Raw genomic sequence first — 70,970 nt, 5'->3', positions numbered from 1 at the left:
AACATGTACGGATGTATTTGAGAAGTTTCCATTTTGAGAAAAAAAAACAAAAAAAGGTGAGATCTGAATTTTACTGTTTGTTTACGTAGCCTCTGGGGCAGCTGGGGGTCTGCTGGGCAGCTAGCCAATCAGAAAAGAGTTGGCTCATCAGGGGAGGAGGGGGGCCTTAAAGAGACAGGAGCTAAAATGGCTTGTTTTTGACAGAGGCTGAACTGAGGTGATGCATAAAGGCCCAGTATAAGATAAAAAAAGGAGTTATTTGAACTGTACATCATGCAAAGATATTCCAGTATAACCCCAGAATATAAATATAGACCTAGAAATGTTCATGATAGAGCCTCTTTAAGCAATGGCTTTTTGAAAGGAAGGAAGGAAATCAGTTTAAAGACTTATGGCATGTTAATGATAAATGTGCTAAACAATGCCAAACCACCAGTATGGTCCATTAAGACGCTTTTCAAAAAATTTTCTACTGATTCATCTGTTGTGATGGTTGTTGGAAGTGTTTTCCATGAGCTTATAAAACACAGAACAACCTCAGTGTGAGTCACCGTGGATCAGAGGCAGACTAATGCCTGAAAAAATCTGAATAACATAATTGTCTACTCTTTTTGGTGCATTTTGGTGAATGTTTGATATTTTCCAGTTTGCTGAGGAGGAAATGAACCAGCTTCAGATGACATGATGAGTCAAATTCAGCTGTCCTCTCTCAGAGGGAAGTACGGTCATTTCTAAAACTGTCTGCATCTGGTTGGCAGAGGAAATTAGTACAGGAAGTTCTTCACTCAGTCACCCTGTCCAACATCATTTCAGTTCACCCCTGTTCCCCGTTTTTTATTCAGACGTATGTGTAAATGTCTGTCACTGCATCCTGCTGCTATGCTGTCAACATTCCTGTCTGAAGTCTTTGTCCTGAGACTTGACATGCTCACGTGTAAGATGATTAGAAACCCAGTTATGTGTATACATGGCCTACAAATTAGTTCTCTCCAGGAAAAAACCTGGATAGACTAATCAGGTTTCTCTAATCCTCTACCCAGATAACAAAACAGGTTTCTCCTATATGTGTTGTTTATAGAACACCAAGTCGAAAAAGCAGCAAACACTGAAAGTTTCAACTCTGGAAACTTTCCGTACAACAGAGAGAGAGAGAGAGAGAGTACTGGTTGTGTTTTCTGTATTTGCAGCAGGTTTCTGTATTTGTTTGTGTTTTTTAAATGTTGTGCATGCATTGTCAAATCGATAAAGATGTTTTCTTCATTTGTGTTTTGTGCTTTCTGCATGTTTTCTCAAAGTAGCTATAATTTATGTATGTTTTTTATGAAAACAATGCATCAAATGACAAGCTAGCCAGTTTCAGCTCATTGTTTGATATTTACTGGTTTTGTAAAAACCCTGTGGACTGTACATTCATCAGGTGAAACTCCCAATGAATGATAATGTGGCTCCGTAACTGCTAAACAACCGTTTGCTTACAAGTTTGACAACTCAAAAGGTGATAACGTGTGTTCACAATTTGTTTCTGGTGCCTTCAAATGGACAAAAAAATCATTAATGCAGGTTTAAGTTGCAGTGTTTTTCAGTGTAAAACAGAAGCTTTTTGAAAGTTAAACTCAGCTGCAGGCAGCTAATGAGAAGATACACACAAACACACACAGACTGAAACACTGGACTCGATTGATTTCAAAGGAGCTTTTGTGCCTTTAAGCTGAATTTTGTAAAAACAAACCTAATAACAGTAGTAAAAAGATGAATGTTTGGTTCGATGGTGGTTCAGTGTGTCAGATTGTTCTTTGTTTGGTAGGGAGTGTGTCACTGTGTAGTGAAATAGATTTAAATAGGTTGCGTGACAATAAACATTATTAGCACACATGTGAGTCAATGACTTGCAACACAAGGCAACAATAAGTGTCTCATTAAGACAGGAACACACATAATGAATCCGGTGTCACAACTGATTGGACTCGAGTCTGTTCCAGTCTGGTTTTGTCGGTGATCACAGTGAGGAGATAAAATCTTACAGCGTGTTGAGTTGAAGGATTCTGATCTAAACACTTCCCATTATTCACACTGATATTATTTTAGACGTGTGAAATTTACAACTGGGATTGTGGCTGTTGACATGAACGAGACACGAGTTTGTGTTCTCGCTGTTGATTTATAATCTGTCTATCATTCAGTATGTTGTCCTCAGTTATTCAGTATGTGCTCCTATCTGTCTGTCTGTGCATGTCGGTGGCAACAGTCGTTATGTTTGGTCTTGTATTTGTACAATAATCTCTAAGTTCGTTATAAATATGCTATAAGTGGGTTATAGTGCAAAAAACCCCCACAAAAACTGAAGAATCTGCTTTTGAAAATGTAGCTGTAACAATACCAGTACATGAAACTGCCTTTTTCATCTGCTATTGTTTTATATAGTACATTTGGGGAATTTCCTAGAAAGCTTAACTGTAAGCTTCAAGTGCACCAGAATGATATGTTACTGGTTTCAGACAAGAAAACCTCCCAGTAGGCACTGACTTACTGATTTTCAGATCCAAAAATGGGGTAAATTAGGCTGCAGTGTTTTTTTTTTTTTTCAATGTCTAGCTTACAAATAACTGTTGTTGAACAGCATTTAAATGCCTATATTTAAATCAGTAGTTTGGACCTGCTTCACACTGAAATATAATCATTTAAATGTTGTAGAAACAACGGTTATGTGTATCCTGGATAAACAGAAAAAAAAAACATAACTTTTTAACTAAATGTAGCCTGATGTCTAGACATCTTTGGGACCTGCAAATCACCAAATCAGTGCTTATTCCTGGGAAATTCACCGCCTACTGAAGCAGGCACTGAGGAGAGACACACCCAGGGTTTAGATAGAAGAGAGGATGAGGAGAAACAGATTACTGGAGGGAAGGAGTCAGATTAGCTGAACATTTTTTTTTTAAAGAACCCAGCGCTGCTCGCTCTCCTTCTTTCGGTTCTGATTCACAAACCAACACATCTGGTCAGCAGAACCACTGACTACGCCTTTTCCTTTCTCTACCAGCAAGCCAGTGTGTGTGTGTGTGTGTGTGTGTGTGTGTGTGTGTGTGTATAAATCCCAAAGCTAACATCCGTAGCTGGTAGATCCCAGCTGATAGAGCAGGGGCTCACACTGATGGCATCATAATTCAGAGACAGGAAGTAGGTGGATGAGTGTGTGAATACAGCGCCAACACATACGCACATACACACACACACACACAGCCAAATGCAGACACACACACACACGGCTGACATAGAGGGAAAGTATGTTCATTCTGGGCCTTAAAACCTCAGAGGGGTCATTGTTCGTCATTGGTCTTTTTTTTTTGTTGAACGGGTATATCAAAGCGATACATTAAAAATCAATTATACATCCATTTTTAAGTATAATAAAATGTTCCTTTAGGCACCATAAATCAATATTTTTATATTTAATTTGATCCAGATGAGCGGTGTAACATGACAGTTTCTTGATTTTACTCAATTTTTTGCAAGATCTGTGGTCCAGCTGTTGTTTATAGTATCTGATATTGTTCTGATTTGCAAAGACTGTCATTGAATTTGTTGTTTTAACAATTAAACACACACAATTCAAAGTCTTCAACCAGTGTGTTCATCTTAGCTTTGCACGACAGTGAGGGAGGAACATATAAATGTCTACTTTAAGAGATAATTAAAGGGCAATTCTGGTTAATTATAAATCTAATTTACTTAGTTTTGGCCGTCATTCCTAACTCTCCAAGACACTTCTTTTTAGTTTTAATTAACTTACTGAGTATGTTATTACTGTCAGAAATGATTAATGGCTAAACTAAACTAAAGTAAAGAAAATAAGACTCGAGCTGTGAGTAACCAGAATTGTCCCTTCAGCCAGGTAGCTGCACTTTAAACTGAGTATGACCCTCTGGTTAACGAGCAGTAAGGCCAGTAAGTTTCTGTTTGTGTAAACTAAATACATTCACCGCAACAGAAACGCTTCCAGGAATTTTGTCTGTTTTGTCACTGATACAGAAAATAACATGAAAATTTAAGATCACAGACGAATCCTCCCTTTGAGCTGCTCGATGAAGATGGATGATGGAGAAAAGCACTGGGGAATGAGACAAAACGGGAGGGTCGGTGTCAGCAAAAGTGGTAACATTTTTCTTATCTGATTTGTTTATATACTGAGGCCAGTAAGTACGTCAGTCTGCTGGATGCTGGAAACTCGAGGGATGCTTCCATGATGGGAAATGACTCCAATCTTGCAAAATGCTACCAAAAAATGAATACAGTGTTTTGACCTTGTCAGACCCCTCCATGAAAATCTGCGGTTTTCGATTTATGCTTGCTCTGTTCTACTTACTGAACGCAATCAGTCCAGAGAGCCTAGTTAGCACTGATTCACTGAGAAATACTGTGGACTCCCTCCAAAGAATGATGATGATGATGATGATGATGATGAGCAGTTAAAGGATAAGTTAGGTGCCCATATGAACACAGGAAGAGGTTTACCTCGCTGTCATCATTCCTCCTGTTCATACCGGCTATTAAAATTTACCCTTCAGATGTGGTTTCAATGTAAGTGATGGAGGCCAAAAATCATAGAATCCACGCAGTCATTTTGTGCAAAAATGCATTTCAGTGCATTTGAGTCATAGCAAGTGGATATCTGCCACATTTACAGTCTTTTTAGCATCAGATTCCCTCTTTGTTTTTCCCTGTTGAGCTGCAGTGGAAGTATAGTAACAAAAAGAAGGACTTTGGCACTAAAAAGACTGTAACGTTGTAAGATATCTACTTGATTTGACTCATTTGGACGCTTCATATTAGCTTCAGATAAACTTTTAAACACATTTTTGCACAGAAGGAGGACTGTGGTTTTATTGTGTCTCTCTGTCTGAGTTTGTTAGTGCATGTTTGAGGTCTAGATGTTCTCAAGAAATTCAGCAGAAAACAATTTTATTTTTAATTATAGTAAATTTTTATGTGTGTGTGAGTTTTTGAGTGGTCAACTGTTTGTGAAGACTTTCACACAACCAGAGGAGGGTGTGTGTGTCTGCTGCAGGGTGGGACCGTGAGTGAAGTGGTGTGTGTGTGTGTGTGTGTGTGGGTGTTTTGATTAAAAGAGAGATTTCTGTCATGATAATATGTTCTCGGTTTTATTGCTGCTCTATGATGTTCTATGCTTTTTGTGTCCAGTTGTACCGTGTGACAGCCCGCATCTACACGCTGAACTGAGCGAAAGTTAGAACATGTGTTCTGTATCTCGGATATGTGATCTAGATCTGTGGTTCCCAACCTTTTTGGCTTGGGGCCCCCCTTAAAGCAACATATATTTTGAGAAATACACATCTGTGCTTTCTTGCAGAAAGTCAGATGAGAAGATCAATACAACTTTCATGTTTGTGTGTTAAACATGCAGCTACAGTTCAGCAGCAGGTTTGCAGAGGGAAACAGCTAGTCTGTTTCTGGCCAAAGCTTAAAAAAAAATCTGCCTTCCTGCACCTCTGCGGTCACAAATTACCATGTTATAGCTTGTTATTTTAATCCTTACAAAGAACTGATGCATAATTAATGACATATTGCAGTTCACAGGCATTACGTGACTATTTCTTGGCTGTCAGAAGTCACTTCCTGAAGTCTAGCAAACTCACGATGACATCAGCTTTACAAGATGTTACTGTGCCCGGCCAACGAGATGATAACATGCTAATTAGTGAGCTTTAGAAGTGCAGGTGGGCAAAAAGTCAGAAAAGTAAAGTCATTTTGTGTTACATAATTATGTTTCATTTTGTTCCTTATACCTTTAATCAACTTGTGACCTTTCAGATTTGGAGTTCTCATTCTGTCCGCACTGTGATCACATATAGAAACGGTAATTTCATTCGCAGGTGGAGATGATGCACTAGTAAACAAACACAGGATGCTTTTCCAGTAATGCCGTCCACGACCCAGAAGTCGAGCGAGTCCAGTCAAAACACATCAAATCAAGGTTTTTACATCCAGGCGGGAGACAATAGGGATGAACTAGTCAGGGTTTAGTCAGCAGATTAATGTTATTTCGCTCCGTTTTCCGTTCTGGTTTCTTAAACTGCAATGTAATAAGTGGAAAAAATTCAATTTCCCAAGGAGAGGAAAGCTCCCTGTTAGCTCAGATTGCATAATCAGCTAAACATCTAACATCTGGATTTTTTATGGCACAAAGTACTGGATGGTGGACAGAAACTAGTGAGGAAGAAAACATCGGTTTTAAGGTTAGACAGCCCGCTGTTATGGTGTGTGTACGGCTGTTAAATTAATTACATGAACGTTTGTCAGGCAGATCTTTAATTATTGCTTCGGTCATCGGTTTGTTATGTGCTCAGAGCCTCAGTGTGTGACTGGTGACAGCTGATAGAGACGTTTTATACACTTATAGCTTCTCAGAGAAAAAACAATCAAATAGACAAGTTCCTCTTGAGTCTGTGTGGCTGGTAAATAATACTATTGAGCCTGAAAAGGACATCAGACTTTCACACACTAAACAAGCCATAGTTTATTTAAACACATACAGTTTTTTTGTTGTTGCTCTTTTACATCCATTCTGTTCTATCAGGAGGCTAATTAATGGATTTAAATTGTCTATTTGTATCTTATTCTGTGACGGCCAGACGCTGCTATAGATCTTTAATCGAGTCTCATCTCTTGCGCATCCTCGCTGGGAGGAAAGCACCCACAATGCATCTCAGGTCAAGGAAAGCAGCATGGGCTCTGCTTATTTGGACTTTGCAGACGAGGAGCTCATCTGTAGCGTTTGACGGGCAGGAAGAGGTGGAGTTAGGTGTCTTTTCAGCTCGTTAAGTTCCCCTAGGAATGTAGCCAAACTGTACAGATATCATTTACACCTGGCAGAGATTTGATAACAACACAAGCCAGAACACCTCCAGATACAGTCGGGCTGATCTGATAAAACTTCCAGTTGCGTTGCGTTCTGCATACATTTCCACCTGCATTGACAAGTTTTTTTCCCCCGATGCAGATAAGACATCCAGATACAGATCAATGCTGCTCTGACACTTTAAAAGCCTCCACTTTAGTTAACAAAGCTCTCTCTCTCTCTGTGTGCTGTAGTTTTGCTATCAACCATCCACACAACACTTCAATAATCACCACATCCCATCTCTTCTTCTTTGCATCTTAGTTTGCATCTTTCTTCCTTCAGTGTTTCCCAGTTTATACCACTTCAGGGCCAAAAATGCATTACTGAATAAGATGTCCTACACTGCATGATAACAAATAGTTATATCTTTGCAGAGATGTGTGTGTATAACCAGCAGCTTCAGTAGCAAAGACGGCAGTTCGACATCCCAAACATTGATGTCACTGGGCCGGACCACTGAAGACAAAGAGATGAGAAGTGAGACGTTTCACCTCTTGACATCATGCTTTAAACTGAATGCAAAGCAAACCTCTTCCTCAACCTGAAACCTCAAGTTAAAGTCTCGACTCCGACCGTAACCTCAAAGTCTAAATCCTGCACCCTCTAAATAAACCCGGAATCCTAAACCTCAAATTAAATCTTAACCCTAACTCTCGACCAAACACATTTTAAACCAAAAACCATAGAAAAAAACATAGAAACGTATACCTCAAGCCTAACCCTAACTCCAGACTACAAAACCCATTAACCATACACGCCAGTCCAAAGAATAGATTCGGTTTATGGTTCAGGGTCCAACACAATGCAAATTATATTTTTTTTTTAAAAAAGCACATGCTGAATCCTAAAATTTCAATGTAATTCTTAAAATAATCCCTGAACTAAAGCTTGGTTTTACATCCTCACTGCCACCAGCTGTAAGTGCTCTTAAGCAAGGCACTGTGGTTTAGTCTGATCTCTGAAGAAATGTACGTTTAGAGACTGTATGTATTTGTAATTGGTAAAGATGTGTGGACAGAAAACATTTGATTTGCATGTGCACACAGGTAGGAGGTCTTTTTGTTCAGTTATATTTATAGAGGTGTTATCAAACACTAGGAACCCTACAAATGAATGCAAAGTGCCAAATTAAAGCTGAACTCTCAACCATTAAATTGTCACATTTAGCGTGTGATTCACACTGTTGACTGCACTCAGTCATCTAGAGGATTGTGAAAGCTTTTTTTTAGAGGACGGCTTCACAGTTTTTCAAGTCTGCCTTAAAACAACAGTCAGGAGCCCAAATGAACATTGAAATATGTTTTTTCTTGTTGTAACCATCCCTCCTGTTCATACTGACCATTAGAAGATCACTTCATAATGCAATTATAATGTAAGTGATGGGGGACAACATCCACAGTCCTCCTTCTGTGCAAAAATGTCTTTTTTTTTGTCTTTTTAGTATCAAAGTTCCTCTTTTTGTTACTATACTTCCACCACAGCTCAACAGAGAGACACAAAGAGGGAATTTAATGCTAAAAAGACTGTAAATGTGTCAGATATCCACTTGATATGATTAACTCAGACTGCTGAAGCCTCATATAAGCTTCAGATACACTTTTGAATGCATTCTTGCACAAAATGACTGTGTGGACACACTGTGGATTTTGGCCCTCATCACTTACATTGAAAGCACATTTGAAGGGGATCTTTTAATAGCCGGTATGAACAGGAGGAATGATTACAGCGAGGATAACCTCAGTGTTTATATGGGCACCTGACTGTTGTTTTAAAACACACTTGAACCATTGTGAACCTATCCTTTAATAGCAGAAAACATTTTTGGAAATATTTTAACTGGATGCTTCACAATAACCCGTAAGTAATCCCTCAAGAACAATTCCTGGATCTGAACCAAAGCGCTTCAGTTTTTCCTCCGTCTGCGTCTGAATGTTCCACCAGATTTCATTGAAATGTCTTCATAGGTTTTTGGGGGGGGATATCTTACAAATATCAACATCAGTCGTACGAAACTCCCACGACCCCGTCTGCACATGGAGTCAAGACTAGACAGTTGAGAAACCATCAGGAACTTTTTTTTAAAAAAACTTAAACCTTGACATGGTATAAGAGCTTTCAGAGCGTGAGAGGACTTTGATGTGATCGTGGACGTAATAACGTACACAGGACACTATGCCTCAGACAGATGATTATATTTCCAGTATCGAACTGTTCTCTGTGGACTGTAATGCTGGACTGCTCAGTCTTGCGTGGCTCTGACACACACACATACACGCACACACACAGGAAGTTACTCAAGCCGGCTGTAATTTCATTCAGATGCTCTGTTCTCTCATATGTGTGTGAGTGTGTGTGTGTGTGTGTGTGTGGACAATAGTAAGTGCTAAATTTGAAGTACTTGGTCGCCATCCAGTGGCTGACAGATTACTGAAGAGAAATTTATATGAGAGAGAAACTTCCTTTTCACCAGGAATTACTTAACAATTATATCATTCATGATAAAAAAGGAGTTACTACAGTTTTCTGTTAGTTTAAGGTCTCACCGGGGGGAGAGAGGGGGGTCACCTGACTTCAGGGGTTCATCATTTTGCTAAAGGGCACTTCAGCAGGGATGAACATTTTTTCTTTGTTGTTAACGGGTTTGTTGTGCTGTGAGAATAAACTATTTTGTGGATGAAACACCAGAAACATTTCTAGTTTCCATTTAGAGAAAAACTGATTAATAAAGAACATGATGCAACAACTGAGATGACGAACAGAACTGTAGGTGAAAAAAAAAGACTGAAACTGGACTGATGCTTTGTCCCAAAGTTTGTTTCAGCAAACAGGCTTGTCATGGCTCATCGTGTGTCATGTGGTGCGTCATTAAACGTATTGAAAAACCGACCGCATTCAATAAATCTCACAAACACTCCAACGCTGTTTATAAATAATTACAAAATGAAAATAATGTGAAATTCTTAGAAATGAACCACAGTGATGTTAGTAATACCTCTGACTGTGTGCTCAAGACGTCACAAAGAGACTTTTCACAGCAAACATTCTGACTTGTCAAAGTGGAAAAACACAGCTGATAGCGGTGTTGCATTTAGGTGAGCCAGTTCCAGCGCTCTGGTATTGTGCTCACTCGCTGACATGGCTTACTGGGACAATTAATGGAAGTGAGCCATCGTTAGTGTTATTATTTACACCCGTGTTTTTCCTGCTTTGACAAATCTGTCATGAAAGTGTCTACAGAGATGAGGGAAAAGGAGAGAAACTGGAAGTACATGGCAACTTTCATCAATCCAGTTTTTTTGTTACTGCTTCAACCTGCTCTGAATGCTCAGTTTTGCAAAGTTACCTCTACTTCCCCATCGAACTGATGTCAGATGGTCTGCTCCGTAGTCTTTATTGCGTCGGTTGTTCCGCGGGTCAGTTGTGTCGTCCACTCGCATATTTCTGATCTGATTTCATCTCGAACATGTGCAGATGTATTTAAGAAAATTCGAGTAAACGAGAAAAAGAAGTGAAATCCTACTACTGCTGTTTGTTTACGGAGCCCATGGAAGCTTCTCGAAGCCAAACAATCAGAGCAGAGTGGGTCTTAAAGAGACAGGAGCTAAAACGGCCTGTTTCAGACAGAGGCTGAACTGAGGGGCTGCATAAACGACCAGTATAACATAAATATGCAGTTTTCTGAACTATAAATCATGCAAATATATTCCAGTCGAGCCCTAGAATACAATATATAGACCTGGAAATCTGCATATGTCCCCTTTAAAGGGGAACTCTGGTGATTTTCACGTTACAGTCATTTTACTGCTGCTTTTATTTTGACAACTACTCTTTTATTTTGCAAAAGTAAGACGATATCATATCTTGTCAACAGACAGCAGATTTATGCCCACTGATTCTGATTGCTAATTTCTAGAAGTTCTTCCATATTCTTGGACAAGGATATAAAAATATTAAAACCATTTTCTTTTAATGTATACTACACACACACACACACACACACACACACACACACACAGACACACACACACACACACACACGAGAGGAGGCACACAGTGGAGGCTGGTGTATTCAACATTTATTTTCTGTCATTTTAAAAACTGTTTGAGGACAATCAAAATATAAATACATTTCTCTCTCACACTCATTCACACATACACACTGGCATCAGAACACATTCGCGCACACACACACACACATACACACACATACACACACATACATACACACAACCCCTGCCCCTGATTTAGATGTTAAAAGGTGCAACGACCAACCATCAACAACTGAATCATCAGGAACTTTCATGATCAAACTGCATCATCCAGACTTCAGAAGCTATTTAAAAAAAAAAAAAAAAAAAAAACACAGAGAGAGAAGAAATATCGGACAATTTTGATACTTATGATCATCAAAGTGTCTCTTTACAGCCGTAATACTCGATACTCGATATTTGCTGCAACCTGCCGCAGTCACATGAGCTTCAATCTTCAGTCAGATTCACACTGAAACATTCACATTCTGGATGAACTTTTGTTTGTTTTTTGATCATCATGATGTTAACCATATCTGTTACCACATACTGTATCTAACTGTAAACTAGGTGAATGTGGAGAAGTGTCAAACAGAAGGTGAGTGTTATTAAAAACATTAAAAATAAGAGGTTTGGCCCAGTGCTGCAAGGTCTGACTGTCTGAAGCGTCTTGAGATTGTATACTTGAAGTGATATATTTGATTAAATATGTGTCATGTTACTGGGACAGGAAGTGATACATTTCATGATTCTAGTTTTTTTTTCTGGGTCAAACAGAAACAGAAGAAGCAGTGATTTCTGCCACAGTTAAAAAAAAAAAACAAACATACAGAAACTCAAAAAACAGAACAGAAACACCAACCAGTGTTTCAATCATTTTCTAAGACACATCTTTTGTTATTTGGACATTTGTGATTGTGGTTGTTAGCAAAGTCAGCTGAGACCTCACAGGACTGCTGTAATCATCAGCTGAATTATTCAACAACAATTTTGTCAATTAACTGTCATTTATCAAGCAACAATGTCAAAATTTTCTAGTTCCAGTTTCTAAAAATGTGACAATTTGCTGCTTTTCTCTGTTTTAAATCACCGTAGATGGAATATTTTTGGGTTTTGGACTCTTGGTAAGACAAAAGAAAAAATCTCAAGCTGTCACCTCGGACTCTGGGACCTCATGAGAGGCTTTTTTTCCCCCCAATATTATCTGATATTTTATAGACCAGATTATTAACTCAGTAAAAAATAATGGATTCATGCATACTGAAAATAACTTGCAGCCCTATTTGTTTCCCTGCAGACTAATAAAAAGCAAAGCACCTGTGGCATTTGGCATAAACAGGATGACATTGTGGGACTCTGAGCAAGAGTGAAGCAATCAGCATCTGGAGGTTGTGAAAGGTTAAACTAACTGTGTCAGAGTTGAGGTCCAGCGACTCATCGGGCAGCAAGCCTTTTGGATTTTGAAGTTCTTCCTTGAATGCACCACAAAATTGAGTTTTGCTTTGCGACGTTACCACATAACAACCTACTGTTGGCAAAAAAAATAAAGATAACTGACTGCTGGATCACGATCTGAGGAAAGTTTGATGGATTTTCTTAACATAAGGGAATAAAAGTGGTCATCAGTGACGTTAACTTTGCCCGATTTGTAGTTCAAGGGTCAAAACATGCGAAACCATCGGTGTGGTCCTTTCAGAAAGGTTCCTTTTTAACCGACGGTCTCACCCCTACTGGATGTGTTTCTGTCAGTTTAACACCCAGACAGTCGAAATCGGCTAAAAATAACCGAGCAGAGGATCAAACTGACAGAAACATCTGGATCTCATATGGTGACTCGACATGTGAGTCAGGAATAAAGTCAGAATCGACCCAACGTTTACACACTGTCTTATTGTGGTCTGGGAGCTTCCTGCCACCTCCCTGCCAGCTCTGTCATTTACTGACTGAAGTTTTTCGGTTGGGAATAAGACACAAGGCTTCACCAGGAGGAGGAGGAGGAGGATCGTTGTGTGAAGCTACTGGCTGTATTAATATCCTTTCCAACTCTCACAGACCAAATTTAAAAACAAAAAGTAAATGTGTTGTTTTACAGCAGTCTAACAGGGCAGATTGTGTTACAATATTCCACAAAAAGTTAATAAAAAAAAGAAAGAAAAGCAGTACAGAAGCAGCCCTTTTCCCTACATTTACAAAAAACGGACTTGAGTGAGTTTGAACACCGGCACAGTGCAGTACGACACTCTTATCTGGTGGGGTTCCTATAATGTTTAGTTTTCTTCCCTTGTCTGAGGCAGTGGTGGATGTGTCTGTACAGTATTTACACTCCTGAATACAAAAACAAAACAAAAACAAGAGGTAAAATCATATGAAGAGTTCATTTCCAAACGGCTGCATGATCATGATGAGGGAGTCAGGTGGGAGTCAGGCGTCGTTTCACAAACAGACCTGAATTAGTTGAAATTTCATGGTGGCGATGATTCATTTTGGAAAGAAACTCTTCATTTTTATTGACTGAATGATTTAAATCTAGAGGTGAGGAAGGATGCAGAGCAGAGAGGAGAGGCAGCGAGCAGTCTGAAAATCGTGTCACTGAAATTCACAGGAAGCTGCAGTGATTTTTCCTGGCTGTGGTTCCTTCTTACATTCTCAGTCCCACCCACGGAGCTCAAGTTAAATTCGGGGGGGACAAAAGAAACCGAACCGCATGCCACAAGATTTTGGCTGCGGCTCGTCAAGTTTTCCCTCATCTGCCATTTAAACGCTGAAGAAAACTGTCTGTTCTCTGAAGGAATTTGGCTTCATTCACACTGCAGGGCCTCCTCCGCGCCATGATTCTCAACTTTTTGTCATTTATTTAATCCTAAAATCCTTTTTAAAGCCACTATGTGTAAGATTTGAGAGCGTGGTAGTGTCGACATAGACGCTGTGGTAGACAAACATTAACCTCGTTCCATATCTCTGAATCAGCGCGTGAGTTTAACGCTTCAAACATGTCCGGTGTCGTGTCCGCTGACGGCTGTTTTCCCCACTTGGCATAAGAACCGAGCCAATCAGAGTTTTTGCAGGTCGGATCGAGGACGGGAACGTTATCTTCCTGTGCCAGAGCCGGAAAAATTGGCATGAAAACAGGTTTTCATAAGAAATATCTCCCGGCTGCATGAGAACGACACACCTATTGTTATTACTGGTACTCATTAAATTACAGAAATAACAAGTCTTAAATTGATTTATTCATTCATTGTGAAGAATTTTAAGTTAACTGCTCTAGAAACCTGTTGCCACAGCGTTCATGTCAACAGGAGTTTATGAGGAGGTTCATGACAAGATTCATGAAAATAAAGCAGCGGTGCTGCATCGCCATCATGTGTTTAATGAGTCTGACTATTGTTTGAACCGTCATTTAGTGACTACACTGATAACAAGATGAGATGTGTAAGGATCTGTCTGATTCAACTCAGCAAGTGACTGATTAATCGATCACAACGTTCATTCATGATTCTGATTCATTTCAGAGCGACGTCGGGGAAAAAAGAAAACTTTCTGAAATAGATCGACCAATCAGTGACAACCAAGTGCTGATGTGTAAGAAAAAAACTCACCAGGCTGAGTTTAGTTAATCACCAGTTAGACACTTTTTACCCAGTTGAGTCTGCATTGAGTTCAGATTAGTTTGTATTGACAGACTATCATCAATCATCAGTATCAGTATCATCAATGCCTGTGATCAGACAAACACGCACCCCGACCCCTGACCCGAGGACACGGAGATGAACGGACTGAAAGGAACGTAGACTGCACCGCCTCCATCAGTTATCTCATCTTCCTACAGAATCTATCGATCAGATAAAAATCCTACACATAGTGGCTTTAAATGAAGAGACACGATTATCAGCTTTCAAAAGAAAATCAGCTTGTCTCAAGTATTTTTTTATACAGAAAGTCTTTAAGGGAACAGGTCACCCAAAATGTTTTTGTTTCTTTTTTTTTATAAACTACTCACAACTTGAGGCCTGAAGTACCAGATGTATTTTTATCACATTCATTGAGAGCAAAGCTTTAAATAGTAGAAGTGAAGGTTTCTCATATGTTTATCAATGACCCAGTTTCACAACAGCAACACGAAATATCTCAAGCTAATTGATTAGCATTCCTGCTCATCTTTAAACGAGGCTCTTTTGCTTATTGATTTGAATTTAATTAAATATCACTGATGTTTAAATAAATCCCCGACTCGTCTAAAAAACTGACATAATGTGGAGAGAACTTATCTTCTGTATTTTTCTTACTGTCCACAAATCCCATTAAAATCCCGTCTCTCTCTAAAATTTTAATCAAAAGGTGCTCTAGTGAGTATTTCTGGTAGCAGGGAGGTGTGTGTGTGTGATTGAGCCAAAATAAACTACAGTGTGTGTGTTCCTGGTAATGAAGGAACATGTCACCCAGTGCAGCTGTGTGGCTCATTGATGAGTTTTTAATAGTTTTTTTTTAGAAAACAATGGAGCTCTATGGCACAGAGGAATAAGATAAGATCAGGCTTTGGATACACACATAATAATTCTTAGTAGATCAGTACATTATTGGTTTTGGTCTTTTTTTGGGATTTGTTGACATTAAGAACAATACATTCGTGATGCTGAGATCACAAAATCACTTTCTTGTGATCGGGAGAAAACATTTGGGTTTTCTGTGATTCAGCGTAAAGAAATGCAGGTGCGAGCTTGTTTTCATCCATCAGTCCAGGTTAAATAGGTGAGTGACTGATAAGGAAACAAAACATTTTTTTTGGGCGAAATATTCCTTTAAAAAGTCTCCAGGCTCTCTCTTCCTCACCCCTCTAGACAAAGGGCTCGACCGCGGATCCTCTAGCGAAGAGCGAGCCGAGTGTGGACCAGCGCTGAAGCAGGACGTAAACAGGATGGAGGGAAGGGAGTTCCCTTTTTCCATGAAGAAGAAATCTGGAGGCTGGGTCTGCATCGATGAGGCGTCCTTCTTCTCTGCTTGAGTTCGATCATAAAAAAAAGTTTGATTCTCCTGTTGGCGTTGAATTTAACAATGGAGAGGAAAATTCAAAAAAACGGCCCAGAAGTTCCTCTCCAGTGCTTTTCCAGAAGAAAAAGAGAGACAGAGGACTTAAAAAACTTGGCTGATTTAAAACCTCTCTTCCTCTCTCTCTGTATTTCTCTCGCTCGTTCTGACACCAGACAAAAAAAGACGGAGGGGACGAAAACTCGCTCGCTTCTGTTTCCGAACTTCACCCTCTACCTGTCTGTCCCTCGTCTTTCCGTCATCCGTGTCTTGGTCTGTGTTGCACCGTGGAGGCCAGCAGGGGGGGCGCTGTTAAGAGGCCTTGCCCAGCTCTATCTTCTTCTGGATGGCACGAGCCGAGTGGTAGATGAGCGAGTCGATCAAACCCGCCACTGCAGGCGTCGAGCAGACGGGGGAGGAAAAAAAAAAAACAGAGAGTCAGACTGAATTTTCATTTAATGCTGCATTAATCGACACGTGTACGTGCTCGGCGGAGGGACTGACCTGTAAATACACCGCCGATGATGGCGCAAACACCTGTTAGGAAGTGTGTGAACGATCTGAACAGAGAGAAAGAGAGAGAGAGAGAGAGAGGGATGATGATTTTCACTAGAATTTTAGCGTGATTATATGACCGTCCTGTTATTGTTCAGCAAAATCCTGTTTGCCGACCCTTTATATTTTTAATTGGTTCCCTAGGAATCGTAAATTTTAAGTTTTCTATTGTAATGAATAACAATGGAGCAGAGGTCGTTTGCCACTTTGTGACGCATACTGATGTTATAAAAATACTGTCACTAATGTTGTGTTAGATATTTCAACCATAATGCCCGGCTCCGACCCACCTGTACGTCCAGCAGAGTTGAGGAGATTAAATACAGAAGTGGTGAACAATTGTGTAAAAAAAAAAAAAGGCTGCTAAACGCTCACTACCACAGATTACTGTGACATTATGTGATAGATTTGTGGTTGATGGGTTCAAATATTCAAAACTAAAGATTAACTGAAGCCAAAAGATGATTTAAATAAGAGGACAATAAAGTTTGAAGTGTGCTGTAACAGAGTCTCCTACCTGTGTTTCTCTGTGAATTTAACCATCATAGGTGACAGCTCATATAAAACAAAGACGCCCGGCAGCCCCTGGTCTCCTATTAGCCCGTTGGCAACTTTTTCATGCCTGGTGACTGAGAACTGGTTGGATTTTACCACCTGCCAAAACAAAATGACAACATTAATCTTCTTGTTTAGGCTCATTCATTCACAGGCTAACGCTGGATTTAACTGATGCAGCTTTAAAGTAAAAAGTTCAAGATAGTTGAAAATCATGTTAAGAACTAAAAAGATGCTTAAAGTTTGTTGTGGTGTGAAGAAACAGATTTTTATGAAAAAAACAAATGCAACACTTCTAACGTGAACGTTTGCACTTCAACATTTCTGATTGTGAAGTGAATTTGAAGCACAAGCATGAAAACATTAGACTCACCTCTCCATCAGTTTTCATGTAGATGGTGGGAACAATTTTCACAAAATACTGGTACATCATTGAAGCTGTGGTGAGAAAAAGAAAATCCATGTTAAACCAAAATATGAATGCAGACACACAATTCAACATATAAAAGAAAGAAAAAGACTATTTACTGACCCTAAAATGTTTCAGTATTTGGGTTGTTAAAAGTTGTTTTATGAGCCTTTTGACTTTTAGTACACAAAATTATTAAATGAACCTAATAATTCCTTCCTCTCTCAGTGAAAATGAGCCAAACAGAAAAGCATTTCCTGCCGGAGTTATGCAATTGCTCAAGCTCTTGAGTAACATCATGAGAAACACAACAATATGAGGTCCAGTCAGACTGATCTTACATTCTCTGATGTATCTGATACCTAAAAAAGTGCACTGCATTCACTAATAAAAAACTAAAAATAATAAAAGTCGGTAGCTTTATCTCATAATTACAATTATGAGATAGTTAGTCATAATTATGAGATACAGAAGTCCTAATTATGAGGTAATTACTTTTTTCATGGGTGAATGCATTGCTCTTCTGTAGATACTGAACACATCCTGAATATAAAGATAATACATTCAAGTTTTCCAACACTTTCTCACACTGTGACCAACACTGGGAGGCTGAGAAATAATGAGTTTTGTATTTGAAGAGGATTATTTTTGGCTGGTGACAGTAAAAAAACTGACAGGAGTGTAAAAAATGGTTTATGTCTAAAATCCGAGGTGCCATGTGTTTGACTATGTTTTGAAAACCTGAGACAGCTTATGAAAACAAGTCTTGAAACGATTGAATTACTCAAATCTAAATAAGTCTAGTAATAAATAAGCCATGGGTCGGCGCTGTTCATCTTCTCCTCCGAGTTATTTCCCCTCTTTATTCGCTTCCTCTGTCAGTTTCTCCTTCCTCTGTCCGGTTATGGAGCTCTGCTAGAAAGACATTTAAACACCGCTGCGCCTCAAAACACGATAAACCTCCAGTTAGGAACCAGAAAACCAGCTTTATTTTAAACACATAGTTCAAGGTAAGGTCGATTTCAGACTAATTGTTAATAATTGTTTGGGGAAAAGTACAATTTGTCGATGAAAACGTGCCGTGTTTATCTGTCAAGGCCACAGGTGACGTTAGCTAGCTTGTCGGCATGCTAAGCTAGCACAACAAACCCTCCGGAGGGGTAAAGAGTTTATTTTACAGATTTAATGTTATTTTATGGTCACTGTTTAAAGCCAACAGAAAGCCATAACTGTTTGCTATTTCGTCTTTCATTAAAACAACCTGGAAACTGCATTTATTAACACAAGAGGGCTCGCTAACGTTAGCCTAGCTAGCAGATTAACCTGCACACTTGGCAACAAGTTAATGATTAAACAGAGACAATTAACTTTAACCAGCAGCTAAACAACCAGGTGTCTTTAATTTAGATAAAGACGCTAATAGATCGGATTAACTGCTGGTTAAAAGGTCAGCAGGAATGGATTAGAGAAAAACAAATTGTTCAGTGTGGTAAAGAACTGGCTAGCAGAAAACTAGATACACATGACAAATGTCAGATTTTTTTTAACGCTTTATGAACACGTTGAAGAAATGTTAATATGCAAACTGTAAACATTTAGTTTGGTTGTGGTGGTTGTAATTGGCATTTTAAAGTCATAGTTTGACATCCAACAGTACAAGTACTGTATAATATCCTGTTAATATACAAGAAACCAACACATTCAACTGTTTTATACCATCTGCAACAACAGTATAGTATAAAGTACACACTGTAGACTGTTAGTATGTAATATGGAATTGGGACATGATGGCATATGTCGTCTTCAATGTTATATATACTGTGGGGCGGACATGACTGGATTAACCTGCTTGGGGGGACTCCAAGGCAAACATCTGTTTGCATTATTTATGTTGGAATATTACATGGCCCCATGTTTGCTGTGTGGTAACTTGATTAAATACAAATGTAGGAACAATGTCGGCTATAAAAATGAAGGTCTTACAGCTAGACCTTGACACTGACATTGACATAGACATAGTGAACAGGGGGTTTTGGGGGCCCTAGAGGGAATTGAGGGTTGAGCCTGACAACTGATGATGATCTTCTGAAGCTTATTACTGCCTCTGTGAGCTGTTTACTCTGGTGGTTGTTGTCTTTTGTAATCTGGTGATGAAGCTGTGAACAATTATAAATCAAGGGTCTGTGCACTAATATCTGTGATTAGAGCCAGTCATAAGACAGACTGGATCAGGATGTGATTTTTGGGAACCTTCAGACCTGCTCAGTGTTTTGCTTCTCCTGCTATCAGGTCCAACTGTGTGTCTTACTGAAAACAGTCTACAGATCCATCCACCTCATATCTAAACTGTCTCCTATCTGTCTTTCCTCTCCAGATGCCGGTGGCTGTAGGTCCTTATGGCCAGACCCAGCCCAGCTGTTTTGACCGGGTCAAAATGGGCTTCATGATGGGGTTTGCAGTAGGAATGGCTGCTGGTGCCATGTTTGGCACTTTCTCCTGTCTCAGGTAAATGACACAAATGGGTTGACTTACTTTTCATTAACACCAGCAGTGATATACTTAACGAGCGGACCAATTAATCTGCCATACTCTCGCCCCCAAACATTCTGAATAGAAGAGTCGCCTTTTTTATACTCATGAAAAAGCATTCCTCTAAAAGCTGATTGTTACATTCCTAATAGTGACAGCCACTGCCAACCTTTTAAATAACTCATTTGTGACTTTCACCAGGCTCATTGTTCCGAACTGTCGGCTCATTTTGGGGGTTGGTGGATTAATTATTCTCCCTTTTCTGCCAAATACAGCAAGATACCAAGCACAACTTCTCTTTTCACGTCACTTCTTCCCAGTGACTTTACTGTAAAAACATTTGAAAAGCAGATTAATGTGACCCTGCCCTTCCTCTCAACAGCTATCAGCTGTTAGTGGCTCAGTGAGTTGAGTCACTCTGTGTGGTCAGGGATGTGATTCACATGTCTGTTTCCTGTAACCTAATATTTATCAGACAGTGTTATCAAACAGTCAGCTATAGAGTCACAGCCAGCAAAGGATGTCTATGAACAATCTGAATGTGCGCCATGATAACAGTGAAAGTAAACTTGCATCATCATAAAATTCCCTTCTCTTTCCAGGATCGGCATGCGCGGCAGGGAGCTAATGGGAGGAGTAGGGAAGACCATGATGCAGAGCGGAGGGACGTTCGGCACATTCATGGCCATCGGTATGGGCATCCGCTGCTGAGGAAGACGAGGAATGACCTCCTCCGCCTCCTCACGACTATACACCCACGGGACTTTTCCGATAACCGCAACCACGATTCTCTGTCCGCTCGATGCTGTCACACTCTCAACCTGCAGTCTAGTTTTGTCAATAAAAAGTTCAGATTTGTCAAATGGTTTTCAGAGTGAATGCGTTATACTTTCTGATGCTGCCGACGTCCTGCTTTGAAGGAAAAATTCCACGTGCAGATAAGGATGTTTTGTTTTTACATGTAGGAGGGGAGTGCAATAATAGTGGTGGCGGCATAAAAATAAAGCAAGTTCCTCTCCTTAATGAAACCCTATCATGTAGCTGCATTGCATTCTGGTCTGTTAGCGTGGGTACTGAAACTAGCCTCTTGTTCTGTATGTTTTCTCTTTTTGTACATTGGTGTGAAATGCAGTTAAATCATTTTGAGGGTTTGACAAGGAAAGTTTAGTCCAGATGTACAACAGCTGCATAATAAAGACTGTAAAAATCTGCTTTGAAATCTGGTTTTCTGAAAGAATTTCTGATATCAGTGGGGAGTTATGGAGTATTCCTTATGTGTGAAGCGGACACAGACAGTGTGCATGTCTTAATTTTAGGGTGGCTGCATTGCATACCTGAGCAGATCACAACATTTACGCTACCCAGATATGAAAAGTATAATTTAAGCTTAACTGCTGTTTGACAGGCTTTAGGCTTTTGAATACTAAATGATAGTGCTACACAGCTATTTATTGTGTGATTCCTACCGGCATCATATGGAAAACACGAACACCGTGATGTCACTGACCTTGTGGCGCTGTGACGTCTGTCCCGTCCAGAGGGTTCACGATGCCGGGGTAATCTTTACCGAACGACAGGTGTTTTATCAGATGGGTCATGTTTATCTGCAGGACAACAGATGATAGACTTCTTAGACTTCTTGATGCACTTAATTACTTATTATTGTACTTATTAATCCAATCAGTCACAAAATGTTGTGTTCTGAAAATAAGTAAGAACTCAAAACATGCAAAAATAAGAATAATAGTTGTGTTACTTACATTGTCCAAGCCAAAACTCTGCAGGTCGTGAACTGCAAACACAAAACACATCACATTACTTCATGTGTTACAGTTTGAAGTTAAGAGAGTGAAATATGTGTGTGAAGTTACAGATCTGTCAGAAAAGTGAGTTATTGATCAGGTTGGGAATGTTTACTGCCCTCGTGACGGTGATTCAGTTAAGTCTGATTAGTTTATACATGAAAGGAAGCAAATGAAGCCGATACCGACAGTCACACACAAGTTGTTCAGAGTTAGTAACTGCGTGTCACATCTCTCCTCAGGGTGATGTGACCTTTGACCTTGATGGCCTTATAACTATAGCTGTTCACAAATATAAGCATGAGAGATTTTTATCCATATGATTCTGTAAAAATATTATCCTTTTTGGTAAGGGCTTGAGTCCAGCTTTAAGTAACTTCAGTTTCAGTTTGTTCTTTTTCTTTACACAGTATCCGTAATTGGTTACAGATGCAAACTGCACAAAGAAAAATCTGTCCAAATGACAAAAAATGTTCACATTTTATATCAGGATTAAGATGCCTAAAGTAACTTTAGAAGCTGCGGTTGAGTGTGTCGGCTAAATAAATGTAAGAGGCCATCCGCAGGTCTGCTGAGAGGTTGGAGTTGAATGAATGAATGAACAGCCTCATTGGCTTGTTTGTTAACCTGTTGGAAAGTACTGAAAATACACAGCAACAAAGCAGCAGTTTCTTAATGTTCACAAAGAAAATTTTCAGTCTGGTTGGGGAAAAAAATTCAGCCAGAAATAATGAACATACCCAACTGATACACAAATACAGTTCTGGTGTCAGTATCCACCAACTTCATGATAAGTTCCCACTATGACTGACTGTATCAGATGGTCTGCAGAGGATCTCACTGAACAGTCGGTCTTCAACCTCAACATTTCTAACTGATTTTTGGATTTAATGTGACTATAATTTGCTCATTTGCATCATGTCATCTCTCTTCAGCCCTTTGTGATTCTTTGCCCAGTCACATGTTGATACCATAGTCATATTTTAGCACATTTACTGGTTTAATGTATAGAATGTGTTGAGAATTATTATGTATTTAATCGTATTTGGGATACTGTAATATTTGAGGACTGCTTGTGAGAATGAAAAAAAAAATAGATTTGTTAATTTAATATCAAAACAATATTTTAAAAAGAACATTTTAATAAATACTGTGAACTGGCTTCATCCTTTACTTAAATGCAACATTTTTTAATGAAGTCCTGCATCTGCTTCCAATGTAAAAAAAAAAAAAAAGCCTAAAGCTTAAAGATGTTTTCACTTCATATTAAAAAAAGAAGTGTCCTTGCAGTACTTTCCCACATATCAAAACACGTGTCAGTTCACTGGAATGAGGCTGTTTTTGAGTTCAGTTAAGTTTGCCAAAAGATGTTTATAAAATAAAAAAAATCTGCAAAGAAAGATGGACTTACTTTCCACAGCGTGCACTGCAGAAAGAAGAGAGAAGAGTCACTATAATGATGCAGGTAGACAACAAACCATTTAATGTATGTGTGTGTGTGAAGGGGCTGCACAACACTGACACAATGTTGGGTTTTTTTTATATTTTGCATGCTCCATATTTTTTTATTTTTTACAAATCTAATTCTATGAGGACATGCATGGCGATGCATAAGGAAACAGCCTTTTAAGACTTACCTTAGGGGTGAGAATGAGGCTTTTGTGCTCATGATTTGCTCGGTATCAAAGTATTAAAAGCTCAACTCCAATATACAGTTTGATTTATAAGCCAAAGATTTTACGTAACGGCAGAATATCTCATTGAGGAGGATTATATTTCTGACAAAAAAAAAAAAAAAAAAAAAGCTTGAGCCTCTTATGATTTAGAAAATCTGTATAACTTCTGTCAGAGTAATCGTGCAGCCCCAGACACATGAAGCAGTGTTTAATTTCAGGTAAGTCCGGGCTAAAAAAGGGGGGGTTTGGGACACATTAAGGGTGAGGCTGATTAATCTCACATGACAGCCTCATCAACAGTCAAAACCTCAGTGATTCTTGTCTCTTGTTTCTGCTGCTAAACATTCACATGTTACACCAAACAAATCTTAAATACATTCAACCGGATTATTTTTCTTTCACATCACAGAGGCGGAGACCAGAGCATGCTGATGTGTTCAAGGTAGGAAACTGACAGCAACAGTGGAGCACGCAGCTTAAACTTCAGCTCCTTTTCATTGTTTTATTGACCTGCCAATTTTGCATCACAGCACATTATTACCAATTGATGCGGACATACCTGAAGAGTTTTCTCTATTTTAGCAGCCAGCTATCTTTCCGCTCAGTAAAGAGGAAGCCTAGAAAATGTGCTGAGTTTCCCCTTTTTTGTCTGAAAATGTGGTGGCTGGTTGCTGTCGATTTCCTGCTCTTGATTCATGTACAGATGATAGAAACCTTTTATCTGGCAGGCATGACAGTCTAGTCCGGAAGACAAGACCAAACTTGACACACAATGACGGCAGAGCAAAAGTCAGCAACGGCAGTCAGAGGAAGAAAAGAAATGTACAATAAAAATGTAGACGAATGCAGAGGGAAAGCAAAAAATAGAGGTGAGGAAATGGTGCTTTTTGCAGAAGTAGACTGATACAGTACATGATGAGGTGTTTGATAATGTATCAGGCAAAAATGTCAAAAAAACAGATAAATAAAAACAAAAAAAGTCTGCCAGTCAAAGCAGACGGAATCTGCAAAAGAGCATCATCTATTTGGTGTCAGTGTAGAGTCACAGATTTTTGTCAGTTTCTCGCTCTGACGAACAAACAATTCTTGACAGAAACACTGAAGTCTAGAAACTGTCTGGTTTAACATCTTCCCAGTCACAGAGAAGTTATGTGTCTCTCAAAAACCAAAGACAGCAAACTTCATTTTCAATGAATCACTAGTAAAACATGCAGCTACATAGATGAGAAGAGTAGAGCAAAAAAAAGAGGATCAGTCTAGATCGTTGCATGTATTTTGCACACCCAGTATTAGTGGAGCATATTTAAGTTCTGGTTTAGATAACTTGAGACTAAACCAGAGCTGGTTATCGATGACTCAGAGGGTGAAACTGTATGACAGATCAGCTGACTGCAGGGCTGCACAGGTTTAACTACAATACTTTATTCTGTATTCACATCTTTATCATTAAACTACAATTTATAAATGTTGACAATATGCCAACATGTTTAGTTCCCAAATATTATGCATATGCAATCAGAAGTGACTGTGCAGCCCTGAGCTGTGATACATGAATGATTGTGGACGTATGGCTGAATGTAGAAGGATGATGGATGGAAGGATGAGACAGATAAACATACATACCAGTCAAAGCTTTCTGAACACCTTTTATTATAACATTCTGGAGCAAAGTTATGCACTCATCACGAATTAGAGATGAAATATTAGTTGGGAAAATGGTAAAAGTGAACTAATGTGTTTTGTCCTACAGTTGTTGGATGGTAAAGTCGACATGAAGAGAGCTGAAATCTTCAGTAACATGCATCTAACAAAGATATTTCCACTGCCAGCTGCTTTATATCACATTCAATGAAAGAACTCATTTTGTCAGTTGTTAATGAAGAACAGTTTTGTGTCATCTGTTCTATATTTAGATATTTCTCTTTTTCCACTCAGTTTTCATAAGCCGCTGAAACCTCATGTTGAGATTTGAGTCTTTTTAATTTGAATCTCAAAAGACATACAGTGAGGCGATGAAATAAAGCATGGCTACCCTGGACTACTGTGACTGACTGTGTGTTGCTGAAATGGTTTTGATATGTGTGAAGTGCATCTTAACCTGTAAAGTTCCAACAAACACCTACATATTTTTATTGCAAAGTCTTACATAGGTACACTTCTCTTAATCTGTGCTTTTTTTAAAGGTAGTTTAAAAGCTCAGGCTTAGTGAGTTAAACACATGTAGGTAAATGCTGACATTAAATCAAACATTTAATGAAGGACATACACTGGATGTACACAAGGGAAACTAACACAGGTGTTCAAAAAGCTTTGAATGGTTATGTGTGTGTGTGTGTTTATGAGCAGAGTGAATGGACAGCAGGTCTTACCATGGACGTGAGACTGCTGGAAACTTTTTCCTGGAGCGAAGTGGAAATTTCCAGCCACCTGAAAACACACAGAGTAGGAGTGGGTAAATAAAAATCTGACATCGATATAATGCGGCAGAGTATTAGAGCTCCTGACAGGAAAAAAAAAGACAATAAGAACTTTCATGAAAATGAATTAAGGCTTAGTATAATGAGAATTTTTAAAGAGTGTTTAAGTACTGTATATTGTTTAGCATTTACTGACAGTCCACATACACTGCACAGTTATTATTTTTCTTCTTTTTAAGACTTGTGTTTGGACTGAAGTGTCCCTTATGACTGATATACAGCTCTGGTCTGTGTCTGCAGGCTGTGTCACCTCCATGTCCCCCCCAGGCTTGGTGATATGACTCTGCCACAAACAGCTGTCAGACTGAGCTTAGATACCAGCAGATCACTCACTGAACACTATACTGCTACAACTGTTAATTATGGCTGCATTATTCTCAAAATATTACAATATCTTCTCATGAGATTATCACATTCTTTTCATATTACAACTAATTCCTGTAAAGTGACTTTATTCTTGCAATATTGTGACTTTTTATAGCAGTTTATTAGTTTTTCATGAACTAAAATCTCCATATAAAATTACACAAATGTAATTTTGCCTCCCTGTTCCTCATGTTGGCAAAGGCAGTACATACCACTGATGTCATATGAAAACCTTGTGACTTAAATGTAATGTTTTAATGTCCTCCAGATATAAACAAGGCTGTTTTGTGAAAAACGTTTCCACCTGACGAAGACCCGAGTGGGATCGAGACGTTGTAAGAACTTAAGTACCTTGTTGACCTCCAGGAAGCCGTAAACCTGGCAGCCTTCGTTCTTCTGCTCCTGCATCTTTTGTGTGAAGCCCTCCCTCTTACACTGCTCAATGGTGTCAGCGCTCTTGAACGCCCAGCCTCGCCGCCGGTACGCCTCTCGCACGTCGTCACAGGTGTTACAGCATCTACACACACACACACACACAAACAAACAGCAAGTCAAGTAAATATAGGGTTATACGGAAAACAAACAGAGAGAATAAGCTCTGTGTGTGTGTGTGTGTGTGTGTGTGTGTGTGTGTGCGTCTTACTTGAGATCATCAGTCTCAGCGCCGTAGCAGCTCTCACATCTATTTGGGTCCAAAGTACTGGGGTCAAACACTTCACCGTCGTCAGCTTTACCAAGTTCTAGACAAGAAAATATAAAATTGTTATCATCAACAAACAAACATGATTTCATTCAACCTTCCAGTCTAAAACTTCCTGATGCAGAGGCTACCCCGAAAGTAAAATGCAGCTTTCAGCATTCTCCTAACTACCTCACAAGCATTAAGCAACATTACAAAATGCCGTGTTTATTTCATGGATGTCTCACTCGAACTGGCCTTCCTAGATCATATTTCCTCTACCCACGGTTACTTGTAGCTAGCTGACCACATCAACCTTCACATTTTTTTTTTTTCAATTGAATGCCTGCCAGAAGCTATCAATCAGTGTCAGGAGGTTAAAGGTCAGCATGAAGTCAAAGTTTACCATGTTTCTCTGCCTCGTGGGTGACGGGTTTGAGGTCTTTGTCCAGCCGCTGTTTGAACAGGTTGTGTTCAACGTCCAACTGCTGCTCACCGGCCACGTCCATCGCATCTATACTGAGATCTGAGAGAGAAAAGAAAAGGAGGATTGTTTATAATGAACATGTGTCATCGTTAGCGCGTTAGCTTCGTCAGTCTGCGAGGTAACGTCGGTGCTACTTACAGGCGCAGGGCATGTGAGGGAAAATGATGTCGATGTTGATTTTCAGTTTGTCTCCTCGCGATGTGTCGACATACAGCTCAGGGTGGACCTGCAGGGAACAAACAGCACAGACAGATTCAGTCATTCAATCAAAACACAACAACACTATGCATGAAATATATAACAGAAGATATTTCAGATATGACAGAACAATGCATCTCCCCTTTAATGAGAGTTTGTTTTTTGCACCAAAACAACCAGAAATGAAGCCTGATGTACTTTTTGCAGGCTGTAAAGAATAATTTCTGCAATTTAGTTCGTAAACTAAAATGTCTGAATTAAAAATCTGAATGCAATTGTCAAAAAACAGGAAAAAACACTCCTACTTTCCTTACTATTAATGCTACATTGTGTTCCATTAAACAAAACACATAAACTAACTACTTTGAATTTTTGTACTTGATTTACATTACTTGGGCAAACAAAATGCTTCAATGTTTAGACCGTCACTAGTTTAAAAGGTCAGCTATCACGATAAAGAACTATGTGACACAATGGACCAGTGTTTCACTGTTACGTGTCCTGGCTTTCAGCAAATAATTCATTGTTTGAGTGATGGGACTCATCAGACCGGTCTGACAGGATACACACGTGAGGGCTGAAAGCTGGTTCATGATTAAACCAGGCAGCCTGTATGATTATTTTAGAGCTGCGACAATTAGTCGATTAATTACATAATCTATAGACAGAAAATTGGCAACCACTTTTATAATCAACAACTTTAATAATCGATGAATCGTTTCAATCATTCTCTGGTTCTCAAATGTGATTAATGAGTATTAATAATCAGCTGCTCCTGATCATATATGACAATAAATTGAATATCTTATCATTTTAGACTCTTTAGACTTTATTTAACATTTCATTGACTAAATGATTAATTAATGGAGAAAATAAACTGAAGATTAATCAGTGATGAAAATAATTGTTTGTTGCAGCCTGATGTTATTTATTAATTATGTGGCTTTCACTGCTTGAAAAATGAATGAATGCAGTGTTGAGCTTGAAAGTTCATTCTTGATCTTGGAAACAGCTTCATAAAAGAACACGTTAATTTGTGTTTGCCTAAAAGTTGAACTTGAGAAGTTCTAAAAGCCCTCTGAAAAAATGGAAATTTTGAACATTAAAAAGGGAAATTCTTGTTTATTTGAACATGATGTATTTCCCGTAAATGTGGTCATTGTGGCTCTACATGTCTTGCTAATTTTGCTCGCCAGCTCTGACGTATATCGGAGGAAAGCTACACAAGCCTCCTGCAGCTTTCCAAACAAACGTGATTTTTATTATATGAATCATTTCAAACATTCGTCTCTGAGTCTGAACAAAAGCAAACACAGAAACTATGTACATAGAGATCTAAAAGGTTCCGCAACAAATGAGCAAACTACATCTGCAAATGAAGTCAGCGTGATATGGTTGAAAGCTTGTGATCAAGCTAGTAAGTGGACCTTGAGTTGAGATTGTTGTGTCAAATCAATGCAATGTTGATGTCAGTGTTCAAACAGTTAACTGTAACAGATTAATTATTAGTATAATCAATAAATGAGGCTGTGTAAGTATTTTTGTCCGGCTGCAGCAATCAAAGCTGAACTTCTTTTTGGTAGCAAATGAGTTAAACTGCCACTGAGAGAGTCTTTGATTTTATCTCTATTATTCTGCCCACATGAGGAGGATATCAAAGAATCAGGTGATGTGGATGAACTCACCTCTTTAGTGAGATAGTACTGCAGTTCAGAGACAAACAGGATTAACATGATGACGCCGCTGATGAGGGTCACTGCAGAGAGACAAAGGAAGTGTGTGTGTTAGAAAATCACAAGAGTTTTTTTAAAATCCTGGTTCAGAGAAATAAACACCATCTTCCCTCCATAACTTACATCAGCCTGAAATCTATTAAAGAAAAATGTGAATTAGAAAATATCAGTTTGTCTTTATTTTATCTGTAGTTTAGGAGTCAAAAAATTGATACTGTCAAGGAAATATAGAGAATTTTATGAAGATGAAAATTCATCATTATGCTAATGTAAATGCTGACATCACTATACACAAACAAATGAACATTAACCTTATTGTGAGCCGAAAGCTAATCTCAACAGAAAGTTCCTGTGATGTTGGACAGTAAAAGAAGAAAAAGGCACAAAATCAACAAAATTGCCCATTAAAAAGGGTTACAACTTTATTATTTTCAATGAACTGATTATTCATTTAATCTAGAAAATGTCAAAAAATAGTTTTGGTAGTTTTTCAATGACATAAAACACATAATCAACACATCCTCGTATTTAATATGCTGGAAATTAATCATTTAAACAATTATGAGGATAAAATTGAGTGATCATTTGACAAATAATTTATGTTTAAATACGAATAAGGCTCAAAACCAAAAGATAAAGTTGTCATTCTTCTTGTAAATGCTGACTGAATGTGTCTTTTCTTACTTTCCCGGCATCCACTTCTTTCTGTTCAATTCAGGCGGGTGTAAAAATCACCTAACAGGCTCTTGAAACCTTTCTGAATTGTGTAATCCATCACAGTGAACTTCAGCTCTGCATTAATGTTTAATTTCAGAGTTCTATTATTGCTACATGGTAATGCAGTTTAAGTCTACATTGATTTAAAACAGCTGCACTACATTACCCTCACAACAATCACATAACTTTGACCAAACAATACACGAATTTGGCCTCTTCTTGGTTCTTTAAACACAGTTAGAGGTTTGCAATGTTAATCTAAACAGTGTACCGTTACGTTTTAATAAAATGTCCTTAATTTCCGATGACTTTTTCTGGTCGAATGATTATAAAAAACTGAGCTGTGTTTCAGGAAGGGAGTCTTCTGTGTGGCTGATTTTAATTGTAGAGCCTGGTGCAAAGTTCTTTGTTTGCAATGTAATGTAAGAAGTTGTGTTCTTGTCTATGTTTGACAAATGTTTCACCACTGCAACTGTATTTTGGTGTCTTGTAAGTCCATGTGGGCACTTGTATGTACATGACACAATAACTGACTTTGGCATAAAAGCAACACGTGTTGGCAGTTGAAATCATGATTAGTGCTCATAAGATCGGCCAAGTGTTGATCATATGATTTCATTTATACAAAGTAGGCGTGTAGGGCAACCTCCCAGCATGCACTGGGGCAACAGACTCATGAATAGACTCATTTATTTTTATGGGTTTAGTGTTACTCATTATGCTCCACATTGTTTCCACATTTCCATACTGTTATATAAGTAGGTTATATGAGTGAATACTTAAAAATATTCCGGTTATGACATGAAACTCTCATGAACCAGATCTAACATTATTTAAGTTTCAGCCAAGTGAGTTCAGTAGTCAAGGTAATTTAATCTATGTGCCTTTAATCTATAATGTCAAACTAATTGATTGTTTCAATTCAGGTATAAACAATCTGTATTTATGATGTATGAGCATTTCATAAATTGTACTGTTCAAATGACAAATCCCCATCATAATGTCATAGTTAAATGTCATGTTTTCTGGTTCCATTGTCTGATAACTAATAAGATTTTAATCTGGATCCTCAATAACCTTAATGTTCTAATGTAAAATCATACTCATATCAATATATTTCATCATACCTCTAAGAAAAGGAGTTATTTATATCTTAAAATTATTCCACATGTAGACTTCATCCTAAAGAGTCTTGTGTCTTATGACACAGCTAACTAGGGCTGCAACTAACGATTATTTTCTCAAAAAATAATCGATTAGTTGTTCCTAAAATATCAGAAAATGGTGAAAAATGTCAATGACTGTTTCCCAAAGCGACGTTTTCAAATGTCTTGTTTTGTCCACAACCAAAAGACATTCAGTTTATCGTCATAGAAGACTAAAGAAACCACAACATATTCACATGATTTGAGAGGCTAGAACCAGAGAATTTTTCTTAGAAAAAAAGACTCAAAATGATTAATCTTTTATCAAAATAGTTGGCAATTAATTTAATATTTGGAAACTAATCGATTAATCGGTTAGCTGAATAAGCTACGTGTTGCTATGACAACAGCTCCAGACAGAACTGAAGGATCCAGACTTGTGACAAATTAAGGGCTGTAACTGACGATTATTTTCATTATCGATTAATCTGTAATGTTAAATTATTTTCTCGATTAACCGTTTTGTCTATAGCATGTCAGAAAATACTGAAAAAATGTCTGTTATATTTTGCCAGCGGTGCTGAATAAGCTAGCTTCTTCGGGTTAAAGAAGGTGTTGCTATGACAACAGTTCCAGAAAATTTGGAGCCAGCTTTGAAGAACTGAGGAATACAGACTTGTGACAAATTTGGGGCTGTAACTGGTGATTATTTTTCATTATCAATTAATTTTTAACATTAGATTACTTTCTCAATTAACCGTTTTGTCTATAGCATGTCAGAAAATACTGAAAATGTCTGTTATAATTTGCCAGATGTGACGATTTCTTAAATGTCGTGCTTTGTTTACTAACATCAAATAAGTTACTACCCAAAGATATTAGCTAGCTACATTTCTTAACATATAAGTTTAAGAAAAGCATAAATCCTCACATTTTCAAATACTGGAAACAGCAAAAGTTTGGCATTTTGCTTGAATAATAACTGATACGACGTCGACCAGTTGTTGTTGTAGTTTAGTCAAATCATCAACCGTTCATCACGATATCCACGTAAGTTACAAAGAAACGGTGTGTTCACTGTGATGCAATATACTAACTACACAAGTCATGCAAGTTTCAACATGCTGCCATTTGATGTTCACATCGTACACAAATGAATGGAAACCAACAGCTGCTTTAAAAATGTATGAAATGTGTCCCCAAAATCTGAAACACAGCAGCATGGTTTGTAAAACACTCAGCAGTAACGTAAAGTCAGAGTTTGTGCTAAAACGTGCAAAATCGCAGCTGTGCTCCTTTTAAAGAGAAGGTTTTTTATCACTACTCTTATTGTAACGTTGCTATAATGTTTAATCGTACACGTTTAAGGTGTCCATTCTCCTGCTGTTCAGGTTGTGACAGCGTTATAAGAGTAATGCCATGACTGTAACCTCATATGTTTTATGTATGTGTGTGTAATTTAGAGGAGAAATGAACCAGTTAGCCTTGTTGTTAGCCGTGTCTGAATGGCTGCTGCTCTCTGATGAATTAAAGCCTCTCACCGGTCGCGCCTCCCCACGTCTTCACTCGGAAATCCTCCAGAGTTTTGGGATAAGCGTCAAACTGTTTCAGTTTATTCAACGTGTCCATTTTTGAACCAGAAAACCACCGCTACTACACACAAAATGTTACCGACAGATTCCTGTACTCAAGACACACATCAGTCCTCCGCTTTCACTTCCGGGACACACGCGGGGCACGGCTGGACCAATGAGCAGCGGCCGCGTAATTTTTTCTGTATTTTTTTCCCCCTTTTTTTAAGTTTCCTTTGACAAAATTCACCATCACACAGCCGCTGCAAATAACTGTGGATAATTTGTTTTAGTATTGCAAAACAACTGTGGAGTAAATTGTCATGTTTTATTGCTGATCATATCCATCCTCACTTAACATTACTTTGGAAAAATTTACTGTTTGGATTCACTGAATATGACAGGAATCTCTGCTCTCAGTTTTCATTTGTTTATTATGTTTGACCACATTTTATATTTATAAATAAGCAAAAAGCCAAACTTTTCAGAGCTGATTTCTATATCAAACAATATATTTCTTCTATATCTGAATGTACAGACAAAAAGGTTTATAACTCCTTTAAGCTTTACAAGATAATTATTTTTCTTTTTCTTTTATTACATTCATTAGTCCCCCTGGTGTATACACAAGTTGCTGTTTACGTGCCATATACTTGTCTCAATAAAGTTCCTGTTAAAATTTTTTTTTTCATGAAAAATACAACTGTGGATCAAAGATCTCAAACTGTGCAGTGAATGACATCGTAACAAAGCAACAAAAAAGTGTTTCAGACCGGAAGTGATGATACAAAGCACAAAATAAAAATGTGAAAAGGAAATTAGGGAGAAACAAGACCGTAATAATCTAATCAGCATCATGACAGCGAGTGGTTGGAAACAAATTTTTATCCAGGAATCCACAAAAAATAGTGGAAGATGGCTGTAATGTGAATACAGTTGATATGTAAAATTGTAATTACTGTATTTATTTGTTTGAGTTCTGTTAAGTTGCTTAGGTTCTCATTGGTAGATTTTCAACTTTTTCACCCAATATTTATTATGTTTTTTCAATATAAATTCAGTATATTTTTTTAAATACAGGATGAAAATTTAAAAAACGATTGCTAGTCTGAAATTATGAAGAGTTTGGGTGATTCTTTAGCTTTTTTTTCTTTCCGGTAAACACTGTCAGAGATCTCACCAGTAAAAATCTGAACACTATCAAACTGATTCATCTTAATGATATACCAAAGGACTTTGTACTATGGCGAAGTTATGCAAGGGACAGACACAAGATTCAATACTTTACTTTGTTTTAATTATACTTTGTACAGCTTAGAAAACAGAAACCTATTCACATATTAAGACATTTTAATATTAAAGAGAGAGAAGGAGTGAGACACGCTGACCCCGAGCAGATCTTAAAACAAAGTTTGATCTCCAATCTGCCGAATCTTCAGGACAACATGGCATGCTTCCTCATATGCTTCACAGTTAGAGGAATCCTTTTTATGTCATTACGGATTTCAAAAAGCCAAAAATGATCAGTTAGGATGTGTTAATAATCAAGATCAAGATATGACCCGGTTTGTAAGCAAACTGTGACTTTCATTTGTCACCATTTGTTTTCCACAGTTGTGTTTTTGCATGAATGTTTGGAAGGAAGGAAGGAAGGAAGAAGCTGGAAGAAGCTGATGATGTGCGGATAGTAAATTTACAAGTAAACAGCTGATCTTGCATGTACATGATCAGAAACAGGATGAGTTCATGAGCATCATTCTTCCTCCTCTTCAACCTCAAGCTGAAGATGAGAGGCGAGTTGCTGGGCGAACTCAAGTTCACCTCGCACGTCCCTCTTGGCTTTCAGCTGACCTCTAACCTCGTGTTTGACCCTGAGGTCGGCTACAGCCGTCTGGACCAGCCGCAGTCGTGTTTCTCTGAGGGAACGCCTCAGCTTGGCTCGCCGGTTTTGAAACCAGATCTGACAAAGACAAAGAAAGAAATTGTGTTATGCTGTTATCCTTCCAACATTTTCATTAGATTGTTTTTTCACTTAAATTGCTTAAAATACTGCATCTGGGAAAGTTTTCATATATATTCACTTTTAAGCCTTTATTTATTAATTGATTTTTGTTTTCAAATATCAAAAGTATTCTCTTGAACTTCCTATGTTGAAACATATGTTCCATTGAAAGGCAGCAGTGGTATCAGTGGAAGGAGCTTTATTAGCACTAATAGTAGTAGTAACAGTGGGTAAAGCTGTACAAGCACAGTTCAAAGCACAAAATTCAACCTTAAACACAAAATATTGGGAATTTTTTGGTATGAAAAAGGGAAAATATCAAGACAATAATAGCAGTAGTAGAGGTTGCATTATTGCTAGAAGTAGTAGTGATAGCTCACAAGCAGCAGCATCAGTAGCCATGTTTAAAATAGCAGTATAGCAGCCAATAATAGTACTGTAGTAAAAGTAGTAGAAGTACTGGCATTGTAGGAATAACAGTGTCGGTAAAAGTCGTATCAGTAGCAGCAACACTGGTGGTAGCATTATAGCAGTAGCAGCAGCAGTAGCACTAATAATGATAGTAACAGTATAGTTGCATTATAACAATAGGTGGATGTAAGTCATATTAGCAGCAGCAGCAGTAGTGATAGTAGACAAATTCTCTGGGAAACAATAGATGTATTTTGGTATGAAAATGAAAACTTAAAATGATGACAGCAAAAACATTGACAGTTATGTGTCATTCGTGGTGTGTGTACATCATTGCGTGTGTGTATGTGTGTGTGTGTGTGTGTGTCAGTATCAGTGTTATCTAAACCTGTATTCGGTCCTCGTCCAGGTCGAGTTTCCCTGCTAGCTGTTCCCTCAGCTGGATACCTGGATAACAGTTCACCTGAAACACTGTCTCCAATACATTCACCTGCAGGATACACACACACACACACACACACACACACGGATATTATATAAATAGCATACTATACAAACATAACCACAAAACAGTGGTTTTATATTAATTGTCCTCAACTTTATGACTTAACTGAACTCAGTGAACGAGTCTGAATGACTCATTAAATGATTGATGACTTATTGATGAATTACCTGGTTGTTGGTGAAGGCAGTGCGTGGTCTGCGTCCAGTATACCAGTTAGACGTCGGCCTGGTCAAGTTGAGCTGCTGAGAATGTTGCTGTTGTTGTTGTTGTTGTTTATAACAGTGTTGTTGTTTAGAGCGGAAACTGTTCCCTTTGTTCTCCTTCTCTGCTCCGACCTCTGGATTCACACAGATAAATCAAAGAGATGATCACACATCATACACCTTTTATAATTAAAATGTGGCAATTAATCAATTCATTCTCACAACATTAAACCAAACGAAGGGACTTTCCCAGTTCTTTGATGAAAGGATTCAACAGATGTTACACACATCAACTGATACAAATCCAATTAACTTTATTCCCAGGTTTGAACGGTCTACCTAACAGTGATCCGTTTGATATCAAAACCCACAATAAAAACCCTGGAAAAGTTTTGTAGGACTATTAAAAATCATGAACTATTAGGTTAATGAAACACCTACTTTAGTTTTTGTTATGTTCACAGTTCGTTACAAGTTTATTACAATACAGGACAGTATCCTCCTCCATCAACAGACTAAATCAGCCAGAATTACTTTAGAGGATTCAGCTGCAAAATGAATGCAGTTATATGAGGAGGCAGTAGAAATTTACATGCTGAACAAATACAGGATTTTCTCATATGATTTTAATAAATTAAATAAATAAGTAATGCCTCTCTGTAATTTAATAAATAATTGATATGTCCCTAAAACTGAATTTCGGGTTGATTTACACGTGGATTGATGGGATTATTTCCTGTGTCAGTGTGTAGTTCAAAACCAACATTTCAAATTTCCCAAAGCAAAGGAAAATACTGAAAATTTGAAAATGTCAGATTGTTGATGAATTTAATAAATATAGCAGCTAATTAGGGAGAACTGGGGGGAAATATCAATAAAAAATACTGAGCTCAGAAGTCATATAGTTACACAAATGAGCAAAAAGATTCAATCTCTGCATTTATAGAATATTTGAAAAACTTTTACTCTCAGTACATTTAGTATGAGCCTCTTATTACATTTAGTCAAGTACATTTATATGCAGTAACAGTTCTGTACAGGACATTTTGGTGCTCTGTGTCAATTAGATGGTGGTAAAGTTTGCAATGAAACCTTAAATGTGATTTCCCATTTTATTTTCTTGTGTGAAACTCATTTAGATGTTACAGGAAAAAAAATGGCACTTTGATATTATAAATACATGATACATGACAAGGAGGAAATAATGGGTCAATTCTATATGTTTTTGCCACACATATAGTAACACACACACGTTTCATATAAGACTGAGTGTTGGTGCCTCATCAATAAAACTCATCAGAGTTTAACTACTCTGTCAGCTTGTTCAGACAATTGTTCAAATTCAAAACTTTGGTTCCTCACCTGCCCAGGGTCGATGGAGTTTCAGACAGTCTCCAGGTCTTTCCTGCTCCAAACCCAAAATCCGCTCAATGGAAAACACCGGCCTGCTTCCTGCTGTCACAGCACCCAGAGTGGACGCCATGATGGATGGATGATCTGACTAACTGATCAATAAACAGTTGGAGAGCAGAGAGCCTCCAGGTGTGATTACAAACCTACTGTTAACAGCCAGAACAAGTTATCCTAGTCACTGTAAAGAAAAAAAAAAAAGTTCCTCAAGTCAATTTGCTTTCATTTAAAATTTACTTGGTCTAAAAAAAAAACCAAGCCAGCAGAGACACTGTAGCTTCTTTAAGGAGCTGTGGTCTAAAATAAACTGAGAAGATGAATGGATGGTTTAGGTACATGTGAAGCAGCAGGACGACACACTGCTGGCTGCTTGTTTAAATGGGAGTGGAGGATTTACACTGGCTACCAATTAGAATTAAGAAGTGATTTTCCATGTGAATGAGATTCCCCGAGGTTCCTTACATACAGCAGCTAATCTCTGCTGAGTGAGTGTGTGTGTGTGTGTATGTGTGTGTGTGTGCCAGTGAAAGACAGCATATTTTAATTTTTTTAGTTTGCTTAGTTTTTAAGTTTCACAATCAAATGCCAGAACTCTGCATAAAGAGAGAGTATTTGCAAGCTTCGCAGCAAACAAAAAAAGCTCACATTGATGAATGTGTGTATATATGTGTGTGTGTTGGTACCTGAGTTTCCCCTCAGGCTACTGTATGTGTGTGTATGTGTGTGTGTGTGTGAGATTAGGGCGAGCAGCCTTTTTAAAAAACTGCCACAACTGTCACACAAACACAAAGCAGGATCACCTTCTTTTCTTCTGAATTACCAAAGTAGAAAATCAGTTTAGTTTTCACACTGAAAATACGTCCGTCCTTCTGTTACAAGTCTGCGACAGAGTTTAAACTAATAATAATAATAATGATAATGATGGCAATAATAATGATCCGGTGAGATCCACTAATGCTATTAGCCTAATCTATATGTGTTGTGATGCAGATGAAGCTCGTAGCGTCTGAATGCAGATCGAAGCAGCAGGGAGGAAAACCTTTTCAGAACCAGATTAGCTCCTAATGAAGGACCGTTAGCAGCTTTAAACCGAGAGCACACTTGTTTATTTATCCTTCAATGATGATGATGATGGGAGGATGTGATGACTATACAGACAGAGAAACTCAGATTCAGTGTGACTGGTGGAATACAGTTGAAGGAATAGTTCACCAATTTGGGAAATACACTTATTCATTTTCTCCCTGAGAGTGAGATGAGGAGATCGATATTAATCTCATGTCTGTGCGTCGGCCTGCGTACAAAGCTGGCTCTGTCATGAATGTGTTCAGTACATTTTATCAATCTGTTTATTAGGTTTTGATATGTGTTTTGTGCGAGTGGAATAACAAACATGACCAGGCGCTGACTCTGGATCAGCATGTGATTTGTTCCTATCTTTCCCAGCTGAGGGATATCACTAAACTCAGGCCTATGAGCTGAGATGGAGATGATTATTCACACTATTATTTCATCTCATCTAGACTATTGTAACTCTACTTTTACTTGTAGGAGGAAAGTGTCCCTGAATGCAGCTGCTAAGCTCCTGACCAGGTCTTCATGTTCCTCCAATCCTGATCTCTTTACGCTGAGTTCAGTTCAAGATTCTTGTCATTACTTTTAAAGCTCTACATGATTTTTATTTTTGATTTTAAACTCTGAAGCACTTGTGATGTCTGATTTAGAAAGGTGCTATATAAATAAACTTTATTTACATATGTAGAGTTTATCCTTGAGGAACCATAAATATCCACAGAAAATGTCATGGAAATCTGTGGAATTCCTCATCAGAAGTCTGTATGAGTAAGTAGTATGTGACAAAATATCAAAATGTGTGGTTCAAAAAGTACCAATACTCAATTTAAACATGTAAATATGCAAATATGTGTGTCTACAAACAAATATACAGACATACAGAAGTGGTTTAACGGCACTGCACTCTGTCTATAAATCTACAGAGTGATATATCAAATAAACACATTGGAACGTAACTCACCTCTGGTCTCAGTTATTGCATCATTTCATAGAAATGGTGTGATGAAGCTCCGCCTCTTATGGAACTTGATTCACCGGAGACAAACAGAGAGACGACACAGGTTGGAAAACAGACAATAAGTTGGAATACTAAAACTGCAATACTGCTACTTCAACCCACTGCGACTTTTTCACGCCAAATGTAAGTATTACCAAAAACAAGACACTTTCTAGAGGAGAATGGAGAGCCACAATTAACTGATTTTTGTGTGTTCTGTCTGGTCTGTTTTTAGCTTCGCTCAGGGTGAAAATGTCTTTCCAGTCAGAGGAGGATCTCTCCTGTCCTGTCTGCCATGACATTTATAAAAATCCTGTTGTCCTGACATGCAGTCACAGCTTCTGTAAAGAATGTTTGCAGAGTTGGTGGAGTAGGAAACAAATACATGAGTGTCCAGTTTGTAACGAAAGACCTTTAATGAGTGATCCACCTTGTAACTTGGCATTAAAGAACCTGTGTGAGGCCTTTTTACTGAAGAGAGATCAGAGAGCTTCAGCGGGGTCTGAGGATCTCTGCAGTCTGCACTCTGAGAAACTCAAACTCTTCTGTCTGGACCATCAGCAGCCAGTGTGTCTCGTCTGTCTGCATTCAAAAACACACACCAACCACAGATTCAGACCCATCGATGAAGCTGCACAGGATCACAAAGAGGAACTCCGGAAATCCCTGGAGCCCTTAAAGGAGAAACTGAAGCTCTTTAAAGAAGTTAAAGAGAACTGTGATCAAACAGCAAAACACATTAAATTTCAGACCCGAAACACAGAGAAGCAGATTAAAGAGCAGTTTAAGAAGCTTCACCATTTTCTGCAAGAGGAAGAGGAGGCCAGGATCGCTGCTCTGAGGAAGGAGGAAAAGCAGAAATGTAAAGTTATGAAGGAGAAGACCGAGGCTCTGAGCAGAGAGATAGCAGCTCTTTCAGACACAATCAGAGCCACAGAGGAGGAGCTGAGAGCTGAAGACGTCTCATTCCTGCAGAACTACAAGGCTGCAGTGAAAAGAGTCCAGCAGCGCCCCCTGCTGGATGATCCAGAGCTGGTCTCAGGAGCTTTGATAGATGTGGCCAAACACCTGGGCAACGTGACCTTCAACATCTGGGACAAGATGAAGGAGATGGTCTCCTACACTCCTGTGATTCTGGATCCAAACACTGCTCATACAAACCTTATCCTGTCTGAAGATCTGACCAGTGTGAGACATGGAGAGAAACAGAAGCTTCCTGAAAATCGAGAGAGGATTGAATATCGCTCTGTCCTGGGCTCTGAGGGTTTTAGCTCAGGGACTCACAGCTGGGATGTTGAGGTTGGAGACAGTACAGTCTGGTGCCTGGGTGTGGCAGAAGAGTGTGTCCAGAGAAAGGGAAGCACAGGCATACTGTATGAATATTGGAGACTGGGATTCTCTAATGAAAAATATACAGCAGAGCCCTCACTGGGCTACTCCACTGTTCTCTCAGTGAAGAAGAAGCTGCAGAGGATCAGAGTTCATCTGGACTGGAACAAAGGAAAACTGTCATTCTCTGATCCTGATATTAACACTCATATACACACTTTCACACACACTTTCACTGAAAGGCTGTTTCCATACATTTACACTAACAAAGAATTTCAACTTAAGATTTTACCAATGAAGGTGTCTGTAACAACAGAACAGGACAGTTAGATGATGATTTTAACAATGGTACATGAAGCTTCAGGTTTCTATGACTATGAATATCAAAAGTGACTCATAGTCCTTTTATACATAGTTCATAGTGTAGTGGTGTCTTTGTGTGTGTTCTAGAAATGCTTCTGCCTCGATCTTATGACAGTTGTTGCTACTATCTTTGTCAGAGAATTTCAATAATGAGTTTTGATGTATTTGTTTCATATATTCAATTTGGCAGCTAGTGTTTTAAATACTCATCCATTTCAAATCCTTCCATGTATCTTACATGCTATAGATGTGAAAGAGGGGGCTTGAGTTGGCCAAGTTTATCCTTAAGGCAGCTCTTCTGCCCAGACTTGGTACTATAATAGGAGACACTGCCTCAAAGGCTAAAATTCAGGAAATAAACATGCATGTGTTATAAAATCTCTTAACTGTATGAATATGTTCACTTGAAGGACCAGAATTTTGGTCCAAAGCCAATTCTAAAGCTACAATGTACTGAATTATCTCCCTTTATACTTGTTTCTCACCGTTTTTCTTTATTGGTCTTCACTTCACTGTGAACACTGTGACTGCATCTAATATTTACAGTAACCGACTCCAATGTAGAGCTTATTTAAACACTATATATCCATTTGTAAAAAAGTCATTAAACATTTCTTCATGCAGACAAACCTGTCGATAAAAGTGCTCTCATTCAGTCACACAAGGGCTTCAGTTATCATTGTGTTCTAAATGTACAATCATTTTAATTATTTTCTGTCTCCTGTTACTGATTTAAGAACTATTTTATCTCATTATTCTCATTGTAAGTCTTTCTGAATAAGTAAATACACTAAAAATGTATCTGATGATGTACAGTATATTATAATTGTAATCTGTAACCTGCTGTGATTATTTTCAATTATTAAGAGTTATTTTTAACTACTGTGTGGATTACTATAAAATGTTTTACAGACAATCATGGTCTCCAGAGAATGAAGCCTACAAAACTAACCCTACTAACTGATGATCCTCTGTCATTTCCTTTAGAGTAACCACAATTCACGTTTGTGGTTTTAAGTAAAATGTCTTGACAACTGTTGTACAGATTACCATAAAATGGCTGTAAACTCATAGTCTTGTTTTTTGATGACTTTGCTTGTAAAACCAATAAAGAATTAAGCAAAAAAGGAAATTTTGATCTCATGTACAAAAATATGTATCAACTGCACAAAATAAATATTTTTTAAAAAAAGAGTTGTAATATTTCCATTTTTTTGGCTGAAAATTTCTGGAATGAGTAGTTACTATTTAATACTTTCTAAGTAGCATCTCTCTATGGATAATATAAAAATAAAAAACAGGGCACTTCATAAAATATTACAGGAAACTAGTATGTCATATTTTCTTAATGCAGAGGTATTCAGCTGTAAAACATATTGAAATTGCTTTAATTTCATTTCAGGCCTGAAGTATTCACTGTAATGAGGGAAAAAACTGAAGTTGAATGAATTTACATATAAAATAATAAAGTATCATAAAATTATTATAGTTTTTAGAAAATATTCCAGTGAAAACATTGACTCCCTCAGAGTGCTAGTGGACATCTCACCTAAGAACCAAAATGTCCATAAACAGCCCTGATGATTGTTGTTGTACCTAAATGAAGAAAAGCCACCATTTTCCATAATATGTATATTGTGTCAGTGGTGGAAAGTAACTAAGTACATTTACTCAAGTACTGTACTTAAATACAAATTTGAAGTACTTGTACTTTACTAGATTACTACTTTACTACTTACTAATACTTTATACTTCCACTCCACTACATTTCAGAGGAAAATATTGTACTTTTTGACATTTGACAGCTTTAGTTAATTTTCAGATGAAGATTTGATACAATGGATAATATAACAAGCTTTTAAAAAACAACACATTGTTAAAGATGAAACCAGTGGTTTCCAACCTTTTTGGCTTTTGACGTCTTACAAAAAGCAGTGTGTAGTCGGCGTCACATTTCAGATATCTATGAGTTGTTAACAGCTCCACCAAATAGTGATTTTTCCCTCTAAACTTCTCTCATGGTTTAATTTCAATAAATGTTCAAATGATCCAAAAAGTCCAAAAACTGAAAACAGATTTGTTTATCAGAACTTTGTTTTTTCTTCTTTCCTCTCCCATTAATCATCTCACGACCCCTCAGATTTATCTGGTGACCCTTTGGAGGGGCCCGACCCCTAGGTTGGGAACCACTGGACTAAACTAACTAACTGTATATAAAGTAGTGTAAACTAGCTCCACCTCCAGCAGCTACAACAGTAACATGCTGCTCTAACACTGATGCTTCACTATTAATAATCTAATGATGTCATATATAATAATATATCAGTCAGAGGGAACAAACCACTACTTTTACTGCAATACTTTAATTACATTTTTGCTGCTAATACTTATGTACTTTTACTTAAGTAGGATTTGTCATGCAGGATATTTACTTGTAATGAAATATTTTTACATTGTTGTATTAGTACTTTTATCTAAGTAAATGATCTGAATACTTCTTCCACCACTGACTAAAATAAACCTGTTTTCTGCTGTAACTGCAAAACTTTGAACTCTGGTGTAACAGTTCAAAAGGTCGCCGGTTTATTTTATACCCGGTGCCAGTTTTTACGTCATCCAAAACGTGCTGTCTTGGCCAATCAAATACGAGCAAGCATTCCCAATAGCAAACAGTAGCTGCGTAGCTTCTAGTAGCGTTGCGCTAATCCCTCGGTGTTTAACTACACGATGGCTTCGAGTTGTCGCCGTGATAAGTGTCCAGAGTTGTAATCTTCTTCTTCAAATGAGTACAAACAGCGTCTGGTGTGTGATAATAAAGCTGTTGTCGGATGGGAGGAGACACACGCGGCGGACAGGGACAACACTGAACACCAGGAGGCTGAAATTTCAACTGACTGCTTACTCCAGCGTCTGATTGTGAGTTTTAACGTCACAGAAACTCGACTTTAAGTGTCATTAAGTTTAAAGGAACTTCCTGGGGAGGGAGAGGAGCTAACAGTACCTTGATATTGTGCCTCTGACTTATGTGTTTGCAGCCTCAGTCGGAGAGAAAAATGGCTTCCAAGTCAGAGAAGGATCTGTCCTGTCCCGTCTGCCATGACATCTTTAGAGATCCTGTTCTCCTGTCATGTAGCCACAGCTTCTGTCATGTCTGTGTGACGGAGTGGTGGAAATGTAGTCAAAAGACTGAGTGTCCGCTTTGTAAGAGATCATCCAAAAACAAACCACCTCGTAACTTGGCGTTGAAGAACCTGTGTGAGGCCTTTTTGCTGGAGAGAGATCAGAGAGCTTCAGGAGGATCTGAGGCTCTCTGCAGTCTGCACTCTGAGAAACTCAAACTCTTCTGTCTGGACCATCAGCAACCAGTGTGTGTTGTCTGTCTGCATTCAAAAACACACACCAACCACAGTTTTAGACCCATAGGTGAAACTGTAAAGGATCACAAAGAGGAGCTCCAGAAATCCCTGAAGCCCTTACAGGACAAACTGAAGCTCTTTAAAGAAGTTAAAGAAAACTTTGATCGAACAGCAGAACTCATTAAGGTCCAGGCCAGACATGCAGAGCGCAAGATCAAGGAGCAATTTAAGAGGTTTCACCAGCTTCTACAAGAAGAAGAGGAGACCAGGATCACTGCTCTGAGGGAGGAAGAGGAGCAGAAAAGTAAAGTAATGAGGAGTAAGATTGAGCTTCTGAGCAGAGAGATAGCAGCACTTTCAGACACAGTCAGAGCCACAGAGGAGGAGCTGAGAGCTGAAGACGTCTCATTCCTGCAGAACTTCAAGGCTGCAGTGGAAAGAGTCCAGCAGCGCCCCCTGCTGGATGATCCAGAGCTGGTCCCAAGAGCTCTGATAAATGTGGCCAAACACCTGGGCAACCTGACCTACAGCATCTGGTTCAATATAATGAAGACTGTCTCCTACTCTCCTGTGATTCTGGATCCAAACACCGCTAATTCAGGACTCATTGTATCCGAAGATATGACCAGTGTGAGACGTGGAGAGGGAGAACTGCTCCCTGAAAACCCGGAGAGGTTTGACTGCTACTGCTCTGTCCTGGGATATGAGAACATTATCTCATGGATACCTAACTGGGACATTGAAGTTGGGAACAATACAGACTGGAGACTGGGTGTGGCAAATGAGTCTCTGAGGACAAAAGGACCCATTCTATCTGGATTATGGATGATTATGTACTACAGGGGTGAATATAAAGCACACGCCCCACCGGATAAACCCATTACACTCCCCATCGACAAGAAGCTAAAAAGGATCCGAATTCATACGCACTGGGTCGAAAGAAAAGTATCATTCTCTGATCCCGATACCGACAGACACATACACACCTTCAAACACACTTTCACTGAAAATTTGTGTCTGTACATTAACACCGTGAACGAGCATCCAATCAAGATATTACCATTCGAGTTTTCTGTAAAGATGGAACGGCCTCAACAAGCAGAAGATATTTAACGTGGACAAACCGTGACAGTGCACTTAATGACATTATGAAAACAAAGGGATTGGAGGTGCCGCTCACAGATGCAAAAACATGGAAACATAATGTGGATGGTGGTGAAAAAGCTCCACAAAGACCTCCGAAAAAAGAAAACAGGGAAACTTTCTTTAAAGTTTAATTGGCAGCGTTAATTTCAAGGTTGCAGTTAAGTCGATGTCAGGTGACGTGACTCGTATACTGGGTGTTGCATACTTTTTTGGCACCAACTGAAATTTACATAAACAGTCACATAACAAAAACAGGAAATGACTGTCAGGTCAGATTCGTAGTCTTCTTTACTTATCACTCACATAGTTCCGCATTTAATTCAGAAGTTTGCAACATTTAACATTTTAGACATTTGGCGTCTTTGGTTAAATGAAGAAAAAAATGTTTAGTTTTTTTTTACATATTTGGAAAAACATGTATTTCAAAGTAGATTTACTTAAGAGCTCTATAGAAGCCGTTCCAATATACTGTAAGAGTCATCACATGTAGTCTGCTTTAAAATCCTTGTTAGTTTGTTCACGCTGAAGATCAAACTTAAGTTTAAAGTCACTGACAAGTCTATAGATATTTTAAATGTATCTTCCTATTTCTAAGTCTCCTGTAGTTCATTTCTGATTGTAACTGTTTGTGTCACAACAACACAATCAGGTGAAAAGTTCATTTCTAAAACACAATATATCCATAAAAACAAAAAGGTATTTTAATTGCATACTTTATCTTACATCTGGGACATAGAACACAGGATCTTGGAGCTGGAGGTTTCATTTTGAGTTCAGACTTAATATCAATGGTTTTATTGTACACAATGATGTCTTTAACATATCAGTTCTTTTTGGATATGTGGTCTGTCACAGGTGAACTTATGTCACTTTCATATTTATAGGTCTTCCAGGGGCACGAATTTCAAAACATAGCACTGCTCTTAGAGCTTAAAGCTGCACTTAAATTCACTTTTTGCTGTGTGCACTTTAAAAGCTTTAGTAAAATTTGAACAGATTTTCCTGTTTTGTTAGAAGCAGTTATGCTTCATGTTTTCTCTCACTAGAGCTGCAATGCTTTGTTGATTAATCGACTGACAAAAAATTAATCAAGTATATTGATAATTGACGAATCATTTTTCAAGCAAAAATGCCAAAAAATTCTCTTATTCCAGCTTCTCAAATTGAAGATTTGTTAATCTTATGTGTCTTTGGGTTTTGGACTGTTGGTCGGACAAAACAGGAAGTCTTAATAAATCTCCTGACAACTCATTGACTAAATGATTGAACCAAAGTAATCGGCAGATGAATCGATATTGAAAATCTTTAATTGCAACCCTACTCTGGACAAAAAAAAATCTCTCAGGTCATAATGAATATCCCGTAAATATGAGCTGTCAAGTGAAATAAAGTGATACATATCAACCTATAATACTTGTAATTCCAGTTTATTCCACTTGGACCTATGACATGAATATAGCAAAAACTTTTTCAGTGTCTCCAGTCTAATCTGTCTAATCTGTTTGTTGATTAACATGTTTTACATTTTTCTTGACAAATGCCTTCAAAGTGCAATCAAATATCATTAACTGCAGCCATAAGTTTAATCAAAATCTCTAACTGTCGATACAAATTTAGCAAAACAAGATTCACAAATTTGCAATTTCTTCTTCTGTGCTGCTGTATTGGGTTGTAATGGATTGTAAAGTGTTCATATTTTTGAATATGCCGCCTGTACATGTGGAATAACTTCTATTGCAAAGTAAACTATTTTAAAGAGAGTTTTTTAAAGGGAGAATTCAGGGTAAAAGTACTAACTGCTTTATATACAACACTTACTGTTACAGTAGTGAGTGAAGCTTGTGTACATTGTGACTGTAGTGGGTTACACGGATGAAAAGTGTTTTGTTTTTCACATGAATGCGGAAAATAAAGCTTTCCGAGTGCTGCTCAACCATTTCTCTTCTATTTTTCTTATATATAATTTTGTGAAATACACTGTTTGTTCATACATTCTCTAATTTTTAATGAGAGAGAAGGAGTAGATGGCATTTGTGGTGGAAATTTACTGAGATGCTTAGTCTCTGTTAGACCAGGGTCATTCATAACACTCAAAACTCTGTTTTCTGTTATACTTTATCAGGTCCAGTTAAAAGATAAGATACCGGTATGTCCTTGCAGGAATCTTCTTGTGTCTGTCTCCAGGTGCAAGACAGCCCTGAAATGGCGAGATTAGGGAGTTGGAAGTCTGTATAAAGTGTGAAGATTGACTGAACGCTCAGCATTCTGTATGCTCCGTTCGAGTTTACACTTTACTTCCTGGATCCAGAGTAGATACTTCCGTGTAAGACAACAGAGACCTGGCTAGAGAGTTTTATTTTTATACATGAACATTTTAAGGATTTTAACATGATAATTACACTTTTTGTGTGTCGACGCACATTATTGTTCCAAGCAGAGTATTTTCATGTCTTAATACATGTCTGGAGGGGATCTTTAAAGATCAGACACATTAATTACAGAGCAGGAGTCAGGATGTGGTTAGCCTAGCTTAGCATAAAGACTGAAAACAGCTAGCCTGGCTTTGCCAAAAGTTAAAAAATGCATCAGTTGTTTTGTGTCCCAGAGTAGGTAAGTTCAGTATGGAGGGTAAGTGTTGACTAAATAATTGTAAACCTAATGACATTCCCATCAGCCTCAGCTACACCTTGTTTTTATTGCTAATTAACAAATGTTAGCATGCTAACACACTAAAGCTCAAAGCATCACTGTGCCGAACACATCCTGGCAGAGCAGCTAGCATGGCTGTAGACTCTTAGTCTTGTTTTTCTGTGTTACTGATTTACTTGATAAATTCATTGGGGATGCTAATATGTAATAAAAATGGTTAAAATAAGATAAATATAACCATACATATCTTTACATGAAGCCAATGTACTTATCAAAGAGCATGGGTGGGAAGTATGTGGGAGATTATTATTTGAATACATTTTCAATTTCCTTCTATCACCTACACACCACTATAGATGTATAGACGGGGAAACATATACAAATGAACATACTCAGGGTTTAACGTTTATGTTTTTTTTCACTTGCCCAGTCAGGCAAGTGGGTCAGAAATCTACTTTCTCCTATACAAATTGTTTTATTTATTAGCGGTTATCAAATAACAACAACTAAAGAGACTAAAGTTAACTGTCATGTCACTTTAAGTAAATGTTTGTTTCACGCATCACACCACTAGCCTACACAATTCTTGATTGGCCAATGGTGCAGGCCAATATCCTCTGATGTGTGCCAGAGAATACGAACATAATTTATGATACGATGAAGATCGAAAAAAAAAAAACTGAAACATTTTTTATTTTATTATTTTTTTTACTTTTTTTTCACCACTTGCCTCGATCTGGCAAGTTGCTAGATTACCTAGCCTGACGCTGCATTTTACTTGCCCCGGGCGATCGGGCGAGCCTTATTGGTGAACCATTCGACATACATGACTAGTTTTACAAGCCTAAAATATACAAGGAGCAATTACAGATACTTTTGGAATGAAACCCAACCTGTTGTATTAGAGAAGCTCCACCCCTCACCTGACTCTCATGAGACAAACAGGACACATAAGTTGTTTGTCTTCCTCACTGAAGAGTCACACACATATACTGAGAAACAGTCAATACAACTCACTTTCAGACACTGACGACGCTATATGAGGGAATACTGGAATACAGGAATACTGAAACTTCAAACTGCTGAGACTCCACGTACTGAATGTAAGTTTTACAAAAAACACGACTGAAAAGGGAAAGGAATTTTCACGTAAACATCTACAAAAGGGAGGAAAGCCACAAGGGATTGATCTTTGTGTAGAGAAAATGGCTTCAAGACCAGAAGAGGAGCTTTCCTGTCCTGTCTGCCATGACATCTTTAAAGATCCTGTTGTCCTGACATGCAGCCACTGTTTCTGCAAAGACTGTCTGAAAACATGGTGGAGAGGTAAACAAAAACAGGACTGCCCAGTTTGTAAGAGAACGTCGTCTAAAGGAGAACCACCTGTTTGTTTGCCACTGAAGAACCTGTGTGAGGCCTTCTTGTTGGAGAGACGTCAAAGAGCTTCAGCAGGGTCTGAGGCTCTCTGCAGTCTGCACTCTGAGAAACTCAAACTCTTCTGTCTGGACCATCAGCAGCCAGTGTGTCTCATCTGCAGAGATTCAAAAGCACACAACAACCACAGATTCAGACCTAATGATGAAGCTGCACAGGATCACAGAGAGGAGCTCCAGAAATCCTTGAAGATCTTACAGGACAAACTGAAGCTCTTTGAAGAAGTTAAAGGAAACTGTGATCAAACAGCAAAACACATTAATGTCCAGGCCAGAGACACAGAGAGGCAGATTAAGGAGCAGTTTAAGAAGCTTCACCAGTTTCTACAAGAGGAAGAGGAGGCCAGGATCGCTGCTCTGAGGGAGGAAGAGGAGCAGAAGAGTCAGATAATGAGGGAGAAGACTGAGGCTCTGAGCAGAGAGATAGCAGCTCTTTCGGATATAATCAGAGCCACAGAGGAGGAGCTGAGAGCTGAAGACGTCTCATTCTTGCAGAACTACAAGGCTGCAGTGGAAAGAGTCCAGCAGCACCCCCTGCTGGATGATCCAGAGCTGGTCTCAGGAGCTCTGATAGACGTGGCCAAACACCTGGGCAACCTGACCTACAACATCTGGAACAAGATGAAGGAGGTGGTCGTCTACACTCCTGTGATTCTGGATCCAAACACTGCTCATCCAGAACTCATCCTGTCTGACGATCTTACCAGCGTGAGACGTGGAGAGAAACAGAAACTTCCTGAAAACCCAGAGAGGTTTGATAAGTTCAGCTTCGTCCTGGGCTCCGAGGGCTTTAACTCAGGGACTCACAGCTGGGATGTTGAGGTTGGAGACAATGCTGGCTGGTTTGTGGGTGTGGTTGCAGATTCTGTTGAGAGGAAGGAAAGCATAGGTTTACTGGCCAAATTATGGAGAATAGGGTTATATGAGGGTAAACACAAAGCATTTTCCCCGCTACATCCCCACACCGTTCTCTCAGTGAAGAAGCTGCAGAGGATCAGAGTCCATCTGGACTGGAACAGAGGAAAACTGTCATTCTCTGATCTTGACACTAACACACACATACACACCTTCACACATGCGTTCACTGACAGGCTGTTTCCATACATTTACACAAACAAAGAAATTCCACTTCAGATACTACCAGCGAAGATCTCAGTTACAACAGAACAGCTCAGTCAGCGAAGGAGAACATGAGGATATTAACAGTGAAACACAATATGCCATTTCATGCTAAAAAAAAAACAAAAAACACTAAAACTTTGGAAGCTATAATTTCCTCATATTAGCTTCAGTTGAATTTTAGAATGAACTTTACAGTACGGCTGGGCAATATGGACAAAATCCAATATCACGATATTTTTGACCAAATACCTCAATACTGATATTGTGGCAATATTGCAGGGATGACTATTGGTGCTTTCACAAAATATTTACACCAGATTTTTGATAAATAATCATCAGTAATGTGGATATAATGACTAAGTAGGTAGTCAGGAAAATATATCACGTTATTGTACTGCAGCCTTTAAAACCAGGAAAAGACATTAAACATTAAAGCCATTTCGCGATATTATGATAGATTTTGTCTCTACAGTATGGAGATGAGGAATGATTACACTGACCAGAAACTCTGTCAGTGTAAATACATATCCCCTTCACAATGGTTTGTAAAAAAAATGGTGATCCCTTAAATTTTCATCTAGCACCAACCTTAAAAAAGCTAAAAATGTAATTTGCCCAACAGCTTGATTTATGACCAAATATCTACAAAACCTTGTGTTTCATGGTAACAAACAAATGTTAGCATGCTAACATGCTAAACCGAATTGCTGACTATGGTAAACATTATATCTGCTAAGCATCAGTTTGTTAGCACTGACATTGTGAGCATGTTAGCATGTTAGCATTTGCTTCAAAGCCCTGCTGTGCTTAGCTAAAGCCTCAATGAGCAGTTAGCATGGCTGAAGAGACCCTTAAGCTGTGTCCAAAATTCATACTTAATACTAATTCTACACATACTAATGTTTACAGTATGTTGTTTTAGCAGTTAAAACAAAAACAATTACTTATACTATCTGAATATGATGCAGTGTGTGTGATGTTGTCAATCAGACTGTCACTAAGTTAATACTTATTTTTGTTTTATTACATCTTTCTGGAGCTGTTTCACAACCACCTACAATTTATTTTAATGTTTTCTTGTTTTTAGTATGCATATTGTCTGGTTTGAGTATATGTCATTTCATCACTTTTCCAGTCTGAACACTACAAACTTAAAACCTGCTTAGATTTAGTATGTAATACTATGGATTTGGTACAAGCTGCATGTCTTGTAAATGTAAGAACTGATACCTTCTATGCTGTTTCTCTCATTGCAATTCACTCTGAATAAGAGAATTTGGTAAATGAACAACATGTAAACCATTAAATATTGACGTATGTTGGCATTGTGAATTATAACCTGTTGTGTTTGCTACCAATTATTTTTTGGTCACTTTGCCCAATAACTAATAAAACAGACACGCTGTCACAAAAAACAAATGTTAGTTGTGTTTTTTTCTTTCTCCTTTCATCCTCAGTCAGTCAAATTCCTGCATTATTTTGATGAGCTTTCATCCACCTTGATGCTAATCTTTTAAAACCGTTCTATTGTGGGAGCTAATTTTACTGCCATGCATTTACAGTATATGTAAGAAGCTGGTCAGTGCATTCAACTGGAAATGCAGCCAGTCCTGAAAAGCAACATGTCACATATACCTTAAACAGTTCACATGCTCTGAATCTTACAGGAGGAGCAGCTGAAGGAAACAAGGAAAGAAATTGAAATAATAAATTGGAATATTCCTCCTACAAAATAATCCTCTTTGTCCTCTGGGTTTATATTCTGCGTACTGAATAAAACAGACAGAACTTTAATACACAATACAGATAATCAAAATGACACATATTCTATGGGAAACATTACATATTTACATGTGAAGCCAACAACTCCAACATTATAGCTCATAATAAGATGGAGTATCTTTGTAATCACAGAATAAATGTGGTAATTACAGAGGTAATAGGCTGATAATATCTTGCTCTATCCTAATAATCTAAAAATTATTATTTATTTGTTTTTTGTCATGGGGTAATAATGGGGCAAGAGTGTAATACTGGGAAAAACATATTCATAATGGGACAAAACATCTAAATAATAACACAATAATAACAATAACATTATAATCACAATAATCAGGTTATATCAGTGTTAAATTCTCTCAATGATTACTCAGTAATAATGCTGTAAAACTAGTTGGAGAGTAATACTGGGGCTATATTTAACTTGGAAAATGAAAAAGAGGGTAATACACGAGTAAAGCTGTGTAATAACATAACAGTGAAGTATTAATAGACCCATGTTGTGACAGTATTCACGGAGTAACATCATTTTAATCCCCTCATAATCACAAGAAAATTACAGAAATCACCTTCATTATCACCAGAAATAAACGCTCAGAGTTCTCACAGAATAGAAAATACATCATCATTTGTTTAGACTTAATTGGTTATCTTACTTTTAATTAAACACCAGAGGCCAGAGTCATTGCCTGGAAACACAGACGGTAGTTTCTGTGAGATAAACACAGACTGGGGCTTGAAAAATGAGGAACCTTGGTTGTATAGAGCAGTGTGCCACACCTTTTGCTGTTTAATCCGTGCACATGCAGTATGCAGCAGTTCCTGATTGTGTCATCTGTAAACAAAACTCAGACTTTGCATACCGAGTCCTTAGAGTAGTTAGCTTTAGACAACAAAAGCACATAACATTAGGTAAAATTGTGCTCTCAAGTAAACTTACTGTGGGTTACATGACCTTAAAATGAAGTAGAAACAGGTGGTTTAGCATTTTACACCTAGATTCATAGTTATTAGACAGATACCATGTGTTTCCAGGTAGTGACTCAAGGTTTTTGTGTTTAATTTAAAGCAATACAGCCAATATATGAAGGTGCTTTATGATTTTCTAGCCCTGGTTCAACTGTTATTACACAGTTTGTGTTTCCAGGTAAGAAATCAAACAGTTTAGAATTGAAATGTTTGTGAGAGAAAAGGTCTTTCAGCATTAATTTTGATTTACTACAGATGGTGATCTCCCATTACCCTGTTTGTACTGTGAGAACATAAAACTAACAAGATGAAGGAGATGATGGTCTCCTGCACTCCTGTGATTCTGAATCCAAACACTGCTCATCCAGGACTCATCCTGTCTGAAGATCTGACCAGTGTGAGATTTGGAAAGAGACAGAAGCTTCCTGACAGTCCAGAGAGGTTTGATTATTATCATATTGTCCTGGGCTCTGAGGGCTCACTGCTGGGATGTTGAGGTGGGAGACAATACAGACTGGTTTGTTGGTGCGGCAGCGAGTGAGTCTGTCCAGAAGGGGAAAACATCCATCTTGTTTATCTTGAATGGGTTCTTTGATGGTATACACAGAGCACGCTCCTTATCGGATCCCTCCACTGTTCTCTCAGTGAAGAAGCTCCAGAGGATCAGAGCTTATCTGGACTGAAATAAAAGGAAAACTGTAATTCTCTGATCCTGATACTGACACACACCTACACACCATCACACACACTTTCACTGACAGACTTTAACACTGTAAATATACGCCCACTGAAGATAATACCAGTAAAGCTCTCTGTATGGCTGTGTTAAGACAGCACTGTGTGAAAAACACCGCCCCCTCACTAATTTAAACGATGACAGATAGTCTGTTCCTGTTCACTGTGGTCTTTAAACTCAAGTCTGCCTTCACATGAACACAGACCTCTGAGAACAGCGGCTTGCCATTCTCTTCCTGTTCATGCTTGAACTTGGTGTTGTAGATCAAGCTGCTGATACTGGAGCAGTTCAGAGTGGTAAAAGTGTTATTCATATACTGATAGCAGATGGCAGGTGAGGTAGAGGATTGTGCCCTGATCAGCCTGTTCAAAATGCTCCCTGTACAAGTCAGCTACAACGGGAGAGATCATTTTCATTATCGATTCATCTGCCAATTATTTTCTCCATTAATCGATGAATTATTTTGTCTATAAAACGTCAGAAAACAGTGAAAAATGCCTGTTATAGGTGAAACCTTCAAATGTTTTTTTTTGTCTGATCAAGAGTTCAAAATCCAAAGATATTTAGTTTTCTGTCATATATGACATAAAAGTCATATCCAAAGTCAGATCTTCTCATCTGAGAAGTTGCAACATGTAAATGTTTGGTATTTTCATCATGTCCTCCACTGTTGGATAAAACTTCTTCAAGAGGTCGCAGGAGAGGATTCCCTTTCATTCAGAGGAGGATCTCTCCTACTCTGTCTGCCAGGACATCTTCAAAGATCCTATTGTCCTGACATGCACCCACAGCTTCTATAAAGACCAGTCTGAAGAACTGGTGGAGAGAGAAACAAACACATGAGTGTCCAATTTGTAAGAGAAGATCATCTATGTACAAACCACCTGTCAGTTTGGCATTAAAGAACCTGTGTGAGGCCTTCTTACTGGAGAGACATCAGAGAGCTCCAGCAGGGTCTGAGGATCTCTGCAGTCTGCACTCTGAGAAACTCAAACTCTTCTGTCTGGACCATCAAGGGTCAGATGGTGAAGGAGAAGATTGAGACTCTGAGCAGAGAGATAGCAGCTCTGTCAGACACAGTCAGAGCCACAGAGGAGGAACTGAGAGCTGAAGACGTCTCATTCCTGCAGAACTACAAGGCTGCAGAAGAAAGAGTCCAGCAGCGCCCCCTGCTGGATGATCCAGAGCTGGTCTCAGGAGTTCTGATAGATGTGGCCAAACACCTGGGCAACCTGACCCACAGCAGCACAAGAGATGCACATTAAGACATTAAATATGTTCCTCAAAAGGCAATGTTTGTATGCACCAAACACTTTACTTTTAGCATGTGAGCAAATAATTAGTTGTAACCTAGCGTCTTGTGCTTGCATCAGAAGCATCAGAATTTGATATTCTGTCTAAAGTAATGTGTAACATTGCTAGTTACATTTTGTCTGCTTTGTCATTCAAAATCAACTGCGTCTTTTGACTATTAGCTTTGTGATCCTGCGTATCCAAGATTCCCAATGTTAGGCTCAGTGAAGCCCAAATAGATCCAGACTAAACTGAACTTGCTTCGTGATACAGTCACGGCGTGTAAATATTTAGCAACAACTCATCTACATGTAAGAATCAGTTTGTGTGGTGCAACCCGTTTTTATTTTGCAATGCGTATATCTCCTCTTATAACTCTGCTAAATATGAACTTACAGAGTGAGTGGTGCAGCTTTAAGGGGAAGATTTGAGGTAAATTAAAAGCTTTACATGCAACTTGTACATCTTCAAATTAAAATGGTTGAGTTTATTGTAAATGTCATGGTTTACAAGGATGAAAATGTATTTTGTTTTTGTGATGCATGTGTAAAACAATAAAACTGAGTAATTTTCTGATCTGAGTGATTATTTTGCTTCTGTATAGTTTTGTGAAATACAGACAGAAACAGATTATTCAGATTCATTTCCCCGCATCATTTACAGGATTGATGACGTTCCAAATTAAAACCTCATATGACAAAGTTCGTTTAGTTCACCAGTTTATTAAATATTTACACGACAAAGTGTAGATGCAGATTCCACGAGTCAGACAGAAATGATCAGAACAATACAAGCGATGTCTGAGAGGTTGCCGCTAGAAACAAAACAAACCACCACACAGAAAAGTTTCCTTTAAGATAATTTATTTTGTACAGTAAAACAGAGGTTCAGAGGTTGCATTTGATCCACCGAGTGTCTTAGTGGAGAAGATAAGGGAGGATGGATTTATATACGCCCGAGATGTTCCAAGCTTGCAGCAACCATTTCTCAGCACTCATGTGGTTAATTGGGTATCTTACAAAGATGGACGACTTATCAGTCAATTGTGACATAGTGTCTGATACAAGATGTCAAGATGTGAACTGCTTCCAGCGATGACTTGTTGCAGATAAAACAAACTTTGTGGAGGGTGCGTTCAAGAACACCACAACTCTCTGACCCAAACTTGCACCACAATATTCCAGATACAGGAAAATCTGTCACACAATTGGTTCAACCATGCCAACAACTAAAAAAAAGGCATTTTTCTGTAGGAATAAACATAGTATATATACTCATATTTCTCTACCCCCTTTAGAAAGGCATGTGTGTGTGTGTGTGTATGTCAGTTGTTCTGTGTCCATATGATCATTGTGAGGCGAGTGTTGTGGGGTCACTGAACGCAGCTCTCTCTGGTAGTTTTTAGGCCCGAGGCGGGGTATGTTTGATTTCATTTACTTAGGAGGCTTGTAGGCGATCTTCCTGCTCTTCAGCACAGACCACCTGTGCCTCTTCATGTAGTAGAGCAGAGGGATGAGGATGCCGGCACCCATCAGCATCTGACGGAGACAAAAAGAGAGAACAGATGAATCCAACAGCAAGCCTCATGTTTACATCCTGTTTCTACTTGATACAACGTGACTGCATTGAAAAATCCCGTCATCGAGGCCTGTCGCCTTTCAAAACCTTCTCAAAACGCAGCTGAAACACGTGACCCAATATTTCCCTGAAATTTTGTCTGTATGCCTGGTGTGTCTCCTTCACAGCTGTCAGTATCCAACAAACCACTGCAAACAGATCAGATGTTTCATCTTGCTTATAGCTTAGAAACATTAACTAACAAACAATCTACAATAAACATCTATTTTATTTTTGTTACAGACAATTGGCAATTTTCCAGTCTTGTCCATCTTGAGTTCATCAAACCCAGGTCACATAAAACTACTACAACTGCAATGATTGGTCAATTAATTGATTGGTCAGTCGCTAGAAAGTTAATTGGCAACTATTTTGATAATTGAATAATCCTTTGTCATTTTTTTAAGCAAGGATACTAAATATTCAGTCATTGCAGCTATTTGTTGAAGTTTCTCTGTATCATATATGACAGTAAATTGAATCTTTAGATTTTTGACTGTTGATCAGACAAAACTGGACATTTGAGGATGTTGCCTCTGTGCTGCCTTCACTGAGCACTAAGAAGTGTAGAAACAGCAGGAACTGTATCTGTAATATACAGGAAAACCAAAGCCAGATCCCTTTCCTTCCTTGAAATAAACATGCTTTTACATGAACTACAATACTGTGCAATGAAAGTAATTAAGATCAAACTTTTGAAAAAGAAAATGAAATGTAAATGACACTTTGCTGAAACTAGCTGGAATTAAATCATAGAGTAAGCAAGTATTTTGCACCAATGAAGTCCAGTTTTTACACGAACAGCCTTCATATGTACTCTTACTATATAATGTACTCTCAACAAGATCTGTTTGCATCACAATGATTCTGCATCACGTGCATGAAGATAAAATTAAGTAACACCATGACAGAGATCCGGTTTGAGGCTGAATACAGGAAAACACCAACACTGTAACGTGATGTGGAGTCTTCAGATGTTAACTGTTGCAAGCTACCCATAAAAATCCCTGTGTGTTTAGTGAAAATACAGTTAAGACTGGGTATCAAATCTCAATACTTTTTGGACCAAAATGTGTATCAAAAACTGCCAAAGTATTTAAAGATGGTATAAAATGTTTGGTCAGATTTGTAGTTTTCTTGACTTACTATTTAATCATATATTTAACGTTTTAAACAATTTCATATTAAGTTCTTGCACAGCTGTTTACAGACCCAGTGAAATGAAAAATACATTTTCCCAGTTTTATTCCAGTACCCCTGTGATTATTGTTCATTTATCTCTTGTGCCAAATATGTCAAAAAATCAGTATCGAAGTATTTTTACATCAAAGTCGATGTCTTTCCTCTTCCTGTAAAACAGTTTCAGATGCTCGATGACTCATCCTGCACTCAGGGACGTTTACAAGAGTTCATCCTATCAAACGTGTCTTTGGGTGAGTAGCAGCCACACCGGTCACATAAAACAGCACTTCAGCGTTTATGAGTCCTAGTAGCTAATAGAGCAATATGGAGAGAGATGGAAGAGATGTGTGTTGGCTGAGGTCTGATTCATTCATCTCTCCATTGTCGTCTTCCTGATCTGACAGGTGAGGGAGGTGTGTGAGAAGCAGCTCCGTATCGCGCTAAAATCTAAGACTCACACACTTTTTAATGGTCCAATCAAATGTGACGGGTTTGATTTAACTGTACACCGCTCAAATATTCTGTTACACTGAAATACATCACAGTACAGAAGCTCAAGATGCTCCAACTCCCATTTCACTGAGACTTTAAAATCCCAAAAGTGAGGTACCAGAACTCAGGTAGTGTGTGTGTGTGTGTGTGTGTGTGTGAGTGTGTGTGTGTGTTTGTGTGTGTGTGTGTGTGTGTGTTATACCTTAAGTCCCATGCGTTTGCGTTGGTCATGCTCTGGCTCAGCGGCCCACCTCAGGAAGGTACACACATCCTTAGCAACCTGGCTCATTGTAGCAGGGGTTCCTATGGCAACAAACACAGTACAACCATCAGCACCATATTTTTTTTTTACTACAACAAACCTTAATGCTCTCATCTGGACACAGCTGGTGTGCGCAACAAGCTTAAATCTTCTATCACGGTACATGTTATTTTACAAAGCATTTATATTGTAATATAGTAAATGTTTGGAGACCATTAATGTATAAAATAAGCTTTGGCTAATATGTTGTATTTGTTTCTTGTGTCAATATATTTATTAAATAAAAAAGGAAACATATGATTGGATACTGGAAGCACTCCCTGCACACTATCTGTGCAGAGTCCGACACTCTTTACTCACCATCCTCATACTCCAGCACCTCGTTGTAGATGGGCGGGGCCATGCCGATAGCCTGTCCAGGGAAGTAAGGGTTGTAGTAGAGTCCATCTCTCAACGTCACTCCTGCTGGAGGTTCGCAGTAACCTGTCAGCAAGCTGAACACGTAGTCTTCTCCTCCGTGTCTGAAGGGGAACGGAAGGACGTGACAGATAAACATCAAGGACGAACAGATTCAAGACTTTCAGATTAAAACTGTGCAGATTTTCAGGCGTTACCTGGCATTGACGATGTAGCTGAGGTCTGGAGGCAGGGCTCCGTTGTTGGCGACTCGGGCTGCCTCGGGGTTGGGGTAGGGCTTTGGGAAGTAGTCGGACAGCTTCCCTGGCCGGGTGTACATCTCTCCGTTGTCGTCGGGACCGTCCACCACCTCAATCTGAATACAAGGCATGTCTTAAGTGTCTTTATACTGAGCAACAATTTCTGTTGTTACTGTGAATGAACGGACAGAGTTAGCAAATGGAAAAAAGCATTATGTGATTCAAAGTTGTTGATGAATGAACGTTGCTGCTGTTGCAGAATCCATTTCAATTAATTAATAAGTCTTGGTAACAGATCTGCTAATTGCTTTAAGGAACATAAAATAATTATAATGACTCAAAACATTCATTCATCAGCTATAAAAACCTGGAGTGTAAGAATTTGATTCCCATAATTCACAAAGTAGTGCACAAATATCAGTTAAAGAGCAAGGAGAGGGTCAACTTGGAGCTCACTGGTTTGTCAGAGGACTCTTATATTTCACATATACGTAGTAATTAAGAGTTCAGTGACTTGCTCAAGAGCACTCCGACATGCTACCTCTGGTGTTTTTCTCAGGAAACAGGAGCAGATTGTAGCAAGTTCTGGAAAATCTCAATTCCCCACATTCAACCCCGACACACAGCCTCCTCACCTCCTCAGCGATGGCCGAAACCTCTTGCTCTGTGTGCGACACTCCCACCAGGTTTCTGAAGGCCAGGTACTCCATACTGTGGCAGGCTGAACACACCTGTTTATACACCTGGTAGCCACGACGGATACTGCAGAGGCAGAGAGAGAGAGAGGAGAAATACTTAAAATTAAAAAAATGTGTTTATCTTCTACAACGTGTAAGACTGAAGGTGCCTGTAAACAAAAAAAAACTTCATAGATAACCCTAAAGTCATCCTCTGAGATAACAGAATTCTTAGTCCTACATTAACTATCAGTGTGTCTGCGTTTGATAAACATGGACTGGTGTTTGTGTGTTCGTCCATCACACCTGGCGTGGTCCAGAGACGACAGAGGTCCAGCGTGGCTCCAGGGATAGTTAGGTGGGTGGAGCTCGAGGTCAGAGGCTTTGACGGACTGGTGCAGCATCAGAGCGAGCCCAGCCCCGCCGGCTGTCACCACACCTAGCGTCGTCAGGGCGACCTTCTTGCTCCGTGGCAGGCTGGCGAAGGACATGTTGGCCTACAGAGGAACCAGAGCACAACGACGTATTGATTACTGAAAATCAACACAGTATTATAACAAACAGGTGATAGTAATATAATAATATTCTGTGTTATAATACTGTGATTAGAGCTAAGATGATAAGTTGACAACAAGTATGCAAAAAAATATTTTTTTAAAAAGAAAAAATACCAAGATTTCACTGATTCTTGCTTTTCAAATGTGAATATTTGTTGTTTTCTTGGTCCTCTATGATAATAAACTGAATATATTTAGGTTTTGAACTGTTAGTCAGACAAAACAAGCAATTTGAGGACATCAACTTGGGCTCTAGGAAACAGTAATGGGCACTTCCAAGTCAAGAACACTCCTTATACTTAGCAAGCAGAAGATAAAGAGGTTAAAAGTCATGTTCAGCAGCTTTACTGTTCCCCTTTAAAACCAAAACTTTTCCTCAGAACATCCTGACTGTAAGGTAAGGATACCTTTTGTTCAGTTCAGTTAATCATGATGTCCTTGTTTATATAGCGTTCACTCTAGTCATCCTTATGAAACTGCCCTTCACCAGTGCCTCCGTAACAGGAGGCATCATATGACAGCATGTCTGCACCGATACATTAACCTCTGTCTGCGGGCTGGATGGGTCCCGATTTACACACTTATTCATATCAAGTTTGGGACTTGAATGGTGGGAGGTGTTGATGAGTGGAATATTGTTTGAAAGTTTCATGTGTTGGGGGTGCATGGTGGCCGAGTGGATGAGACGCATAACGTATATAAAAAAATATACCCAGTTTTATTCTGGCCAGGGCTTTCTGTTGTATGTCTAGTGCTTTTTAACTTAATGTTCAATAAATGTTCCATATAATTAAATTGAGACCTCCATCACAACAAATAAACTACATTTATTACATGTACAATTATCACTTCAGGAGGCAGAGGAATAGCTAAACATGAGAAACACCGAGCAAGAGAGAGCATGAGAGTTTGAGGGAGAGAGAGAGGCCATCAAAAACTGCTAAGCCAAGTAACCAGAAGATCTAAATAGCACATAAACAACGGTGGGATTAGTGAGAAAGTCGCTAAAAGGAGGAGAGAGCTATAAGTGGTTGAGCAGAACTAGTGTAAGTTTAAATGTACAACAGGTAATCAGAGATGGAAATGAGACAAGACGCTTAATGCAGCACGTCAGGTCAAAACTTGATCTGGGCAGAGATGATTTCTATAGACTATGTATTGTGGTTGTTTTCATTTGTATAATAAAGTTGGAATTTAAATGCTTATGTTGTTGTGTGATACTGTACATGTAACTGACTTTGTAGCCTGACCCATCTTACATGAGTGTTGTATCACACTTCACTTCATTTTTCTATTAGATATTTATTATATTGAGGAAAAAGGACTAAAAAAAAGGATTTTACTTAATTTTACTCATGAATATTTTGATGTTGTAAACAGTTTTTATCATTGCAGTTGTTTTGAATGTTTGGTGTTTGACAAGTTCTGACCATAAAGACTAGTTTCAAACCACAACTAACCACCTGGTTTCTTCAACTTTCACTCAGGTGCAAAAATCAGCCTTTAAACTTGAAAGAAATAATGATTTGACATTTATCGTTATCAACTGATATGAACATTTTTGTCGTGATAACGTTTTTGGCCATATAACCCAGAACAACGCATGTCATACACCTTTTCTCTCCTTTACAATTTCCTGTTCCCGTCTCAACTGTAACCGACAAATAAAGACAACATGTAAACAAAAGAAAATAAAAGAAAAAAAGAAATACTGTTTGAAAAATAATGTCAGCGGATCTGTAGCCCCTATGACAAGTAGAGCTGAATATGAAATGGCAACTACTGAAATAATCAAACATTAACGACAATTTCCAAGCCAAAACATTTGCTCTTTTCAGCCTCTCAAAGAGTTAATATCTAAAGATGTCATATTTAATAATATATCAACCAGAGGGACAAAATTAGTAACTTTTAACTACATGTACTTTAATACTTTAAGTATATTTTGCTGTTAATATTTATGTACTTTTACTTAAGTAGGATTTTTCATGCAGGGTCTTTACTTGTAATTGAGTATTTTCACATTGCTGTATTGGTACTTTTACTAAAGTAAAATATATGAATACTTCTTCCACCTCTGCTAACAGATGACCGATGAACGGCTTTTCTCCACCGGAAGTCCTTTCAGTCCTTGAAATGCTAACTCGTTAGCATGCGGATTAGCTCAGCTACTGAGACAATATTAACGTAACATGACTCATGTCAGGATAGCAACAGGTACAAATACTACAAACGCACACTCGTCTGGCGTTCAGATGTGTATCTCTGCACCGTTAGATGAGGAATTTTACCGAACATTGTCCATCTGACGCGGCATCATGAGTGAGCTAACCGGTTAGCTTGTTACGTGTTACGTTAGCTACCAGGTTTTAAAGATCAGTAGCGTTTATTAAAAGGGCGTATTCATGTCATATTGATATCTACAGTTAAAGAAGGACAGAATATCTGAGGAGATAATGCCACAGTTGTCTGAGACATCCTAGAAATGTGTGGGAACACGAGTGACCTTGTCTCACCCCGCTGTCAGAAGCCGGGCTAACGTCAGCTCGGTGTGAGGACGTCCCGCGACACCGTTTTTCTGCCAAGCTATTGTTACAAACACACGCTGTAATGTGTGGTGAATACAACAGTCATCTGTCGACCTACCTTAGGGGTCTTGATAGTTTTCGGAGCGCTGAGGAGGGCTCTCCCAGTCCCCGTAAGGACCACGACTCGTAACGCCGCCATCTTCTCTGCGGTTCTCAAAGTGGAGCGAAGACCAACGTCAAGACACTCACAGAGTGTTTCCGACGTGGACCTTCAAAATAAAAAACCTCCGCCCGCGTTTATTGACATTTGACATCCGGTCACAACTGTCACAATAAAACCCCCGACGGCCTTTCACTCCCAGTAAAATTAAACAATATAAGTGGTGGAAGAACTATAATTTACTTAAGCAAAAGTACCACTGCAGCAGTGTAAAAATACTCCATTACAACCAAAAATCCTGCATGAAAAATCCTACTTAAGTAAAACTACATAAGTATTAGCAGCTAAATGTAGTTAAAGTATTGCAGTAAAAGTAGTGGTTTGGTCCCTCTGACTGACATATCATTATATATGACATCATTAGATAAGATATTAATACTGAAGCATCAGTGTGTAAGCAGCGTGTTACTGTTGTAGCTGCTGGAGGTGAAGTTAGTTTGAAATACTTTATATACAGTTAGCTGGTTTAGTCGAGTGGTTCCCAGCCTGAGGGTCAGGCCCTTCCAAATGGTCACCAGGTAAATTTGAGGGGTCGTTACTTGATTAATGGAAGAGGAAAGAAGAAAAACAAAGTTCTGATACACAAATCTGTTTTCAGTTTTTGGAGTTTTTCTCTAATGTGTGATTTTTGGTGAAATATTGGATTTTGAAGGTAAGAGCCGTACTTCTGCAACTTAAAGCTGTATGGATTCATAATTATAGCAAAAACCTTGAGTATCTTAAAGCAAGGTCACATTCAAAGGCTTGGGGAAGTCGTGCTCACCAAACAAACCATTTTTTAAAAACTAAATTCTGCTGTACTTGCTATAGTTTAACATCAACACGAGTACTTGTTCCTTTAGGTTCTGTGGCGTTAGTAATTATAATAGGTTAAACCACCACAATTTCAAAAGCTAGGCAAAATTATGGCTTCTAGAAAGGTAAGTGCATTATTCTACTTATAAATGAAATAATTTAATTTCTGTTTTTTGATTTGTTGTGATTGTATTAATGATAATTTAGGTATTTATTGTATTGTATTGGTTTGTTAGTGGTATGATTTATACTCTCTTTAAATCAAGGACCACAGTGGATAAATCATAGACTTTACTGTGACCATGGATAGACTACAGACCCCCATCTGATAAGATTTTGTCCCAGGGTCCCCCATCTGATAAGATTTTTGCTTTTAGATGTTTTATTACAGAAAGTGTATGAAACCCATGGTCAACATAGTCATACATTCTGTCATTGTGTTACTTATGGATGGAGTTATAGTGATAAATAAATTATCCCTGTTTTTGCTGGGGACCCCCTGTACCCCTCTCAAGGACTCCTTGGGGTCCCCGAACCCCACTTTGAGAACCACTGCACCCCAGACCATAAAGTATTAATATTTTTTCCCTCCTCTCATAGTATGAAATCTTCTGCTCTTATTCTGAAGGTTACCCTGTCTTCAAGACCGGTACCGGAAGTAGATCCTTCTGCTTGTTTTAGCTGGCTTGACGCAAGTGTGAAACCTTACACAAGCTGCATTTACACAACATTTCTGCTATTGTTTAGTAACACGTTACAAAACAAAGGTGAAATATTAATGAATTATAAATAAACTCGCAGGTATTTTGTCTGTTTTTATGAACCGTTTCTTTTCTTCTTGAACATTTGACCTAGATTGCGAAATTGGTCTGTGACTGAACAGTAATATGATCTTTGTCATAACACACACTTTTTTCATACACTCCCATTACTTAATGCCACAGTCTGCTATTTAAAGGTCTTTCTTCATGTTGTTTAACAGTCTACATGAGGACGAGAGGTCTCCTTGCTGCCCCAGACCATGATGCCCCTAAATGACTTTTGAAGGAGAAAACTTTATCGACAAATTACAGCACAGCATATTCATATCATATTCATATATATTTTTTAAAGTCTATGATATTCTCTCATTAGTTTTGCCCATGATTTATTACACTGGTTTCTTTCCTTCTTCCTAGATCATTGTTACAACAAAAAAGTAAACATTTCACAAAATGTGGTTGAAAATGTATAAATATGCAGAAGGCTATAAATAGGTTATGTAGAAGTGGGGCTGCAACTAACTTGGATTTTCGTAATTAATTAATCTGTTAATATCTGATTGTTTCATCATGAAGTACCAGAAAATTGTTAAAGATCCCCTTCAGACATGTATGAAGACAAACAAAAATACTCTGCTTGGAACAATAATGTGTGTCTGGTATGGTTTTTCCACAAAAAAGTATAATTACCACTTTAAAGTCCTTAAAATGACATTTCCTCCTTCTCTCTCATTAAGAATTCCAGAACTAAAACTATGTAAATATATTTCATCTGTAAAGTCCATTCTCAGTGTGTGTGTGTGTGTGCACTGGAGGCTTCAAATACATCACACTTGTGTAAATTGCACACTGGACCAGGACTAGTTGGCTCAAACAATCAACTCAAGGAACAAAGAAGAAAAACACATTTTTAAACACGCCCACTACTATAAGTTCTTCAAATGGCTTTTGTTTTCTGGCCACCGTCTTACACACAAATAAAATCTATTTACAATGATATAAAAAAGAGAAAAGCAACAAATCCTCACATTTGAGATGCTGGAATCATCAAATGTTTTGTTTTTTGGTGTGGTAATTGAAAACTGATTCATCTCTTATCAATATAGTTTCCTTCTTCATTCTGTCATTGATGAATCAGTTTGTTGACCAATTGTTTCAACATTAGAAAAAACATTTTTAAAAGATAAATACATAAATTGATTAATTGATAAATATACAACTCATCTGAGCTAAAGTGACCTGCCTTTCTATAGGCATTATCAATTAAAATATATATGAATTAAAATTATATAGAAACAGTACATCACATCCGGAAGAAAAAAATTAAAAAGTGGATGTAAGTAAATATCAATATGGTAAATTTTGCTAGTCTTCTCTTAAGTACAATAAATGAATAATAATTTAGAAATGTTTTGTGTTAGTGATCCATCCTGCCTCATTTATTAAATGCTAATGCCTTAAAAAAATCTCTATTTACTATATCTATGTACTTCTGTCTACCTCTTTTCCTTGGGTGGGGTTGTATTGTTTAATCTTTTTTACTATGCTCTTATGACTCTGAGCTGCCAGTATGTGCATTGCAGAAAGGTCGTGACATTGATGTTACAAATGGACATGCTGGTGTGATATTTTTCCTATACTTACTTGTTAAAAAATGGAAAAAGTTAAAAAAAAAAAAAGTTTGAAAAGGAAAAGAAAAGTTTTGGGCACAAAAATGTCCTGACTGGTCACCAGTTTTTCCACAATCCCTTCAAGTTCTTATCAAAGATGAAGAGTAGTGCGGTTCTAAAATAGGGGAGGACGGGGTTGGTAGTCACACTTTTTACTTTCATTTGAATCCCTCAAAAACGGCATCCTTAATAGATTCTCTTTCAATGTGAAAGCCTCAAGTGACAGGTAGGAATGGAGTCACCTTACTCTCCTTAAGCTTATTCTGTTCAAAAGATGTGGACAGTAAAATAAGTCTTGTGCACTTGTGACAACCATCCCCATCATGGGGTTGATAGTCACACATTATAGGGTTGGTTGTCTCCATGTTATTTTAATGAGGAAAAATAAAAAATGGAAGCAATCTTAAAAGTGAATTTAAAACATTAAATTTCATCTTGAATATTCATGAATGTGAGAACCAACCCTGAAGAGAAGGTCACAAGCAACCGGCAAAGCTAACAAACACATATTGTAGCTTAGTTAAGAAAAAAACTATCTAAACTGTAGCTCTCCCCTCATACTTTTTAATGGTGATAATTGTTTTATTATAAGCTCATTGTGTAAAAGCCTAAAAACACAGAAGAGCTGGACATTTACATTTTGACATGAAAAAGTCCTCTCAATGTCAAGTGTCTTACTCCTGAAATGACCTTGTAGGTGACCTCTGACCCCAATTCTGACCAACACCAACAGTGCCCTCTAATGTGACAACCAACCCTGTTCTCCCCTACACTAGTGTATTTTTCATCATCCTCCACCCAGTCAGTACATTGTTTTGCTTGTTACTTTCATGCTGTTTTTTAATCTAATGGTCTGATGTTGTTGTGCATGTCTGTTTGCTTTTAATCATGTTTTTTGGTGTAGTTTTGTTTTAAGGTAACTGATTATAATGCTTTTCCTGTTGTAACCGAGTATTTACACAGCAGACCAAAACTGTAGTTGAATGTGTTATACCTGTGTCCTCCAGAAGGTGGAAGCAAAGCATCAAAAAAATAAAACACTGGCACATCAAAGCGAAGCCTGTCACTCCTCAGGTTTAGATGTCACTCAGTTAGGTTCACACTCAAGAAACAGACAGAACAAGAAGTAAACATCCCCATTCAATGAGCGAATCACAAAAAACACTACCAGTTAGATGTTGTGCATGGATCCTTTCAACACGGTGCTAGATGGCGACATCACTGAAAGATTGTATAATACAACGTGCTCAACTCACAATCAAAAAAGCCAGGTGCTGAATACTTAAAGTATTGAAATTGAATAAAGAAGAGGATTGGGACAGCACACCTAGACAACTGATTTTAATTTTAATTGCAACACGGATGTTTCGGGTCAAGCGCCCTTCCTCAGCATGTACGCTGGCAATCAACACAATCCACGACAGGTGGACTTAGTTATAGACAACAACTGACACAACAGGTTCATCCCAGCAGAAGGAGCTACACATATGAGTCATCATAATAAACAAAATAAATTAAAATAAAAACGACTTTTGTCCAGTTCATAAGGAGACAAATAAAAAGACATCCCTGAAAGACCTTAATAGGAGTTCAGTCCCACAACAGCATATCTGTGGGAGGGGGAGTGGGGGGGGGACTATTAGATTCTTACCCAGAAAACTCTAATTTAGAAATAGAGACAAAGGGATGTTTCACTCGACTTCACTACAAATTCTGTGATGTGTGTGTGTGTGTGTAAAGTCTTCATTAAAAATACAGTGCAAGAAAAATGTACCAAAAAGAAAAAGTGTGCATGACCCAAATAATATTCAACACAGGAGATAGTGGAGAAAAAAGAAAATCAGAAGTGGTGCAGATTTGTTATTTGAGGGATTTATTTTTCCCTTCTACTCCACACTAACTGGTTTAAGACAATCCTTGAATAAATTAACATAATAGGTGCAGTGTACGGAGTCCCGGTGGTGTCATGGAGAAAAACTAGTGTGCACGATTTAATAATTTGTGCCCACAACTGAGTAATTTGAATTATATAAATGTGTGCACCAATTATTAAATTGAGAGCAGGCATTTCTAAATTGAGCACACAAATTAGTTATTTCTCTCTCCATGACACCTGCAGGCTTTGTATGAGTGGACAGGGCGAACCTGGAGTGAATATTGAGGCAACATCTAGTGGCCGTTGTTGGTACTGCACCTTGAAGGAAATCCAAATACAAACAAAAAAGTTTACATGGAACAAAACTTCTGAATCTGCCAGCATTCACTAATGATCCACAAGTTGTGTAATGCAGAGATAAACACTGGATAACAACTGAAAAGAAAGATGTTCTGAGTGTGTGGGTGGGTAAGTTGGGCTGGTAACAGCTAGCTGATAATCATCTGAATCTGGTATTTAAACATGTAAGTGACACAAAAAATACTTTACAAAGTATCTCAAAACAAATCAAAACTAAACTTTTCCCAAAAAATGTAGAGCAGAGACAAGTGAGCATCCATCAGAGACATGAGATGGGGAGGGAAGATAGTCTAAATAATAAAAGAACCAACATCTAGCCTGAAATATTAAGATACATAAAAACACCCATCTTGTTTAAATGAATTGAAGTGTGTGAGTGTAACTGCAGATGGATGTTTGCCGTTTGACAGCAGGTAGGTAATAAACTATTCATCAGTCCCAGAAGTGACTGTCATTGCCTGTCATGTTTGCTTGACAGGAGGCCTACTCGGTGACGTTACCACCAGGTACGTGCTGTGCATACGAGCGCTGCAAATGAACAGCTAGACGACAGACGCTACAGCTTCAAATCAGCATGGAAGTTCAAACCAAAGGTCAACACAAGATTACATGTGAGCAGCGAATAGAGACCCAAAGCCTGATATTGTTTGCTGGATGTTTGCATTGTTTAGCTGTCCGGCTGCAACTTTACTGTTTTGGTTCACTCTCAGTGCTTTCATGCTTCATTTTTGGCCACTGCAGGCAGCTGTTTTCAGAGAAAAAGCTCTAAAAAGCCACTGTACACTACCTGCTCAGCACCAAACAGCAAACAGACACAGTTAGCTGTAGACTAGCTGATGAACATAGTGGAGCATTTAGCAGCTAAAGAGCCAGATATTTCCCTCAGGAGTTGGTAGAGAGCAAAAACAGAGCTGAAAGAGAGTGATTATTGGACTATTGGAAGTCCTAAAATGTTTATACTGAACATATTTGCGAAACGTTCACTGGCAAGACATTTCTTTCTTTTCCACAACATTCTGTTTTTCATGCTCTTGCAAATACAATGTTTGGGGTTTTTTTTGTAGCAGATAAAGCATTTTTTTTATCTCTAGGCACTTGTTTATGATCAGGGAAAGAAAGATCAATCACTAACCATGCATTAACTAGTGCTTTGTAGCCTGAACCTAACCACTTGTGGAGCTCAGGATGTGCTCTCTGATGTCGAACCATCCACCCAGACCATCTCCCTGTGAGCAGGCTGTGGTACAAAAACATTGCTTTCCTACCTGAATATAGTCTAGGCAGCGTTACGTTTCCCTCTAAATGTATCTGGCAAGAACAAATTAAGTTCCCATAGTGCTTTATATCACTTTGTTGTTTAAAATCAGCTGGTTGGTTCTCCATAGTAAACATGGTTTTGTACTGTTTAGACTCTCCTGTGTTTTACAGGTTTACTGGTCTTTCAAACAATGTGCAGGCTGTAAACTTGACTAAACTTCACCTGCTGGAGTTTTCGCTGGTTGTCAATTGTCAATCATTGAAAGTCTAATGTATTATTGAGCTGCTCTGTCAGGTTTCTCTCACCTTTCTTCCAAGTAAACATTAATAAAGAAGCCTACATTTTGTTCTCCTTCAAATTGAATGTGGAGACCTCATGAAAAGAACCCATGGAGATATTTTGTTAAGAGTT

General features: G+C 38.4%; 7 protein-coding genes across 8 annotated transcripts; 4 read left to right on the top strand and 3 right to left on the bottom strand.

The window, feature by feature from the left end:
* Positions 1-12,911: 12,911 nt before the first annotated feature.
* ergic3 (ERGIC and golgi 3) lies at positions 12,912-33,025 on the bottom strand. Of its 2 annotated transcripts, XM_067586325.1 has the most exons (14): positions 32,842-33,025; positions 29,391-29,461; positions 27,646-27,733; positions 27,427-27,546; positions 26,985-27,081; positions 26,693-26,858; positions 25,868-25,925; positions 23,234-23,248; positions 21,781-21,812; positions 21,528-21,624; positions 17,456-17,520; positions 17,045-17,181; positions 16,477-16,532; positions 12,912-16,364 (listed from the first exon to the last, which is right to left on the bottom strand). In XM_067586325.1, the coding sequence occupies exons 1-14, from the start codon at positions 32,927-32,929 to the stop codon at positions 16,285-16,287; spliced, it is 1,170 nt and encodes a 389-aa protein (XP_067442426.1). In that variant the 5' UTR covers positions 32,930-33,025; the 3' UTR covers positions 12,912-16,284. The 2 variants fall into 2 exon arrangements, with proteins under 2 accessions (XP_067442426.1, XP_067442427.1); XM_067586326.1 differs by lacking the exon at positions 23,234-23,248.
* romo1 (reactive oxygen species modulator 1) lies at positions 18,350-21,232 on the top strand. The gene is made up of 3 exons (XM_067586327.1): positions 18,350-18,501; positions 19,866-19,996; positions 20,623-21,232. Exons 2-3 carry the CDS (start codon positions 19,866-19,868, stop codon positions 20,729-20,731), a joined length of 240 nt encoding a protein of 79 aa, XP_067442428.1. The 5' UTR covers positions 18,350-18,501; the 3' UTR covers positions 20,732-21,232.
* Positions 33,026-34,171: 1,146 nt separating the features above from the next.
* LOC137181003 (homeobox expressed in ES cells 1-like) lies at positions 34,172-39,511 on the bottom strand. Its single transcript, XM_067586324.1, has 5 exons — positions 39,438-39,511; positions 37,355-37,497; positions 35,957-36,126; positions 35,673-35,774; positions 34,172-34,831 (listed from the first exon to the last, which is right to left on the bottom strand). The coding sequence occupies exons 2-5, from the start codon at positions 37,473-37,475 to the stop codon at positions 34,625-34,627; spliced, it is 600 nt and encodes a 199-aa protein (XP_067442425.1). The 5' UTR covers positions 37,476-37,497; positions 39,438-39,511; the 3' UTR covers positions 34,172-34,624.
* A 209-nt stretch (positions 39,512-39,720) lies between these two features.
* On the top strand, positions 39,721-42,104 carry LOC137181002 (E3 ubiquitin-protein ligase TRIM39-like). Its single transcript, XM_067586323.1, has one exon. The coding sequence runs from the start codon at positions 39,726-39,728 to the stop codon at positions 41,130-41,132; it is 1,407 nt and encodes a 468-aa protein (XP_067442424.1). The 5' UTR covers positions 39,721-39,725; the 3' UTR covers positions 41,133-42,104.
* Positions 42,105-43,647: 1,543 nt separating this feature from the next.
* LOC137181000 (E3 ubiquitin-protein ligase TRIM35-like) lies at positions 43,648-47,600 on the top strand. Its single transcript, XM_067586321.1, has 2 exons — positions 43,648-44,081; positions 44,201-47,600. The coding sequence occupies exon 2, from the start codon at positions 44,219-44,221 to the stop codon at positions 45,632-45,634; it is 1,416 nt and encodes a 471-aa protein (XP_067442422.1). The 5' UTR covers positions 43,648-44,081; positions 44,201-44,218; the 3' UTR covers positions 45,635-47,600.
* Positions 47,601-48,680: 1,080 nt separating this feature from the next.
* LOC137180999 (nuclear factor 7, ovary-like) lies at positions 48,681-52,244 on the top strand. The gene has a single exon (XM_067586320.1). The coding sequence runs from the start codon at positions 49,522-49,524 to the stop codon at positions 50,941-50,943; it is 1,422 nt and encodes a 473-aa protein (XP_067442421.1). The 5' UTR covers positions 48,681-49,521; the 3' UTR covers positions 50,944-52,244.
* A 4,110-nt stretch (positions 52,245-56,354) lies between these two features.
* On the bottom strand, positions 56,355-63,894 carry cyc1 (cytochrome c-1). The gene is made up of 7 exons (XM_067586319.1): positions 63,738-63,894; positions 60,841-61,031; positions 60,493-60,619; positions 59,816-59,973; positions 59,562-59,722; positions 59,142-59,242; positions 56,355-57,186 (listed from the first exon to the last, which is right to left on the bottom strand). Exons 1-7 carry the CDS (start codon positions 63,816-63,818, stop codon positions 57,082-57,084), a joined length of 924 nt encoding a protein of 307 aa, XP_067442420.1. The 5' UTR covers positions 63,819-63,894; the 3' UTR covers positions 56,355-57,081.
* Positions 63,895-70,970: the final 7,076 nt, after the last annotated feature.

The sequence above is a fragment of the Thunnus thynnus genome, chromosome 4 (assembly GCF_963924715.1).
Source record: "Thunnus thynnus chromosome 4, fThuThy2.1, whole genome shotgun sequence".
Taxonomy (NCBI): Eukaryota; Metazoa; Chordata; class Actinopteri; order Scombriformes; family Scombridae; genus Thunnus; species Thunnus thynnus.
The sequence above is the reverse complement of the archived record's forward strand: the minus strand, read 5'-3'. Positions and strand labels throughout refer to the sequence as shown.

What these genes read in the sequence shown, in the direction of transcription:
- LOC137180999 (XM_067586320.1), top strand. Translation starts at nt 49,522, where the DNA reads ATGGCTTCAAGACCAGAAGAGGAGCTTTCCTGTCCTGTCTGCCATGAC.
- ergic3 (XM_067586325.1), bottom strand. Translation starts at nt 32,929, where the DNA reads ATGGACACGTTGAATAAACTGAAACAGTTTGACGCTTATCCCAAAACT. An exon ending in GCTTCCTGGAGGTCAACAAG is followed by an intron (nt 25,926 to 26,692) that starts GTACTTAAGTTC and finishes GTGTGTTTTCAG; the next exon opens with GTGGCTGGAAATTTCCACTT. An exon ending in CATCGGCGGTGTATTTACAG is followed by an intron (nt 16,365 to 16,476) that starts GTCAGTCCCTCC and finishes CGACGCCTGCAG; the next exon opens with TGGCGGGTTTGATCGACTCG.
- cyc1 (XM_067586319.1), bottom strand. Translation starts at nt 63,818, where the DNA reads ATGGCGGCGTTACGAGTCGTGGTCCTTACGGGGACTGGGAGAGCCCTC. An exon ending in TCGTCTCTGGACCACGCCAG is followed by an intron (nt 60,620 to 60,840) that starts GTGTGATGGACG and finishes CTGCCTCTGCAG; the next exon opens with TATCCGTCGTGGCTACCAGG. An exon ending in AGCTACATCGTCAATGCCAG is followed by an intron (nt 59,723 to 59,815) that starts GTAACGCCTGAA and finishes GTTCCCCTTCAG; the next exon opens with ACACGGAGGAGAAGACTACG.
- LOC137181002 (XM_067586323.1), top strand. Translation starts at nt 39,726, where the DNA reads ATGTCTTTCCAGTCAGAGGAGGATCTCTCCTGTCCTGTCTGCCATGAC.
- LOC137181000 (XM_067586321.1), top strand. Translation starts at nt 44,219, where the DNA reads ATGGCTTCCAAGTCAGAGAAGGATCTGTCCTGTCCCGTCTGCCATGAC.
- romo1 (XM_067586327.1), top strand. Translation starts at nt 19,866, where the DNA reads ATGCCGGTGGCTGTAGGTCCTTATGGCCAGACCCAGCCCAGCTGTTTT. An exon ending in GGCACTTTCTCCTGTCTCAG is followed by an intron (nt 19,997 to 20,622) that starts GTAAATGACACA and finishes TTCTCTTTCCAG; the next exon opens with GATCGGCATGCGCGGCAGGG.
- LOC137181003 (XM_067586324.1), bottom strand. Translation starts at nt 37,475, where the DNA reads ATGGCGTCCACTCTGGGTGCTGTGACAGCAGGAAGCAGGCCGGTGTTT. An exon ending in ACTCCATCGACCCTGGGCAG is followed by an intron (nt 36,127 to 37,354) that starts GTGAGGAACCAA and finishes GTGTGAATCCAG; the next exon opens with AGGTCGGAGCAGAGAAGGAG. An exon ending in TGGACGAGGACCGAATACAG is followed by an intron (nt 34,832 to 35,672) that starts GTTTAGATAACA and finishes TGTCTTTGTCAG; the next exon opens with ATCTGGTTTCAAAACCGGCG.